The following is a 70727-nucleotide window of genomic DNA, read 5'->3' as shown; positions in this document are numbered from 1 at the left end:
TGTGCCCAGCTTGTGAAAGCTAATTCCATTCAAGGTTGGGAAAATTACATGATAATTCTGTAATACCTGGTTCAAACCTTTTGTTTTGCTATCCCTAGTTGGTTCTTGGTCTGACACAGTTAATGTTTTTTTAATTATTTTTACAGGTAATAAGACTAATAACATTGATGTGGTTTATACACCGGGGTATAATCTAAAGAAGACTCCTCCATGGATGTGGGTCAAGTTGGTTTTCACAACTCTAAATTGGTGAGAAGTTTATTTCCCTTACATCCTGTGTTCACTAGGCATGTAATTTGGTATAACATACACTTATTCGAATGCTTATACATTTAGGTTTGTTGTTTCCTTCCTCCCAAAGCCTCATCAATGCCGCCTCCCCTCCTCCTCCTCTTCTTCCTCCTCGCCGGCGCGGGCGCCACCACCGCGGTGGAGGAGCCCCCGGCGGCGCTGTCCCCGCCGCACAAGAACGCGACGCTCTCCGAGATCCTCCCGCGCTACGGCCTGCCACCGGGGGTGTTCCCCACCAGCGTCACCGCCTTCACCCTCGCCGCCAACGGCAGCCTTGCCGTCGACCTCCAGGGCCCCTGCTACGCCCACTACGAGTACCTCACCTACTTTGAGGCCCGCGTCGTGGGGCTCCTCCGCTACGGCTCTCTCACCGACCTTTCCGGGGTCAAGGTCCACCGCTTCCTCGTCTGGTTCGACGTCATCTGAGTCAAGGTCGACCTCCCGCCGCCCCCGCACTACGTCTACCTCGACATCGGATGGATCACCCGCAAGCTCCCTGCCGACGAGTTCGAGTCCCCCCACAAGTGCGACGACTCCAAGAAATGCCGCCTCTCGTCCGCGCTCGCCACGGCTGCCGTGTGGTTTCAGGTTTGACGTGTTCCTCCCCTTTGTGATTCCGAGCTGTTTGTGTTCGATAGGTTCTTGATTTAGGCTTACTGGGTGCTAGTTTTGCTTGCCAAATTAGTCTCTTGTTAGAAATTAATCTGCTGCCAAGTAACAAGCGAATTTAATTTCTCGGATTGTGTTTTTGTGCCGTCAATTTCAAAGTTAATAGCGGAACTATGCTGAGAATTTGCGCTGTTTCCTGGTCATTGTTTCGTGTCCGACTTGTGTTTTTCCTGGCTGCTCACTCCTGTGGTGGTTAATTTTGACTTGTATGTAATTACCTTGAGGTTGCGTAATGCTGAAGGAAACACAAAGCTGAGAGTTGCTTCCTGTGGTAAAATTTGACATGGAAAGTGAAATATATGGCATATTAGGTTGTAATAAAATAGGACTATTGTGTATTATTGCATCATGCAGTTGGAATAGTCTACTATTGTGTATTATTGCATCATGCCTATACATAATATAGCCCAACCGCCTTAACCTATTAGATAGGAGGTATCTAACCTCACTACTCCTAGTCCCATACCACAAAATAAAATGCAAGCTAGAATGTTCTCCCTCTTTTGGCATCAAAGACCAAAAAGCTTCACTCTTATGGAGAAGGAGGACGAGTCGAAGATGAAGGGTGAGAAGCATCACGGCGGAGATGGTACACAAAAGCTTGGTTGCTCTCCAACACTTGGACCCTTGAATCCAACACACCCACCCTAGTGCTCAATCTTCCCATGGATGCATTCAAATTTCCAACATCCGTTCGCAAACCGCGAACATTCTCATGCATCGCTTCATGCCTGGTGGTTAAGCGTTGAATGCTCTCACTTAGGGTATTGATAGCCCCAAGTACCGTGTTGAAGTACTCATTTGGTTGCATCCCAAAGTAAGCATATTGAGGATTAAAGAAAGCATTAGGATCAACAAACCCATGAGGAGGAGGTGTCGTGCTTGAGCTAGCTCCAGGGTGAGAAGAGGGCATCGTCGTAGGAGCACGGGGAGTTCCAAGCTGAAGGCGGGGCTTGTACTGCTGGTGCTTCTTCAAATTGTTCCCGGCACCCCCAAGTTTGTCTTGTATCAATCTCATGATATATGGCGCATAGTAGATCCCCTGAGTGAATGTGCCCATTGAGATAGCAATCTCTTGCATCATGAGATTCACAACGTCAAACTGACGACCCTGAATAATAGTATCAATGACGTGCCAAGCCACCCCATAATATCATCATTATTGCCACATCGAGGGAGGATGGTGGCTCTCACGATCCTGTTGACCACACTGGGCATGGTCCTCAACCCTGCAACCTTCCCATGGGTGTACCGCACTCCATCTTCATAGAACTGAGAGAGATAGTCAATGGAGAGCGAATTGTGAGTGTGCTCCTCATGCAAATCATCTCCAACATCAAAGCGAATGTTGAGGAGCCTCCGGAACTGCCTCCGAGAGATAGAGCACTGGAGCGTGTCAGACATCCACTTCATCTCACTGAAATCTCCAGCCACCCACACTGTAGCAAGACTACAATGAAGACTTGATCCGCCAGTTCTATGCTACAGTATGGGTGGCTAGAGATTTCAGTGAGATGAAGTGGATGTCTGACACCCTCTAGTGCTCTTTCTCGAAAGCAGTTCCGGAGGCTGCTTAACATTCGCTTTGATTTTGGAGATGACTTGCATGAGGAGCACACTCACAACCCGCTCTCCATGGACTATCTTTCTCAGTTCTATAAAGATGGTGTGCGGTACACCCATGGGAAGATTGCAAGGTTGAGGACCATTCCCAGTGGTAAACAGAATTGTGAGAGCTACAATCCTTCCTTGATGTGGCAACAATGATGATATTAGAGGGGTGGCTTGGCACGTCATTGATGCCATTATTCAGGGTCGTCAGTTTGACGTGGTGAATCTCATGATGCAAGAAATTGCTCTCCAAGGGCACATTCACTCAGGGATCTACTATGCACCATATATCATGAGGTTGATACAAGACAAGTTTAGGGGTGCCGGGAACAATTTGAAGAAGCATAAGCAGTACAAGCTCCGCCTTCAGCTAGGCACTCCCTGTGCTACTACGACGATGCCCTCCTCCCACCCTAGAGCTAGCTCAAGCACAACACCTCCTCGTCATGGGTTTGTCGATTATAATGCCTTCTTTAATCCTCAATATGCTTACTTTGGGATACAACCAAATGAGTACTTCAACCCGGTACTAGCTATCAATACCCTAAGTGAGAGAATTCAACGCTTAACCACCGGGCATGAAGCGATGCATGAGGATGTACGCGGTTTGCGAACGGATGTTGGCAATTTGAATACATCCATGGAAAGATTGGGCACTAGGGTGGGTGTGTTGGATTTACGGGTCCAAGTGTTGGAGAGCACCCAAGATTTTGTGTACCATCGCCGCCGTGATGCTCCTCACCCTTAATCTTCGACTCGTCCTCCTCCTTCACAAGAGTGAAGCCTTGTTGGTCCTTGATGCCAAAAGAGGGAGAAGAATTCTAGGCTTGCATTTTATTTTGTGGGATGGGACTAGGAGTAGTGAGGTTAGCTACCTCCCATGGTTAAGGCGGTTGGGCTATAATTATGTATGGGTATGGGCTATTACCTTATATTGTGTGTTATTTTTCGTTTTGTTAAACTCTATGTCATTTGGACCCTTCGTGGTCTTGTAATAGCTTAGATTATTATTTGTGAGCCTTCTTTGGATAATTTGAGTTGGATGAACTTCTATAATTTGGATTGTTATTGTTATGAACTTGTGCTATGATGGATGGTTGATGTGATATTGATATATTTGTGACCATCTTATGCAGTTGGTTGATCCATATGTGAAGTTCACATTGTATGTTCCATGTGTGGTTGTGCTATGTTCAAATGCGAATGAAAGTGTATTTGTTCCATATTTGTTATTTGTATTTGATATGCACATGTCTAGGGGTAGCATTTTCATTTCATTGCAAAATGTCTATATGTTTCATGTTTGATTTTATATGTTTGAGGTGTTTGTCATTGATTACCAAAAAGGGGAAGATTGAAGCATTTAGACCCCATTGTTAATTTTCGTAATTAATGACAAGTACTAATTGTGAACTAACCGTTGTCTTTGAGCTATATATTTTGAGTTAGGTTCACATTATGTGTGTGCGCATGGATGACTACCGATGCATTAAAATTGACGGCGCAAAGCAAAAGGAAGAGAAGACGGTAAACTAGAGCCTTTATTTTAAATTGATCGAGGTGTAGGGCGATCAAATTTGCTAGTTTATTTTTAGCGTTGCCGTACTATTAAGAGGGATAATGACCTAGCAAAGAGATGATTTTAATTGCCATATTAGGTCATTATGCATTTAGACTTGTGCTCACATTTCACAACACACATTTCTTTCACTGTGATCAACCTGATAGGGGCGGTCAGACCGGCCAAATAGTGGAGGTTTGACCGGTGTGCCCTGGCCGGTCTGACCGGCCCCAAGCGGGCGGTTTGACCGGTGCACAAGGCCGGTCTAACCGGCGGCACCTGAGCGGTCTGACCGGCCCCCTGGAGGCCGGTATGGTGTGCTCGGGGTTGGCTGATACCGAGTCGACAGAGCCGTATTCGGTCGGTCTGACCGGCCACTCAACGTCGGTCTGACCGGCCAGGCCAATGGGGCCCTTTGACAGGGCTACAACGGCTAGTTTTCTAAACTAGCCGTTGTAGAGTAGCACAGTCAGACCGGGCAGTACACTGAGTTGGGGGATTTCGCCTCCAACGGCTAGTTTGGTGGGTGGGAGTACAATACTCCCCCACCAGCAGCAAGGGGACTCTTAGCACCCACTTCAATTGCATACACCCCTTGCATCTCTCACACACCCACTTAGCTTTGTGTTCATCCACTTAGTGTGTTTGAGGATTGTCTAGCCAAGAGTTAAGTGCATTTGCTTTCATTTGTTGAGCTAGTGTGGCACTTGATCATCTCCGAGCAGGGTCATCGCTTGTTACTCTTGATGGTTACCGCCTCCTAGATGGCTTGTGGAGGAGTTGCCCGGTGACTTCTCTGAGAAGATTGTGGAGGAGGCCCGGCGCCGGTTGTGAGTGGTTTGGAGTTCACCACCTTCGAAGTGAAGGAAGAACTACCCCGAGTGATCGAGGCTTGGGCAGTCCTCTCCGTGGGCCGACTCCCGCCTTGCCCACCCCTTGACGAAGGGGGCGTGCGGTGGCTTCATGGTTGAGCGGTGGAGTTGGGCTCGCCTCAACAGGGAATAGAAAACCGGCGAGTTTCCGAACCTCGGTGAAAAATCTCTGTCTCCTTGTCTCATTTATTTGTTGCATTTACATTTGTGCAATTTACATTCTTAGAGACATACTTGAGATCATATCATCCTAGGATTGCTAAACATTGACATAGGAGTGTGATTTACTTTCCTAAGATATAATTGAGCCATTATCACCCTAGGTTTGCAAAACATAACTTAGTTGCTTTGTTAGACTCGACCCTTACCGAGCCTAGCAACTTAGGTTAGTTTTGATTAGGTGTCATTTAGTTTTTAAATCGCCTATTCACCACCCCCTTCTAGTCGACATCTCGATCCTATAGAAGGCGAGCCGAGCGCGATGGGATGGATGGAAGCAGTGCGGGATTGGGGGATGGATGGAGGTGGCGCACCGCTTTGGCGGCTGTGGCTCGGTGCTTCCTCCTCTTTAGGGTTTACTATGCATTAATGGGCTTCTTGTGCCTAATAGGTGTATTGGACCAAGTTCGGTCATATCGGTTATTTCGGTTAATCGAGACACATGACCGAAATAAATTCGGTCTTTCACTGGTTGAGACCGAATTTTGCGGTCTTTGTCTCGGTCTTATTTTGCCCACCCCTAGCCGTAGTCTCGTGCTCCGCCGCCACCAACCTCATCGACTCTTGTGCCACCATGGCCTCCCTGGTCCCCGCCTATGTGGCCATCGTCAAGTTCCACAACAGCGAAGTAGGACTTCGCCTCCAGAGGGGAAGGGGTAGGAGGAAGTTTGGCCCCGGTGGAGGAGGGGGAGGGCCGACGCCGGCGTGGGGCACGGGTGGTCGGCGCCGACTACATCAGCTCCCAGCAACCCTAGCCGAAGTAGTCGTGTGCGGCCTTGCTGCCTTGTCGCCGCCTTGACGGCGTGGAGGGGAGCACCCTTAGGTGCGGAGCGCCGCCAGCCGCACCGGAGGAGGGTGCTGGTTGTGGCAACGGTAGGAGATAGGATTGGGATGTGTTTTTGTGTAAACACCCTCGTACTTACTGGGATTACAGCGCCGTCACTGAAACCGGAATTTTCTCTTCTTTGTGTTATATTTCTCAGAAGTATATTGATTTTTCATTAAAAAGTGTAGAAAGGTAAAAGCGGTGGAAGGATTGCTTCGATATTTCTCAGAGTATTAGGGTTTTTCTGCAAAAAAGCACAGGGTGCATGCACGCCTCGACCGCCCATTCCCAGTTAATCACACCGGACACGGGGACACATGCGTATGGGGAACAGGGCAATGACCATGGGAACCGCGAACAGCCAATAACAGGTGCGCCCACGAGGAGCCTTAAACACAAAACGACAACGTGTATAAGAAGAGATATAGCCAGAAAAAATTGAAAAATCGGAGAAAAAGGGGACGGTTAGGGGAGTTATTGGTTGATGATTACATTCACGCCGACACTTGAACTGTTCTTGTTCGTACATTGTGATCTTTGTGAATCATCATCTGCCAAGCTCATATAGTTTGTGGGAATGGACCTGGCAATGAATCTATTTCATTCTTCTTGTTTTCAATATTTAGAACTGTTAGACTTCTCCGTGTGATGCTGTATTATTCTTCTGAATCTATCTTGTGATGTAACTTTGTGAAACTAGTCATACTTAGTTCAAGTCAATAAACACTTTTACTGCCAATTGTCAAGTAACCACTGTATGATCCACCTGTCTCCTCTTCCTTTGGCTAAATAAGAATGAAAATAATATGTTGACCAGTTAGGATGTTTCATGTGCTGTACAAAAGCATGGCTTATGGCTGCTGACAGTTTGTGTGCATTACTTTTGAGCACATCGAAGCACAGTTTGTGATGTTGACATCAGGCTTTCCTGAACATCTTAAACTCCAAAATGATGTGGTCGCTCGTCAGCTGTGCAGTTGGTTGTCTATTTCGCCCCATTAATGGATGCTTAAGTTTTGTTGAAGCATGTTATGGTTAGTCTAATATGCATTGTTATTATTTCGTAAGCTATAAATAAATATATTTTTGAATTAATGATTCAGATTATTTATGGTGACTTGGACTAATTTGTACTGCTTCCACCTTTCTGTAGCTTCGGGCCTTCCACGAGTGTAGTGATTGCCAGCATCCAACTATAGAAGAATAAGCATTGATTGAGATATTTCTCTACAGCTTCTAGACTCCTATATTGTGCTGCTGTCCCAGATGCACATTTGCTCATGCCCGAGAGACACATGATCTTGTGGAGATTTATTGGTCATTTTGATCCATGACTGAGTCCTAGAATTAAGTTGTTTCTCACGGATCACGTTTTTGATCTGAAATTACTGTGTTCCAAATATGCTGATTCTTTAGCTGTGTCGAACAATCTGGAATTCTAGCAACACTGATGAAACATATTGCCCGACCGGCTGAACCTACTACCATAGACATAGGTGTCCATAAAACGTCTTACAGCCATGATAAACTTTACACATATTGGATAATTTTGGACGAGTCATGGAAAAATATTTCGGTAGTGTTTCCCTTAATACAGCATAATAACACAAAATAACATTAATCCCCCCCCCCCCCCTCTCAAGAAAAAGAGAAAAAAAAAACTTAATAACCGAGTTGTCCTCCAGAATATGTACAGTCCTGATTAGCCCATGGATGTTATGTTGAATTGGGTGGGCGATAATCCCTGAACACGGAGGAAGAACCGCCGGAGGCAGCGGGGGAAGGCGAAGAGGCTACAAAGTTAATTCCTGGCAATGATATTGAGGGATGGCCAATAGGATGTCCTTGATTTCCAGTAGCTGCAAAGCGGGACGGACTTGCTGTCGAGAAAGTCGCTGGACTTCTTGGAGTGTGACCCTGTAAGATCAGATGGTATTCAGTTCAATGACAGCATCAGCTGTACCTGAAAAATATTTCACCGGACAGAAACAACAGAATATCTAAACCCAAAACAAAAAATAAACAAAAACAGATTGTGTATAACCCAAATTATCCTAGAGAATTCACTAACGTAATTATCCTCTATGGTCTCACTTTTGCATTGATGTCCAACAGACAAATGTAGACACAAACTCCAAATAATACTACGACAATGTTTTGAAAAGAAGATACTTCTGCAATTACTTACAGAATTGTGTTGGAGAGAACCGAACGGAGACCTAGCAAAAGAGGCTGTTGAAGGAGAAATACTATGAACATGATGCAAGGGACGTCCAGGAGTGCCCTGGTTGGAACCAGCCTCAGACTCGCCAGCAACATCACTAAAATTGACATCAACGGTCATTCTGGGCACCAGCCTAGAAATAGAACTTCCATCGGCTGCGTTTTCTGATGGCTGAGGCACAGTAGTGCGCAATGAGGCCTGCATGGTGCGCATCCTGATTTCTTCTTCAGCATTTAAAATCTGTTCAAATAGCCAAAAGAAACTTTTTTTTTTAGTAACTGAACTAACAAGATCTCAGAGACAGAGCAGTCAACAATATATTCGTGCATACATATAGTTTTTTTTAGCAATATATACTCCAATTATGATTCATAAACATGGAAAACATCAAAAAGTTGTTACTTATATTTCAAAGTGTGCAGATTGCTTTCACAAATTCTATATTTAGTACTCGAAACATGAAAAAGAATATCATGTCCACATCAATTCAATGAAGTGGCCTCATCCATACTCCAGCCATAATGAGTTTACACCTTCCACACTGTAAAGATAACCATGAAACTGTCTAAATATACGTATAGCATTTGGTGACATGTGACTTGCAACTGCGTAACTAGTTCGTTAAACATACTCCCTCCATTCCATAATATAAGGCACAACCACTTTTTTTAGATGTTCCATAATATAAGGCATGCATGCATGTAGGCAATTAACTATGACCTATTCTCCATTAAATTATTACTTTTTTAAATCCTCCACTCTTATGTTCTCTAATTCTATTGGATGCATGCATTGTATTTATTAGGATGATCCAAACTACAAGATGATAATAATTATTTTCTTGGTCTTTGAGATAGGGGTGGTTATGCCTTATATTTTGTAATGGAGGGAGTATTTAACAAAAAAATGAATAACAAGTGAGGATATTATATACTGAATAACAAGTGAACATATCAGTCTAGCATCCAATACAAGTTTAACGATCCACAATTAGTTTATACACAGCTCCAGTTACTCTGCAGAATTCTTCCTTAATGACAAAGTTCTGGTCTGCTAGATAGTTCATCAGATGTTAATTCATTTTATTTAATTGGATTAAGACGACTAGATGAGGATATCAATCTAGTGTTATCTTTGATTCCACTCTAAATTGAGATCTTATAGAATAGGTATCTTTGATTGCACCAAATAAATCCAGACATATTTTTCACCTTAGCATAAAGTTTTGTACCACCGATAATACTTTGTATTCATACCCATTTGTTTTGAACAACAGTGGCATTAAAAATAACCAGAATAAAAGTTAGCACAAACAATACCTGCTTCAGCATCTGCACAAGATCATGCTTTTTCTTGTTTAAAGTATCCAGCTTGTCACTCAATTCTTTTTTCCTTTCTTCAATTACATCAAGACAACTCCCCTAAAACAGGTGTAAAAAAAGGTCTTAATGGAAATTAGGGCAAGCAAATAACCAGGGCTAAAACATAGAAAACACAAAATACAGAGCTCGCAAGTTTAGGCAATGAATCATATCCATACAGTATTTATGGTTACTAAATTGCATTCATGCTTTCACAAAAGAACTTGATACAGACAGAATCTCGACAAAAAAACAGTGCAAATGTATTCAATCGAATCAGTGTTCAGAAGCAATCCAGATGTATCTAGTATTCAAACATGACAACCAAATTTGTTTAATGCATCTTCAAGCTTGATTCTTCATTGCAAGCAAAGAAATTTCAGCCTCCTATGACACTGCCTAAAACATCTAGGCAGGCAGAAGTACCATCGGTTATATTAAAACCTGCCTTGGGTTGGCGCCACCACAGCGTTTTGCATAGGCGTGGCCGTTTCCCGTGCTATCCACGTCGGCCCCGATGCTCCAGGCAGCCAGATTCCACAAGCGAGCGAGAGGCCGCATTGACTCTGGTCGTTTTGCAAAAAAAACCCTTGATGTTATTGATAATTTGTGATAAATCTCGTCTTACATTTATGTGCTCTGTATTCTTACTTTAAGGACCTCCAAGACCTGAAATATTTTATGCTAAGAAGAGAAAAAAAACGAAAAATAGGCCGCGCTTTGAATAACAACAAATGAGAGGCCTTTTTGTAAAAACAAACAGCCCTACCACTCGGCGCCCACCCCTCACCCCACCCTCCTAAACCGCCAGGACCACCGCTCACTGGTGGAGGAAAGGTTGACGGGTCCAAGAAGCGTGACCACGGCGCCAAGCACCACGCTCAGCTCCATCACCACCAGCAAGCCCGGCGCTGACATTCCATCCCCTCGAGCGGTTAGCCGCTTCGCCAGATCAGTGGACCATCGCCGGCGTCTGTCCCTCTGTCGGCTGCCTCCTCATCGTTGCTGACGCCTCCTGAGCAGCTAAGCTCTATCTCCTCCACCGATTAGGGATGGCAGGTGCAGAAGCACAAAGACTAAGTTCGATGAGATCTCAGATGGACCACGGCAATGGCATAGTCGCTGCCATATTCACCTGCAACTCCTCCGCTGCAATTCGAGATGAACAGAGAAATCGCAATCCCCGATATGGTTTCTTCTTGTCGGTAAGAGATGGTCTTCTCTGTCTTAGTGTCATGGTTCCCATTGATTGGTGTCAGGCAATGCAGAAAGATCAGAATGCATTAGATGGCAAGGCAAAGCAGCCACATCAGAATGCATACTCTGATTTTCTCCTTTTTCTGTGACAGGAATTCATGTTGAATGTGGACCCAAGTTCAAGAATGTTATGTATCATGCTTTCAGTTCAATAAATATCAATAATCCATCTATGATTTTGCATAATTTCCAGTGAACAAAGTACTAATGATTTAAACTACATAAGTAGTGTCCTGCTGTAGGTTTAGGATTCAATGAATAATTGGATTGTGCAAGCAAGGTAAGCAGAGTTAGATGGGAGTAGTCATTTCTCTCTGAATTTATTATTTGTGTCCTTAACTGCTATTTAAATTAGTGGGGGACTATTGTTACTCTCTAACAGATAACAAGATTGATCTTCAGAGTAATTAGGCGAACACAACTGCTTCTAACATTGCTGATTGAAAGCTCATGTTGATTGGTTTTTGCTTGACGAGGTCTTGCCAGGGAGAACAAACATACTAATTATGGTAACTCTGAATCTGCATAGCATTTTTAATGTCTCATTGCAACACACTGTCTGGATATTCATAAAATAACATAGCAGTTTCCATCATTTGCCTTGAGCAATTTTCATTTTGCAGGAATTTGAATGCCTGATTTGTGGAATGTTAACTATTTCAGCATCAGTTTATTGAGTTCTCAGGTCGAATGAAATAGGAAGGAAATTAGCAGTGGCACTATTAAAAAAATGCATTATGGATGTGTGATAAGTATTCCATGATTTTAACTAGAGTTTTTTTTCCTTTTGTGTTTAGTAGCTATCGTCTCAGTGCTCAGTTGTAGTTTTCCTTTGGAAACAGTTGTTTCAAGAAGTTAGTTAGCTATGTTTTTTTTTCTACGTACTGTTGATTTAGTGAGTGAACATCTGCTATCTGTTACACATATCGTAGTTATGGCCTTCAAAGAAGTATGAACAATGCAATATTTTCTTTCTATAGCTTGCAGCTGGCTGCTGCTGAGCATATCTAATGCACGTGAATAAATCATTTATTGTACACATGGTCTTCAGGTACTTGACAAATGTTATCTAGCTTAAATTCGTGAGATATAGTTTTTAACCCCAGTATGGTTTACTTTGTTTTCTAACATATGGTTTACTTTGTTTTCTGACTATGACATGTATAAATATTACACTTCCTAAGTATCGATGTATATTATGTACTTAATGACTTGTACCATCTTCAATAGGATTTGATGAAAACAAGTTGAATTGATGAATTATGATATGCACTATGTGATTTATATTTAGCCTACGTGATGGTTTAAGCCCATGCATAGATGGTTCAAGCTGTTATATGGTGTTCATGTTAATTTTGTGTAGATATACCAACTCTGTGTTTTGGGAAAAAAATGTTTGCGTAACTACAACACGATGCTCACTCTATTTACCATAGAAATTCATGATTTTTGTCTCTATCAGGGAGATTATAGATCTTTAATTTTATTCTCGTAATATTCTTATTGGTAAAAGTTCATTGGACTCTTGATAGGGCGCGCAAAATGTCTAGTACCATTATGAAAATGTACCAGTTTCAAGATACTACAATCAAGACCTGTCATGTTCATAGCACTAGCTCCAAATTCAAATGACTAAGTTACATCTCCCACAAACTCGTCACCATTCATCTATTGATTCTCACTCTACTGGACATATTTGGCAAGAAGAAACGTGAATTGTTTTTATGCAGCCTACAATCTCAGACTGCATCTTAAGTCCCTAAATTATAGTCAAATGCATACTTGAGCAAACACGACAAGATAGTACAAAGAGTCGGGGAATTTTAATAGTGCTCACCTCTGGATTAGGATCAAAGCCTTCGCTTTCGCCTTGACCTTCTTGAGCATCACCATTGCCATGGGCATCTTCACCTCCGACGAGCACCTCTCCGGCATCATCCATATCAGCATCCTCCACTGCCCCCTCATCCTGCTCCTCCCCCGCCTCTTGGGGTTGCTGCTCATCTTGCCCATCCTCTTCCTCCTGCTCCTGCTCCTGCTCCTCCTCCTCCTCCTCCATCTCCATCCCCTCCTCGTCCTGCTCCTCCTCGTCCACCCCCGCGTCTCCATCCGCGAGACGGGAGGTGGAGGAGGAGGCCGCGGAGTCGGCCCGCGCCGCGCCGTCGAGGCGGGCGAGGGAGAGCGTGCGGCTGCGGAGCAGGCTGCGGAACCGCGACGGGGTGATGGTGGGGCGCGGCGCCGGCCAGCGGTGGTCGGTGTCGGCCCCGGCCCGGTGGAGGTTCCCGCGGTACATCGAGATCGACGACACCATCCCCGCCCGTGTCTCCGGGCGGTCGTGGAGCGCGCGAGGGGAGGGGGGGGGCAGCGGTGTCGACGGCGCACGCCGGGCAGGGGGAGCGGCGCCGGGGCGACGCGTGCGGTGGCGAGGTGGCTTCAACGCGAGCGGAGCTGGGGAGCAACGCCGGCGACGGTGCGCCGCAAGGCGGCGGCGCTCGAGGCGGCTAGGTCACGTTCTCTCCGCTCCGCCTCCGTATCGGTAACGCATCGCATAACGCCCGATCTGGAGCGTAATTGGGCTGGGATTCGTTTGCGGGCTAACCGATTACGAAAACAAACGGGAAAAGTGCACCGAAGGTCCCTCAACTTGTCATGGAGTTACGAAATCGTCCCCCATCCACAAAACCAGATATATGACATCCTCCAACTTACAAAATCCGTTCACTCTAGATCCTTCGGTGGTTTTGACACCGATTTTATCTTACGTGGCAGCTGAGTCAGCGTGGGACTCATGTGGGACCCACATGTCAGGATGCCATGTTAGCACCCTTTCTCTTCCCCCCTCTCTCTCACTCTTCTTAGGATGCCATGTTGACGGCGCCAAGAAGCCCTCTTGGACAGGCGCGTCGATGTGACGGTGCATGCTGGCGGCCAGCAGGGGAGGAGGGCCGGCGCGGCGGGCATGGCCGGCGGCCGGCAGGGGAGTGCGCGTGTGCCACTTGGTACCCGACGGAGGCCTTGCAGCAGTGGGAGCGGAAGCAGCTGGTCTCGGACTCGTCGGGCTCCCGGAGGTTGGCACCGGCAATGAGGTGGCACGGAGGTGGAGGCGGGGCCAGGCGCCGCGGTGGTGCGTGAAGCCGTCGGCGCAGAGCGGGGCAATGGCAGACGATGACGACGATGACGACGGGTTCGAGGAGGAGGAGGAGGAGGACGTGCACCACCTCTTCCTCTACCCCGTCTCCTCAATCTTCGCGCCGTTGTCCCTCGCCACATCCGTCGCCAGCGATGGCTGGATCATGGCGGCGCCATGCCTGAGGGCGCTGCCTTCTCCACCCGCTGGAAGGCGTTGGACGAGCTCTCCCTTCACCACCTGTCGCGCGCACTGCCATTAGCCAAGATGCTCCCACACCGCTCCACGTCGTCGCCCCGAAGAGCCATACGCATCGCTATTGGCCGCGGCGCCCCAACGCCGCGCTGCGCCGTCAGCCCCTCATGCCGTGCCGGGCCATCCACCGTCGACCACGGCACCCACAACTGCGCCCTCAAGCCGTGTCGGGTCGTCCGCCGTCGGCCGCGACGCCTACCGCTGCGCCCCCACGCCGTGCTGAGCCGTCCGCCGTCGGCCGCGGCTCCCACACCTCACCTTCTCCTCATCGTGGCACGGTCGCCCCCACCTCGCCTTCTCCTGCCGCCCCTTGGCCTTGGCTACCGCTACTTCCCCTTCTCCCGCGTCACCGCCGCCACCGCGTTGCCAGCCACCGTCGCGCCATGTCGCCGCCGCCGTCGCCCCACCGGTCTCCTCCCCACGCGTCGCCCGGCCTTCCCAAGAGAAGAGAGAGAGAACGTGAGAGGAGGGGAAAGAGAAAAGGGATGGTGTGGCATCCTGACATGTGGGATCCACATGGGACCCACGCTTAGAGACAAAGTAAGTTATATCTCACATTCCCATCCTAGATCTCATTTTATTGTTGAATGTCAAGCTATTATCAGCTATGGGTGTGTTCGGCTGCAAGGGCTGTAGCAGCGCTGTAGCCTATACGAACAGTGAAAGCAAGCAAATAATGGGTAGCGGCTGGCTGCAGCAGCTGCTGCACCTGCCCGCCCAACACACCCTACATGTCTTTTTTATTAAGGAAAAACTTTATTCAACCCCCTGAAATATGAAACCAAACGGTCCAACCTTGTATGAAAACCGATACAATTTACACCTCAGATTGTTTTGTAAGAATTATTGCCCATGTGGACTATAATGAGGATGATGACATAGCCATACATTTTGTTCAAATATTTTTTTCACTAATGGGAAGAACGGTAGTGCTGACTAGTGGTCCTCTGGCCAAGCCCGTCAGAGAGAGAAAAGAGGAGTGGTTATACCAGTTTGGTTATTGCCTACATAGCAAAACAATCTCGGGGAGTAAACTGCATGGGTTGGTGTCATACTTCAGGAAGTGTCTAAGTAGACGAACCACTAATCAGGAAGTTAGGTAGACTTATTCTTTCATAAATACCAGAAGATTGTATATTTATGTAAGCATGGTTTGTCGGTTTCACAACAAGCTAGTTATCAACTTATTAAATCTGTTGTTCTTGGTTTAATTTGCTGAGCCCAGGTTGCCTGGATGAATATTTATGGTATGTCATGTCATTGCAACTATTAAAATGGATTATTTATTTGATTGCAGAAACGTACTGTAGGGAAGAGATGGAGAGGCTTGAGAAGGAGAAGCAGGCTGAAATCAGGAGCTACAAGAACCTGATGGTCTTCGTCCTAAACCCTTCTCCTCCTCTCTCGAGAGTTCTCAAACCCTTCTCCTCCTCTCTCGAGAGTTCTCACGAATCCTTTCTACAGGAATCTTTCGTCCCCTCCGGCCCCTCTCCCTCCTCTTCCCTGGTGGCTCGCCGCCGTGGAAGGGATGGAGAGGGGTCCGGCCCCTCACACCCCTCTATTAGTTGTAGTTTTAGTCAGGTCTTCCCGTATGGTCGTGGTTCTCCCGTAGTTGTTTTCGATCTTTTAGCTTCCGAGGCAGCCGTCAGCGTCGGCTTCCCTCGTCCTGGTACCACGGTGAGTGCCGCCGGTTTCAGAACCGGTGACGGTCTTCGTTGGAGCTAGGTGTCTATTAAGCGCCTTCGTCGGGGGTTCATCCAATCTTGTGGAGTCAAAGGTAGCGCCGGCCTTCTTTTCTTTCTCCGGCGACCTCCTTCCAAAGATGGCGGCCTTATTCTCAATATCCAGCGAAACTCTCTTTCAAGGCGTCTGAGGTTTTCAAGCTCCACCGAGGCAGTTCCAACCTCCTATGTGCAGAGGCCTCATAAGGATTCGCCTCCTGGTTTCTGCAGCAGATCGCCATGTTTTTTCTTGGATTTTTCGCTGGTCTGGTAGATTCGTTTGTCATCTTTGGAAGCACTGCCTTGGCGTTGTTCCTCTTTTTCAGCTCTGTTGGAATCTATATGTGATGATGCTGATTTCTTCCATTGCTTGTCACCATCCAAACCTCCATGTGTGTGAGGCCCCTTCCGGGATTCTGTGGTGGCTTAATCTTAAGCGGCTCATCTTGATCCAGCCTCCATCAGAGCCGAGCTTCAAGAACTCGTCGGCAGCGTTGAAGGCAGACAAAGGAGAAGGACTTGATTGCTTTTTCGATTTCTTGTTAAGTCTTTTTCTGCAAAATGTTGTCTTAAAGTGTAATTTGCCCAATCTTGAGGGGCTCCTTTGCAAAACTGGATGTATCCCAGTGACCTGTGCTCTGAGCACTGTACCTACTCATGTACTCTCTCTCTGAACTTTAATTAAATGCATGAGTTTACAAAAAAAAAAAAAAAAACAAGAACCTGATGGTCCAAGAGAAGATGACTTCCAACAAGCAGGTTGCATCTGGTAGCAAGACCTTGGAAGAATTAGAGGATGACTTCATGTGAGAACACAAAATAACAAATTCATACTGCCAGGGTTCTCTAAACTGTGTTTCTGTCAAAGACAGGACAAGATGATTTCTGGGCAGGGCCGCCTTGACCTGTTATGCTACATACTGTAATTGGCCTGCATTGACCTTGTTTGATGTGTTGAAACAAAGCATTGTGTGATCTAACTGTAGTTGATGTATTATTGATTAGTTAATCATCAACCTGATACAAGATAATAAAACTCGCTTTCCTTGATTTTTCAACAACGGGTTTGCTACGTTTATGTCGCCATAAATTTCCGTTGATTACAATCGGTATACATGCCTATTGGTCACACAGCCGCACAGGCCTCCCACTGCATGTGCTTCCTTGAAAGAGAAGATTATTTCCACACATATATCACGTGATGATAGATGATTACATACTAATTACACTATAATTACATACTACTTACATATGTAATTTTGAGACTTACATATGTAATTTTGAAACTTACATTGTAAATACACTAAAATTACATATGTAATTTTGGGACTTACATTATAAATACACTAAAATTACATATGTAATTTAGGAACTTACGATGTAAATACGTGCCGACTATTTTTTGGTGAAAAATATGGCGCCATAAATATAGGTACTCCCTTTCAACAATGATGAATCGTAAGGACTTTACCTTTGATATTCCATTCTTTCCCTGTAGCACACTTTGGGAATACAGTACTAACCCATGTGAAATTTGGGGCATTATTCTTGTTCCTTTTTTTTTTTCTTAAAGATGATATCCTAGTCTTCCAGCTTAGCGGATTGCAGTTGCAATCTTCCAGGGTATGTTTTCTGCTATAACCAGTTCTTGTCGTGTTCGGCATGATAAAGGCCCTTCCAACATTCTTGCTTCATGCCTCTTCGGAACTGAGGAAATTTCACAGGATATTATGACAAATTGAACTGCTACGATCGTTCGTTTTGTGCATCTGCAGACGCTCTTATACATACTAACCCTCATCCTATGACAACTTTTGTGATGAGTAAAAAAAGCCCTATAATATTTATTTTTAAACCATCGGCTCTAAAAATACCTAAAAGGCTATACAATTTCAACCATAACTGGTGATATTGAGAAATTAAAAAATCATATAAAATTTTAAATTACTACAAAATTAGTTTGAAACTGTTGATAACCCTTGCCTAAAAGTACATAAAATTAATAATATATTAAGGCTGATCGGTAGTGATTGTTGTCGCAGCCACTGCAGCTGCGATAGCTCCAAGCTATTGCCGCCGGCAGTCATTTTGAATGGCCACAGCCGTAGCCGTTGCGACATCCAACAGAACCGAGCATCCTTATTGTTTAGATTTATAATTCAATATATTAAATTCACCTAAAATTCATTATATTTTGAGATGATTAAAGGCCTGTTCAGATTGTAACCAACATAAACCTTACCAAGTTTTGGCAATACCAAAATTTTGGCAAGATGGTAATATTGCTAAAATTTTGACAGGATTTCTTATGTATTAATTAAATTGAGCAACAAACTAAACGTAGACATTTTTTTTACAACTTTAAAAAAAAATAGTATGGTTAAAAATGACATCAAACGTGCCCTAAATATGATACGAGTAGCGTCATCAGATAAAAAAGGATACACCTGAGTACCTGCCTGAGATTCCTTGCCTCCATCTCACGGCTGGAACAAACACACCTCACCCTTCTAGAACCCTCTCGCTGGAAAGTGGGCCCCCACCTTCCTCATAAATCCCGGCCTCTCTCCTCTCTCTCTCTCTCAGCAAGAGAAGAACATCCAAGCGAAGAAGGTGGGGAAGAGAAGAAACAATGGCGGCGCAGCAGCTGCTGCTCCTCCTCCCACTCCCGCTACCTTCCAGAACCTTCTCGAAGCCCCTCCCCTCCCTTCCCATTCCCCTCCCCGCCCTCCGCCTCTCCTCCTCCGCCTACGCCGCCCGCCGCCGCGACCTGCTCCGCTCGCTCCGCTGCGGGATGAGGCGCTCAGGTGGGTGAGGCGAGCCCTCCGCCGCGAGGTGGATTTGTGTTGCCGCGGGTGGTGATTCGTTGATTGAATTTAGGTGTGTGGCTCACTGACCTATGCTTGTGATCAGACTTGGTGGCGGACCTGGAGCTTGCCAAGGACAAGCAGTGGCAGGGGAGGCGTCCCAATGGCATTTTCTGGATCTTGCTGCTCAATGTTGGAATCTATGTCGCTGACCACTTGTTCCAGGTACAATGACAACGCTAAGAAACAAAAATAAAAAGTAGGATCGATTAGTTGGTTGTTTTAGGGGGTGTTTGGGAGAGAGGGGCTACTCTCACAAAACCATAAGTCCCTAGGGGAGGGACTTATGTTTTTGAGAGAGGGGCTAAACTTTAGCCCCTCTCTCCCAAACACCCCCTTAATCTGCACAAATCAATCAATGTGGGTTGCACTGTAGAGCGGCGGGCTAGAAAGATTGCACAATTCAGGAAGATGTAGCCTCAGAGTTGTTAATTTATACTAGAGTACTTCCCTTGGGCATATTTTGATTGTCATTACAAGCAAAGCAACCCTCAATAAAAGATCAACGGAAGGAGAAATAAGCCATCTTTTTTTTTTTAAAAAAAAATACAACCATAGTAGGCTAAAGGATGTGTGCTTTGTTTATTAGAAAATAGAAAACATGAAATTTGGATATAAATCTCTGTAATACTAGCTTGCATAACATTATAACTTTTGGAAGAGGCTAATAGGCTGTTCCACTGGCTTTAGGCCCTAGGCTCAGAGGTGCCCATGGACACTCCTTGAGTGAACGGGAAGAGTCTCTGGCCTTTAACAAACCAAATTTGTAATTTTCTAACGTCATAAGAGGTGTCTTGTGGATTGTTATTTCTTGATCTATATCTAAACATGATAAGCAGTTAAGCGCATATCTTGCAAAGCTGATTTATATACAAAACAACACGGGCACATATCTATTCTTCTTAATTCATCTGTTGAAATTTATCTTTACTTTGTTGTTTGTTGTCTCCTTGCATTTCAGATTGAACATATAAAGGCAATGTACTTGTACCATGCTTTCCCTAGTTGGTTTCAGTTTGTGACATCAACATTTTGCCATGCGAACTGGTTAGTTTTTACTCGTTACTTGATATTCCAGATTCCACTTCCTTCATTTTCTTTTAACATCAGAAAATTTATTTAATCCGTTTATAAAGGGATAAAGATGGTAGCAAATATACATGTGTGAACTGTACCCTGTTTAACTTCCTTTTGAGTTCAATGGCCACTTATTCAGTTGTTCATGATCTATTGTAGGAATCATCTTTCAAGCAATCTATTCTTTGTATACATTTTTGGTGAGAATCAATTGCTAAAACAAATGTGCTGCTTGATGGTGACAGTTCTGTTAGGATCACCAATTTATTGTAAATAATGCAGGAAAGCTAGTTGAGGAGGAAGAAGGTAGTTTTGCATTGTGGATGTCTTACATTTTGACTGGTGCTGGATCAAACTTAATTTCATGGTTGGTTCTTCCAACATCTTCCGTGTCACTTGGAGCATCTGGTGCTGTTTTTGGCCTTTTCACAATCAGTGTTCTAGTGAAGGTGACTGTTTAAATCTTGGTCACTTTCAAAATGTTGCCTGAATTGTCATATCATTTAATTATTTCACCTCTTTGTTCCCTTGTTGCAACAGATGTCATGGGACTGGAGAAAGATTCTTGAGGTCCTTATCCTTGGTCAATTTGTTGTTGACAAGGTATATCACAACACTTTCTTATTTCTTTACTTATAGTCATTCAAGTATTCAACTGTAGACTTGTAAGAGAAATCATGAACAAGTCTTATATTTTTTGAGACAAAAAAAAAAACTGCAGGCAGGGATTCATTTTTTTCCATTTAAAAAAATATTTCCTCATGACCAGTTAGTGTCTGGTTTTCATCAGTTTTTTCTTTTTTAAAAAAATAAAAATGCTGTTTTTAGCGTTTGATATTTGGATAATTTATAGGAAAGGAGAATATGTCTATTCTGCCAAAAAAGGGAAACAAGTAGTATCAATCATTTAACCCATTAACCTACCCTTCTGAAGTTCTGATAATAAGTTAAGAACAGGTACTTGCCAAAATGGCAGTTAAATGTGATTTCTCGCTGAGATCTTTTTCCCCTGGGTGATTGTGGGATGCCCAGTCCATCCAGTATTTCAGTATTAGGTGCTAAATTCAGATGTAAACAATGTCAGTTTGTCCATTTCAAGAAATGACTGAATTCTGTTAGAATTCTATAGTACCAACCCACTTAATTGTAGATAAATACACCCTTTAATTCCAAATAGATGTCATTTTATTCACAGCAAGTAAGAAAATAGTTTAAATGAATTTGTTGCCCTTCATTTGTACTACATTAACTGGGAAATATGAGTCATTTGTTTGTGAGAGATGTAGCATGTATTCGACAAGGGCAAACATGGAAACATGAGAAAGTGCCTAAAAGTTCTAAAACGACCTACATTTAGAGAAGAGCTGAGAACTTGAGAAGGCTAAAACAACCTACACATTGAATCAGTGGGAGTAGATTTACACCATAAACATTCATTGCTGTGATGGGACAAACCATTCAGGATTGACTTGTTTTTAACCATTCAGGATTGACTTGTTTTTCCATCTGTGATATACATAAATATCTAAACATTCCCAGATATTTGACAATTCAAGGGAGACTTTGATTATCGATGGTAATTCCTATGGGCTTTTGTAACTCTGCAAATGGTGTTAAGTACTAGAATAAGTAGTCATCCCTGAAAAGAGGTAGTGTGCTCTACTTCTAGCAACATATTTGAAGCATAACTTATTACTTACTCCCTCCGTCCCATAATATAAGAAGTTTTAGAGTTGGACATGGTTATTAAGAAAGTACTCCCTCCATTTCTAAATGTTTGACACCGTTGACTTTTTAGCACATGTTTGACCGTTCGTGTTATTCAAAAAAATTTGTGAAATATGTAAAACTATATGTATATATGAAAGTATATTTAACAATGAATCAAATGATAGGAAAAGAATTAATAATTACTTATTTTTTTTAATAAAACAAATGGCCAAACATGCTTAAAATGTCAACAGCGTCAAATTTTTAGAAACGGAGAGAGTAGATAGAAGTGAATAGTTGAGGGTTGTGATTGGATGAGTAGTGGAGGTAGGTGGGAAAAGTGAATGGTGGAGGGTTGTGATTGGTTGGGAAAAGAATGTTGGTGGATAAGTTATTATATTTTGGGACAAATCCTGAGAGCTAAAAGTTGTTATATTTTGAGACAGAGGGAGTATGTAACTACTCTAACTACTGCTACAGTAAATTAAATGCTTTACTTAACTGTGTACCGATTTTTTTATATTCGTACCATCTTTAAGTACCAAATGAACATTCTTGATTTACCCCTCATGGTTTGGTTCTTACCTTGATAGGTCATGGAAGCCGCACGGGCAACTACTGTTACAGGGCACTCGCTGCAAGTAAACAATATTGCCCATCTATCTGGTGCTTTGATCGGTGCTGCATTAGTGTTCCTGATAAATCGTATCCCTTTTCCATCTGATGGTGATAGTTCAAAATCTTCAAAGGATACCAGAGAAAAAAGAAGCTAATTTATTCTCCATTGTCCAAATTAAAACGGCCACTCTAACAAAATTAACCCAATGCATTTTACTTTCCTTGATGGTTCTTTGTGTGCAAAGTCAGCTTAGTTCTGGTTTCTATTTGAAAAGAAGTCCTATGGAAGCTTAAGTTCCACTTACGATACCTCGGAATCATTTCAAGGGCTAAGTGTACTGCTGTTCCCAAAAGGAATAAAAGAAATAAAGATTATCACTTTCTTGTGTCCGAGAAATTATGTAGCGAGGCTTCCCGCCGTTATCAGACAGGACATTTTGATTTGGCATTGTGTCCAGTGAATCTCATAGCTGGAGAGAATCACATCCCTTTGCATGGACTACTGTTCTGTATATGTCTTGGTTTGCAGTCCAGAATTATGATCTGTATAAGATTAAGAATATTAGCTCTTGCTGTACTTCTTCTCAAGGAAATAAAAGAGCAAATTTCACAAAACCTCATTTATTTTGGTTTAAGTTGCAACCACAAGAGCTTTAATGGGTTGTACATAACCTGGTTATGTATTATGGTCCAATAGTTTTATAAAACCACACCGTTATTTAATTTTTAATTTTTCTTTGATCTACTATACATATGAATTCTAAATTTAATTTGAGTTCGTTTAATCTATCGTCTAAATGCTGTGGAGTTTTGTGAAATCTTAAGACCATAATACTTGATGTTATGTGTCACATGCTAAAATTACTGTGATTTATGCAACTCGAACCAAAATACCGGGTAGTCTACAAAATTTAGTCGAAATAAAACAATCTTTAACAGATTACATATGGCACGATAAATTGATAAACAGAGTCAAATAAGCATAAGGGCAATCCCAACCCATAATGTCCATAAGCAGTGTCTATGATGTCATGTCAATAAGACATCACAATAGAAACTACACTCTACAACTCATGGTTTCTTGAAGTGGGTCATTAATAAATATATCATCTCTCTTATCTACCAATCATATTTATTCTTCATCTATTATTAAGACAATATTCTCTCCCAATGCAAAACTTGATAGTGTCTAGTGCATATGTTCTCGTGTTGAAGCTGTGTCTTGCATGAGACCTAGTTTCTTTCTCTCTTTACTCTCTCTCTTAATTAATATAGTGTCACATAAGTTAAAAGTCCTACATGGCAATGCAGTTAATGTCATAGATATCATTCTATATGGAGGGTTGGGACTGCCCTAACAAACAAGATCTCAGCGATGGCTCACCGCTAAAAGATTCGTTTTCTAATTAGGCCATTCCCAACCCAAGACACTAGATATGGTTTTCATAAACTCCACATCATTAAGAAACTAGTAATAGACACTACTCTTCCAATTCAAACACCACTATTCCATACTTAAATTTAATGCTATTTGTCTCACATGATGTCTTGGATGTTGTGTAAAAACCATGTCTTATGCAAGACATGGTTTTCTTCTGTTTCCTCATTTATTTACTTGCCACATCTTTTTTCATCCTAGGTGGCAGCTTATTTAATGCTATGGACACCATTCTAGTCATTGAGTTGGGAATAGCCTTGTAGTGTGTGGTCTTGGCTGCACATTGATGACGACAATTTTGATTAGTGCTCATCATTTCATAGAGTATCTCCATCACAGATGGTGTCCATCTTCTAACAAAACAATGAAACCTTTACAAAATAATTTCAAATTTCCAAGAAAAACCTCTAAAAATAATCAGAAAAATCACACATCCACTAATCCTTCCGTGCACCCTCGTCCACAGCCTACTTCCTACTGGCGGCGTGCCACGTGGCACCATCTCCGGCCACCGCCGGCGGCAGCGGCCGCCGGTGGACGACACGAGCCGGGCTGATCGCGTCGAGGGCCCTATCGGACATACAGCCCATCGTCAGCAAGCCGCCGGCGCTGCTCCGCCGGCTGCTCTTCCCGGCATCCGTGCGCCGCCCGTCGCCGCCGCCGCCGTTGTGGTAGTAGTAATGGTGGTAGTACCCGGACGCCGCGCTGGAGAAGTTGCCGGCGGACGCCACGCCGTCCGCGGTGACCACGCTCCACACCACGCTCGCCTCGCTCGGCGGGTACGCGCACTCCACCAGCTCCCCGTCCGATGACGCCGCGTCGTCGCCGGCGGCGGCGCCGGGGTCATCGCGCCGGATGGTGGCGCTTGCTCCTGCGCCGCCGGCGTCCCGCGCCGCCGTGCTTGTTCCGGCGACGATGGTGAAGGCGGGGTTCTGGCTGCTCTGCTGCTGCCTCGTGGCCGACGCGAACATGTCCAGTGACCTGCGCCGCCGCTCGTCCGCCGCCAATGTGGCCGCGGCGGTGGCTCTGGTGTTGAACACCCGCGCTGACACTTCGCCGGAGTCGGCGGTGCGGATGCGGCGAGGCTCCGCAAGCTGCGGGAGGGGAGGAGGCGTGGCTGTTCCGGCGTCGAACACGTCGCCGTCGCACATTCCACGGCTCACCCTCGTCGTGGCGACCGCCTCTGCGGCCTCGGTGCTGATCCGCTTCTCCCCACCGACGGCGACGCCAGCTGCGCGCGCTTCGTCGCGGCGACAATCGTCGGCGATCACAGCCTCCTCCGCGCCGCCGCCGGCGCAGGCGCACGCAGCCACACCGAGCAGCCACCGTAGGAGAAGATTATGCGACGGCGAGGACGCCTTAGTTCCGGGCGTGCAGAGGTCACCGCCTGCGCCGGAAGGCTCCTCCGTCTCGACGGCGACGGCGGCGGCGGCGTCCCTCAGAAGCGCGGAGCGGCTGTTCCAGCTGGCCTCCGACGAGGTGGTGGCCGCCGTGAGCGTCGTGGGTGCAGCCGACCAGTACTCCTGCTGGCCGCCGCCGGTCTTGAACGCGGACGACAGCGACGACGACGAGCCGCCGCACCACAGCGCGTCGACTTCGTCGGCGCCGCTGAAGTAGCGCTCGGCGGTGAAGACGCCGATCTCCTCCTCCTCGTCGCCGGCGCCGGCGCCGCCTCTCTGGTGCACCACTACACTGTGCATGTCCATGGCCACAGCTTGTGTGGTTGAGAGATCAGGAGATGGTTTAGTGAGGCTCATGCCAATGGTTAATAACCACACGTACAATTGCAATTGGAGATGACACAATATCAAGGGCTTTATTAGGATCTTTTTCGAGAGAATAAAAATTGGGAAGTGGCAATGAGAGGAATGATTGTCTAGCAGATGCATATACACGAAAATGGAAAAAAATATAAACATACAAACTAGCTTAAAATATGAATATGATCTAGATACAGAGGGAGTAGTAATTGAGATATATTTTTTTATGTGTAATTTCCTAATCTATGTATCAATTGATTTGCACAATATTATTGCACCATTACTAACTAGAGAACATATCTTCTACATATAACAAATACATTTATCGCACCAACTAACAGATATCTAAAAGAAATTATAGAGAAAAAATGTTAGTATTAAGTGCACATATAGAGTTGTCTTTTTTTTATAACTACGATGAATCTAAAGTCGAGTCTCTATGTGTAGAGGCCCTGTTCGGCAGCTATGGCTGCTGCAGCCATTATGGCTGCGGCAGTTCAAAGTCGCTGCAAGCTGTAATAATTTTGAACTGCTACAGCCGCAGCCGCTACTGAAAAGATGACAGCCGAACACACCCAGAATTAGTAGAGGTGCACGTACATCAATTTGTTGATGTGCAAGGTAATATCAAAGTTAGTACTTGGTAGATACTTGTCAATGCTAAGGTTGTCTACAAAAGAAATAAACGTTGGGACTACCAGAAGACCAACCACAAGATTACAATGGTCGTGCAAAGAGGATCGATCTTGAAGATTACAATGGTTATGACGACGCCACCAAGGCTGTGTTATTTAGTCATTGTTCTCAATTTCATCGCTCTCCTTTTCCACGTGTACACTTGCCAAGCTGCTAATGGTGTGTTTTTTTTTGCAAAATTTTATATAAAAAGTTGTTTTTAAAAAAATAATATTAACCCATTTTATAAGTTTTTAAGCTAATACTTAATTAATTATATATGTGCTAATTCATCGTTTCATTTTCCATGCAAGGAGGATTAGTTCCCAACCAGCATTCACTACTAGAAAACGCATTTTCGCCGATGTTGGGTATTTATTTTCACAGGCCGACATGACCCTTGAAGCCAAATAGCCACCTATAAAAATACAAATCGGGGTGAAACTCGCTGGACCACTTATGTGACCCGCATGCGAAAATTGGCGTGGAATATAAATACAGCATCAAGATCGGCCAATTTTTTCTAAGTCCCACTTCCCCCTCCCCTCCACCTCTCCCCTCCCCTCCCCACCCCTCAGTTCTCGGCCTCTCCCCAGCCGCCGGCCGGAGGCGGCGCAACCCGGCGCGGGTGGAGGAAGGCGGCGCGGACGCGGGGCGGAAGGCAGCGCGGACGCGTGGTGGCCTGCGGCGTGGGGCAGCCGGCGGCGGTTCCCCTCCCTCCCTCCATCCCAGATCTGGCCGGAGGGGGGAGGGGGGAGGGGGGAGGCCGATGGCCGGCGGCGCGGGGCGGCTCCCCCCTCCCTCCAAGATCTGGCCGGAGGGGGGAGGGGGAGGCCGGTGGCTGGCGGCGCGGGGCGGCGCCCTTCCCTCCCTTCCTCCCAGATCTGGCTGGAGGGGGAGGGGGGAGGCCGGTGGCCGGCGGCGGAGCGTCCGTGCGGCGGCAACGGCGAGGAGAGTGGAGTCGGCAACGACTCCCCTCCCTCCTTCTAGATCCGGCGGCGCGGAGGGCGGTCGCGGCGGCAGCTACCGCTGGTGACGACGAGCATGGAGGCGGCAAGTTTGTTTTGATTTTGAAATGATTTTGAAAGTTATTGTGATGCGTTGATTTGGTTTGTGAATTTGATTGTGATGCTACTATGATGTTTTTGTGAATTTGTGAACTACTGGATTGGATGGGGGAATGGGAAGCCGGCGCCGGCGGTCAGTGCTGTAATTTTTTTCCCTAAAATTATTTTCGCAGGCGGGCCGTGGACTCGCCTACGAAAATCACCTATTTTCGCACTCGATAGGATACCGGCGGTTCTCTCCCCTGCCTGCGAAAACTGATTTTGGCCGCCTGTAAAAACTATTTTTCTAGTAGTGATTAAAGAACACAGTCCAAGAAGAGATGTGGCTAGTATCATGCCATTAAGAAAAGACATGGCTGATCGTATCGTCGACTATATATCCAATCCAAATCCAATTAGTAAATATTAAATCAAATGTTTTTACCCATACTAGTTCGTACGAAAACTCAAGCATCATACAGTCTTTTGAAAAAAAAAAAGGTCAATTAGATCAACGTCGTATACTTTTATCAGGCTTTGAGATAGAAGGGATCATCTTGAATCTAACCTATTGTTAGAACTCAAATATTACAATGATTGAGGAGTCAACTCTAGAAATTTGTCAGGGTGTCATGAGCTGAATCCGCTTGAGTAAAACAATTATTGAACTAAAAACAAACAAGCCATATTATTAGTTGTTGCAATGCCTCTATCATGCTAAATGCAGTATTGATGGAATGTCTTGACTTGATGTAGACCTAGGCCCCATAATATGCTTTGACTAGAATTTCGTGTGTTACACAAATTTCAAATTTGTGCTGCTTAATTGGAGACCTGATCCGTCAGATATGGTAGGGTATAATTATTCGTCTAGATACAGCGGAAGTTTACCATCCACATGCACAATATGTCAATATGCATGTCTACTTGCTGGGAGGGGAAGGGCACATGTCATTGATATACTAATTAATAAATAATGGCATATTGTGGGCATCGAAATTAAATTGTTTGTGATAGTGGTTCCAGACAATCTGTGATGAATAGTATCATAGTATCATTTTTTTTTGTTTATTGGCATTATTCTAACATATTTGACATACTGCTGAAGCCTAGGGGACCGGCGCTTTTGCAGGGGCGGATCTACAGTATAGTCATCGGTGTCAGGCGACACCAACGACTTTCGGCAAAACCTATAGCAAAACTACTTATCCATATATTATAACATCATATTCTAAGCATAATTAGTATACTATGACACCGATAAACACGTTATGACACCAATGAATCAATTTTCTGGATCCGCCTCTGCGCTTTTGTATCTTTTATCCTTTTAATTCTTTTATTTCACTTTTTATTATAGTGAAGATATAGTACACATATGCATGAACGTTACCATACTCACTCACATTAGCATATGCCAAAGAATAAAGGGCATAAAAATAAATTCATGAACATTACTATATTTCTACACTCCTCTATTTCATATTATAAGTCGTTTAACTTTTTTCCCAGTCAAACTTTGTTAAATTTTATCAACTTTATAGAAAAATTAAACAACATCTAGAATGTCAAATTAGTTTTATTAAATCTAACATTAAATATATTTTGATGATATGTTCGTTTTGTATTGAAATGTCAAAGCGAGGGGGTAATTAATTTCTAGTCAAAGCGCATTTGTATTCATATATATAATTATAGGTATCAGGATGAGTCGCTACAACAACTCTATTATCATTTTTCTTCTTCTTCTTCTTTCTTATACTCTTAGTTGAATATCAGAGCTTCATCCTTTTATTTCGAATTAGCCTTACTTTTGAAATATTAAATTATGGCGCTTAGTGCATACTCCTTCCGGTTATAAATAAATATTTAACAAATAGAGGATGAAAATCAGCTAAACTTTTAATACTTTGGCTGTTACTTTATGTTATAATAAGATTATAAAATCTTGTATATGTGTATGGTTTTACGGTATTATACTTTTTAAGGCAAACTGATGTATATATACTCCCTCCATTTTAATTTACTTGTTGCTTTAGTAAATCTCACACTAAATTATGTGTTGCAAGTTATGGCTATCCTAATAATTAATTATATACTAGATAAAAAGAAGGAAGGGAAAGACATCTAAAATTGCTTTGGAAAGCGAGAACATGTGACAAGTATTTTAATAAAAATTTTAAATATCATAATGACAAGTAAATTGAAATGGAGTACAAGTTTTTAATAACTCTTGAAGATGAAGATGTTATTGACAATCAAAATTTTAAAAAATGGACCAAATCTCGTCCTAACGGGAGAGAGTGTTACTTTTACTCTCCCGAACTAATTGGTTAGATCACTTTAGTCCACTAAAGTATTTTTGGCTCATTTATCTCTCTACACCATTGAAAATGGTTTGCTTTACTATTAATAATATTTCTCTTTTATGTTATGATGCTTTATACATGCAAGCTCTATTATAGACTGAAATGTTTTAGTCATAGATGGCATAGCTAAGTTCAAAATTACTTTCGTTTTTTTTCATGGCTGTTGTTTGAACTTTAAAATCTCGGTGTTTAACCAGTTTTAAGTGTTTTCAACTTACGTAATAGCGAGAAAAAAATCTTTAAAAAAATGTTGAGACGACAGTTATAATGCATCTGTCATTCTTTTTAAATTTCAGTGTAAAATATGAGAGAAATAAAAAAAAGAGAGAAATAGCACTATACAGTAAAGTGAACCGTTTTTAGTAGATCAGGTTGTAAAACGAGCAAAAAAAAACAGTTTTGGGGTTAAATGCTCCACTGAAATTATTCGGGAGAGTAGAATAGACTTTTTTTCTCTATTTTTTAATCCAGAATTTTTACAAGGCCCAATTATTGGCCCAAGTAGTCGCGGCGAGATTGCTGGTGGGTTATCTATCACAGTTTGGCCCTTCTGGGCACCGGACCATATATATCCAGCCGTCTTTTCAAAAGCTTGCATGGATTTTGGTCAAAACTCAAACTCTCCCGGCACACTTGGCACTTTGGCAGCAGCTATCAGCAGCCGCCAGCCAGTGAAGTAGAGAAATTGAGTTTTGAGCCATTCCGGTGCCTAAAAACCAAGGTCCTCCTCTTATCCCACGCATGCATTCATGCGTTGCGAACTTGGCGATCACATCCTCTCGATCGCTCCATCTCTCTCAGACTGCACAGGCGATCGAGCACCATGCAGCACGACCACGCCGCCGCGCGCCGCGCTGCTGCTGCTGCTCCTGTCCGCCCTCGCCGCCGTGGCACTACCTCCGGACTTCGCCATCACCGGCCGGTTAGAAGTATAGATATGTCGGTTAGAAATAAGAGTCAAATATAAATATAATGATAAGATATATCCTAGAGATAAGAGTCAAATATAAATATAGTGATAAGATATATCGTAAAGATAGAATCCTAGAGATAAATCTGCTCTTACTTGTATTGTACTCCAAGTTTCTATTCCCTGTTTACTCCTATATATACCCATACTCCATGAGATGGTCGATATAATAGATCAGAAAACCACAGAATATAACAAATTAGATTTTTTGACATGATATCAGAGCCATAGACTAGTGTTGACCGATCCTTCGCGCTGCCCAGGGAGACGAGAGGAATCTATAAGCTCTCCCTGGGGCAACGCCATTTGCTAGCCTCTTCAATCATCTACAGGAGAAGCGTCGGAGCCGGGACGGATCGTTGACGAGGCCGCCAAGAAGCAAGTGCCTAATCAGCCGCCAATTCCATTAATTAGCATTAGATTAGATTAGTTCCGTCATTAGCCACATAAAAGCGATCCTCGTGAGCTTAAGCAGCAACTACAACCAGCGTCAGATCAAGCATCCCCTATTCAAGCATCAGATCAGGCAGCAAGAATCAGAGAAGCCGAACGCGTCACACCATCTACTATCGTGCATGCGTTTTCGAGGAAGAAAAGAAGCAGCAGAAGCACAACACGAGCAGAAACAAAAAGAGAAGAACAGACGAACAAGAGCAGATCGCATCTCCATGTACTGGATCGAACCTCCCGACTCCTACATCATCGATCTCGCCGACAATCAATCACAGTGGTCTTCATCAATTTGTCGCCGCCGACCCGTCCACATAGATGGACACTACGCGTCCTCTGACAGATACATCTGCAAGACGTTTCATCGACGACATCGACCACGTCCTCTACGACGGCAACGACCGCGTCACCGACGACGGCATCGATCACGTCATTTACGACTACAACGACTGCATCAACCCGGCATCACTATTGTGATGACCGCTACATGGCGCAAAAAGACCAACCAAAGTGGTGGCCTCATCGCCAACGACGTCCTCTGACATATGCAAGACGTCCTCAACGGCATCCTCTGACATCTATAAGGTGCAAGATGCTAACCATTGCAATTTTCGTCTTCACACCGTGGCGTAAATATTTTTTTCGCCTTCGGCTATTTGAGGCTACACCAACTACCACGACCACAGCTACTACATGATCGGCTACATCGACGAACGTCTACAACAACAATCATTGACGGAAACTCCAGTCAAAGCGTCCGTGTCATCGCTATCGTCCATGACACTCCTGCTATGACTGCGGGAGGGAATAGATGGGAGTCAAGGGACGACACAGAAGGGGACGCAGGCACCAGGTGGAGGACCGTCCATTATAGATGCAATTAAGGATGGTGAGTCGAAAGAAGATGAAGAAATAGAAGATTTCAATTCCAGTCGCAATCGTTCGCTTCGCTCCCGTTACGGCTGAGGGGGAATGTTAGAAGTATAGATATGCTGGTTAGAGATAAGAGTCAAATACAAATATAGTGATAGAATCCTAGAGATAAATCTACTCTTACTTGTATTGTACTCCAAGTCTTTATTTCCTATGTACTCCTATATATACCTATATCCTAGAGATAAATCTACTTTACTTATATTATACTCCAAGTCTTTATTAGATTTTTCGACACGGTCGCGTCTACTGCGACAGCTAGCTGCCGCGCTGGCTTCGAGACCAACGCCTCCCACAGCATCAAGGTAAATACTAATAGCTAGCTCGTTCATCGGAGACGGAGAAGTACAAGCTGGGACTAGCTATTCGTTCATCGACTCACATATGTGAATATAGTATAATTATTATGTAACTATATTATAACTTATAGGTAACTATAATCTCTTCTCTACTCTTATAAAAAATGAAGATATTTTTATCGGTACTTTGATATGTTATCTGTGTATAAGTCAGTTGTTAAGTTCGTTCGTTTTTGGAAATATAGATATGTATTTGAGTCGGGTTTCGAGCTCATTTGCTTTTGAAAATACAGGAATAGTCATATAAGAATTCTCTTTAAAAAAAACTTGCATGCTAACTTGAGATGATTGGACTCCTAATTATAGCTCATGATTTTCTAGAAAAATATATATCCAAGCGAATTCTCACAGTGAAACTATTATAAATATCGAAGATGTTTTTGCCGGTATTTTAGTACGTCATCTGTGTATGAGTCGGTTTTTAAGTTTGTATTTGAGTTAGGTTTCGAGCTCGTTCGCTTCTAGAAATATAGGAGCAGTCGTATAAGAAATCTCTTTAGAAAAACTTATGTGCTAACTTGAGATCATCGGACTCATAATTGCAGCTCATGATTTTCTAAAAAATATATATCTAAACGAATTCTCACAATGAATTTCACCTTAACTAAACAGTATAACAATAATAAAATTAAAATAGCCTTCACCTGTTGGAACATACGGGTAATTTTTCTAGTATAAATATAATTTGTATGTGACTTAAAAAATCTCACAGCGACACACTATTTTCAAGAAGCGCAAGACCAAATCTCCTCATCCATGTATGCGCTATGATTTTCTTCCTGATATGCACAAATATTGATCTAAATTTAATGGTTTAAAATATGTGAAAGTTACATACAAGTTACATAGTAGTTGTATACAAGTTACAATTATATTGTATTTATATTTGCTAAATTTTTGGTAGAAAATTATCGATAAAATATATAACAAAAGCGATTCATGGATGGATATATATATATATATATATATATATATATATATATATATAGAGGAGCAACAGTGCTGATGGAGTGTGCCGGCACTTCGAGACGCAGCAGCTGCACCACAAGGCGGAGGCGACGGTGAACGAGTGGGGATGGTACAAGATGGAGGTGTCAGAGGACCACCGGGAGGAGATCTGCGAGGTGGTGCTGCTGCGGAGCCCTGAGCCAGAGTGCGCTGAGATCGAGCGATTCCGCGACCGTTCCCGTGTTGCACTCACGGGCAACAATGGCATCAAGCAAGGAGGCCTCTGGTACGCTAACCCCATCGCCTTCTTCCGCAAGGACCCGCTCCCCAACTACGGCGACATCCTCCGCTCCTACAACCTCTACGATGACGACTTCGAGAACGGAGACTGATTCATTCATTCATCCATCCCTTCATTTCAAAATAAGCATTTCTAGCTATGTATCCAGAAAAATATACGTGTCCAGATTCACAGCTAAAATTTACTATATTTGGAGATACAGGTAATATAATCTTTTCGTTGACGTTAGTGGTAACAAGTACTGATTCAAAACTGGCTCTTAGTTGGTTGGTTTCCATTTCGTTTAGATTACTTAGATTTTTGTTCGGCCCTCAAAATAGATATCGTCCAGTTTCGACGAAGGAAATCATGTAGGAGTATAAGCTATTAGGCTATGACAAACTTTTCCTTTTTTGTACTTTACAAATGGATTTGATGCATGTACATGACGATTATAATTCATAATCCATCATCATTGGATTTGTTATTCCACAATGCTAACTTTCCAGTATTGCAGATATCATCAATGATATATATATGAAGTTCCATTGTTGTAGATATTGCACTACTTTTTTCATTCTTTTCATTGGGCAATATTATCTGTGGAGAGCAAGAAATAGTGTTATCTTGGCATTACCATGGAACATGCTAAATGTGACACATTTTAGTGATGGTCTCTTGCATTGCTTATCTAGCCTGAGGAAAAGGGAGATTTTCATTTGGAAATTTTACGTATCCATATTCCTCCTGCCTTCTAGGACCAAAGGGCGGCTAATGTTGGGGCGGGGGGATGCCTGCACTTTTGCAGCCAGCCCCTTTGCCTCCCTCCCATAGGACAACATGCTGAAAAGAAAAAAATGCTTGAACAATTATAGTAGTACTTTAGATGGCACGATGAAATACGGGGGTAGACGGTGGTGGAGCCAAGGCCCGGCCAGCCTGGGCCATTGCTCGTGCTCTGCCTTATGCACTAGTACATATATACTCTTTGTTAGGCCTAATGAAGGGCAGATTAACCAGGCAAATTAGTAAAGCAATTAAGTTCACACCATCGTTTGTAGTGTGCAATAGATATTTTTCTGTAAGTTAATAATTATGTAGTGTAAATTTTCTTACATCAATGATAAATGGTCTATAGAGTTATACTGATTATGTGTTTTTATCATCTATCATTAGACTTACCCAGACTCAATAAATTTTCTGAATCTGCCAATGGGGGTAGATGAAAACAAAAGGAATGGCACACAATAAAGTAATTATCTATGTTTGGGAAAATGAAACATCTCCTCATATAGCTCTCTTCTGTGAAGGATGTTGTCACTTGGCAACAATATCCACATGCGCACTTCGAACGATCAAGCCATTTAGGGATTCCAAAGGATTATTTCTCCAATCTAAACTAGCAGACTCCATGATCATCGCTCGTACTCCTCTTTCGTCTACACCTATGTGACCTCGTTTGAGCCTGTGTGATCTTAATTTCCACCATGAGATCTCCGTGTCAATCCACTTTGTGAATGCACACACCCTTGAGTCTCCCTGTGGAAAGAAATTTAATTTGATAGAGATATGGAAGATAAACTAATAATATGAGCGATCGATGAAATGATAGTTAAAATGACACTTACAAAGAAGTCATCATCAATATTTGGACCTCCCCCCTCCCCTCCCCCACCCTCAACAACAAAAATATCTCGTGTTAAGGACATTTCCACCTGGCAACATTCACCCACATGGAAAATGAGGATTTTTGAGGCTAGGGAGGAGGGGGGTTATACCCACCAGGGACATAAACCACTCTTCGGGAGGGCTACGAGTGGCCTTTCTGCACAGACACCCCCTCTCCCTTTACTTCATTCCTTGGGCGGGCCGAGGTGCACTTTTGCAGCTGGTCCTTTGACGTCCTTGGCGAGAGATAAACTTCCCTAGGAAGGGCGGAAGGGGCTAGCTACAAAAGTGTAGCTATCCCTCCCCACCCATCCACACCCCCTAACCCACATGCCACGTCACATTTGCCACCTTGTAGGAAGATGTTTTATATAAAAGAAAGAACCCCTTCCAAAGAATGGATGAGTATACATATGTAAAATTGCAAAATGAAATTATAGCTGTAAATTTTAAAATAAATATAAAATAATCCAGCTGATTGTGGGCGTATGTGCGTGGCATGATATAGTAACACCATCTAAAAGATAGACATGGACCCAAACTTCATTCAATCCTACCGATGAAAAACAAATCAATAGCATGGAGGACGACCCTTGAGGCCAGAGCACTTTTGTTTGGAGCGATCGTTTTCATGATATTGAACTGAATAGGAATCCGTCAGAAACATGGTCTTGGGTTGCGATATGAGTTTGGGCTGCATTTGGAAAGGAACATGAGAGAGAGCCAAAGTGGTCAAAGAAGGAGAAGCGAGATTAAAGGGAGAGAGCGGAGTAATAAAAATGGTGCGCATCACGTGAGACACTTTTTTTCTTGACACATGATGCCCAAAATGATATGCGAACCATGAAAACGGTCTTCATTTTTAAAGTAGGTATGTATGCAAAGATTATCCTACCTTAAACCATCGAGGCATATATCCACCATCCATCCTATCCCATTCAACCCCTCCGTCTAACCAAATACACATAGTAATACTTTAGTTGTATCCGTCTTCAACCTTTCCACATAAAAATTAATAATTTTGATCTACCATAACTTTAAATTTGCACTTTAAAAACTTAGACTTAAAAATAGCACATGAATATGATGAAGCGTGAGAGAGATCCTGCGTCTCTTTATTCTGATGATATGACTTAACGCATATACTATTTAGCAATTTTAAACATTACCAACATAGTAGTACATACTTGGAGATACTCTCTCTGTTTTATCTTTTAGGTTTGATCAAATTTATAGATACTACCTCTGTTTTATCTTTTAGGTTTGATCAAATTTACAGAAAAGATTAATAACATCTCCAACACAAAATTACTTTCGTTAAATTTAACATTGAATATATTTTGATACATTTTTTTTATTAAAAATTTATTACCATATTTTGCTACAGGTTGATCGAAACTAAGAAAAAATTCAAACGACTAATAATGTGAAACGCATGGAGTATATAATACGAGAAGAGTAAAATTCAATTGACTCCACAGAACCATATACGAAAATGAAAATGACCACTACCCCTAATAATAAACAAGTCAATAAGTTTATTTATTATGCATTTTCCATGAACGTTCAGAGGTTTGGGCCTAGGACCTACATTTCTCACAGACCCAACAAACAGGCCACAGCCACAGAATAGTCGCAGTAGGGAGTCGTGAAGCGAAGAAGAATCCAGGCAATCAATACGGTGATTAGAGTAGTCAAATCAAATGACATGTAATCTGCCCTCGTGCTGCTGGATGATTGGATCAGACGCTCACAATTAAGTTAACCCATCTCAAACTCAATCCCGATCTCATCACATTCTCTCCTCGTCTCCTCCGCCTCAAACCTCGCCGCCGGCGGCCGCCACCCCCGCCGCCGCTCTCTTCTCCCCCCATTCCCGAACCCCTCCTCTCCGTCCCCCACCCGCCCAGACCCCCGCTCAGCTCTTCGCCGCGGGGCGCGAAGCCCGACGCCGCGCAAGCCCAGCCTCCCTCCGGCGAGTCCCGTTCCCTCGGTTCTTCTTCTTCCTCGGGGGAGGCGCCCTCCTCGGTGGCTCTACCGGGACCTGAGCCGCCGTGGAGTGAGGATCCGGGTTTCTGGTAAGATCGATCGATCGATCGATCCATCGCTCGCGGTTGACCTGGTCGTCTTACAGTTCGTGGATCGTGCGTGCATTGTCTGATCGTGTGCAGCATCCCGCTGGTTTCAGTTGGGGGGGGGGGGTGCGATGGCTGGGTGCGGCGGCGGCTGGGTGGCTCGGCTGGCTGCGCTCCTCGTCGTCGGGTTCGTGCTCGGCTCCGTCGACGCCAGCCTTGGCGATGTTGATCCGCAGTACAGGTGAGTTGTGGGAGCATGCTTGTGCTTCCTTGTCTTCTTCATTCGTCTCATCGAGTTAATACAAATATTCGTAGTTATCGTTAATTGACTTAATTCTACTCCAAGTGGGGCTATGCTGGATAAGTAGGCTCTTGATTTTTCAGTACTAAGTGGTTTATCTCCTAGGAAAATGCGTGCTTACTTGGGCTGTTATTGATGGCTAAACCCTGTAGTTAGTAAATCTCAGGTATTAGGACATAGTAGCAAGTGTAGCATTGTTTGGCCCTCTAATATTTCAAGATGTCCTATTGGTTGAATTGTGGTTTGTTATCCTATTCCTACCTATTTGTGGAAATATCTAAAATACAGCTTTTTTTTCCACTCTCGAAATAAGTGTTGCTTAAGTCTTATTATTAAACCTTTTCTGAAAAAAAAAATACTTACTAGTAATTCATGCACATCGGATCATGTTAATGTGATACTGTGTAATTATTCTTATCTAACTGGAAATTGAGCATGATGGTCAAATATGGTTGTTTTGTGTGGATATGCCTGACGGGAAAAGCAACGAAACGATACAACCTGAAAGTTCATAAATGATTGTGGGTATACGGCAGACATTGTCGTAGTGAATTCTGTTTATATTCTTCACTGTCAGCTAGACAAGATTGGCTATTGTTGTCAACTGTATATCTAGTCGCACAAAAAACGTTGAATTCTTAGTTAATGCCATAGTACCTAATGTTTCACATTTCTTTGTTAGTGAAATCTTTATAGAGTACACTTATTATTGCAGCAGGAGCAGTACATCCAATGGATTATCTTTAGCTAACCATTGTGACATTGTCATAGGCTGATAGTTGCATCACTTCATGTTTGAAGTTTCTACTCTCATTATTCTTGATTGGTGCCATGCTGTGAGAATATTCTAAGTTCTAAATTAGTTTAAAAAAATTACCAAAACAAAGCTATCAGTTATATATGTATTAGTGGCTCATCAGTGGTATATCCTGAAGAACCAACTTTAACTTTGGTCCTTTCATGAGGCTGTCATTTGCATTGCCATCCTAGTCAAACTCTTTGACAAGAATGGTTGTTTTCAAAGAGTCCCGTATTAGTGTACAAGTGAAATCGAAGTTCCAAGCTGATATTTAATGGCATCAATCGAAATTTACAATTTCACTCTCTTACTCTGGAGTATGGACATTTATTCTTCGGAGTGTAACCAATACACACTATTCCAGTATTCCTAGCTGTAGGCTGATTTAAACTTGGTTATTAAGTACATCATGTCTTCGGTGGCTTAGTTATGTAAATTTGTAAAGAACCAAATCTAAAGAAACTGACCAATAAGATCATCATTTGATGTCAAGGAATTACAGAACTTTTGTTGCAGTAATGTTTCCTGAATATCCAAATTTATTACCGCTTTTTTTTTTGGTATCAGATTCAGAGTGAAATATGGTTAAAAGGACAATTTTAATTACCATTGCCTTTTATTGCACAGTTGCATGATTTCATGGGTTCACAGCTGTACGTGGCAGATTGGCGGTGGGATGCCTGGAGACAGTCAGAAAAATTGAAATACAAATAACCAATAATAAATCGTTTGAAAGATACCTGCTAAACTTACCACATATGCCAGCAAATTAACCAAATTTCAGAGACCAAACTCAACAGTAAATCGATTACTAATCCTAGAAGCAGGTCTCTTTTTTGACTGATAAACAGGAGGAGGGAGTAAGGTTCTCAAAGTGATTAAGTGATAGTCATGATAAATCGATGGTTTAGTAGTGCATGAGAACCATATAGCTTAAAATTATCATATTGAATTATCAAATTCACACATCATCTAACTCATCTAGTACCATGGCATGACATAGGAACTCCAGGGACTTGCTGCTTCCAGTCAAGGCGAATGTTCCTGCTGGCTCATCTTGCTGACAGGACTCCCTGTTGTGGACTCTGATACTCGACATATATAATCTGTGAATGTTTAACCTACTAAAATAAATACATTTTTTAGTTTTCTTATTTTTCTTGCGCCCCATACATTCAATATAATTTTTCGCGCAGTTCATTGCATTTCATTTATGGTAGCACCAGTGATATCTTCTGTTTGTTCCTCTTTTCCTTTTTCTCGAAGGGTTTGCAAAGTGACATTAGTAATTTTTCACAAGATTTTATTTCATGAACCAATGAGTGTGTCCAACATATTTTTTTGGGCTTTATGAACTGAAATTTTTTTGTTGCTTTGTTGACCTGCGAACCCTTGTTCAGTTTTTATCATTCTGATGTTACCCTTTTGTGTTGTATGTATTATTTGAAGTTACTTCTATTTCTATTTAGAAGTTTTTGATAATTTTAGCTCTGTTTGTGAACTTTCAGAACTTGCGTGGAGGAGTGTCATACTACAGGGATTATTGGGGAGAACATCATAAGCCACTGCCAGTCCCCAGGGAATGATGACGCGTCTGTTGGAAGTTCTTGGTACACGCAGGAGCCCCTATACATGCAGTGGAAGCAACTAAACTGTATGAATGACTGCCGTTACTACTGCATGATGCAAAGAGAAGGTGAAAGGCAATCACGTGGTCTGAACCCTGTTAAGTATCATGGAAAATGGCCCTTCATACGTGTTTCTGTCTTCCAAGTATGTTTCAACTGTCATATTCCTTACTGAAACTACCATTTTCAGCTTATCTACTTCTCAAGTTCTCACCTGTTTGTCATCCTTTATCAGGAGCCACTCTCAGCTGCACTGTCTGCTGTCAACCTATTGATGCACTTCACTGGCTGGCTTTCATTTTTCCTGCTGGTGAATTACAAATTACCTGTTAGACCCCAAACTAAGAGGACATACTATGAATACACTGGATTATGGCATATATATGCAATATTATCAATGAATGCATGGTTTTGGAGCTCTATATTCCATACTAGGTATGAAGTGCTCAAAGCCATATGTAATGAAACTTGAGTTCATACACCATCATAATTCATAATTTGTGATACTTACACACCATTCTTCATTCTGTAGGGATATAGACTTGACTGAGAAGTTGGATTACTCTTCAGCTGTGGCTCTACTTGGCTATTCTTTAATCCTTTCATTGTTAAGGACTTTCAATGTCAAGGACGAGGCTACCAGGGTGATGTTTGCTGCTCCAATTTTGGCATTTGTTACAACACACATCTTGTATCTTAACTTCTATGAGCTTGACTATGGTAAAGTTCCTTTTCCCATTGTTGAAGCATTTTATCTTTTACCATCATCTAATGAGAATAATCCTGCTTTAGAACAAATATCATCATCTAATGAGAATAATCCTGCTTTAGAACAAATATTTTTCTAGGCTGTAGGCTCAGTAACACCCAAATCCTCTTTTTACCATGTTCCTTTGTATTATGACCTACAAGAGCATTAACACCATATTAGCTTATGGTGTTACAAGATTTTGTCATTAGCATACTGCTTAGTAATGGCATTTTTCAGTCCTAGTTTACAAACTTGCTTTTCAGTGTGGCCATAAAAGCGTATGGTTAGGCATATGGTATTTGTATTTATCCGACATATCTTTTCTCAGGGTGGAACATGAAAGTTTGCGTGGTGATGGCTGTGGTTCAACTTCTGGCATGGGCAATTTGGGCTGGCATAACCCAGCATCCATCACGATTCAAGCTTTGGGTGGTTGTCTTTGGTGGTGCACTTGCTATGCTTCTCGAAGTATACGACTTTCCTCCGTACAAGGGATACGCTGATGCACACTCGCTGTGGCATGCAAGCACCATTCCTCTCACGTATCTCTGGTGGAGTTTCATCAAGGATGACGCAGAATTCCGCACATCAACTCTTATTAAGAAGGCAAAGTGACTCAAGGCCGCAGATTTTAACTCTCTGAACATCAGATTTCTTGGGCAACTCAAGGGAACATGGGACGGGTTCCCTATCTAACATCGCCGAATCTCAGTGTGTTTGCCCCCCCTAGATTCTCCTGTAAAATTGATTAGAACAAGTAATTCATGTTTGCACATCAAGATTTTGGTCCTCAAACTCAGCATGTTATTTCCGGTGTATCATGTTTTTGCCCTGATTTGAATTTTGATTAGCTCGAAACAAACCATTATGTAGTAGAAAACATCATCTTGTTCTGGTACCTGATGGAAAGATTGAACAATGAGGGGCCCGTGTCTGCTTATATGACGAAAATTAGTCTGAAGTCTGAACATGATTTATTCCCAGTGTGCTTATATGTTCACATGCTGCTTTTGTTTTAACCTTCCTGAAGCTCCAAAGGAAGGAGAGAACATACTTTTATAAATCACACGACCTCTTTGTATGCTATGAACTATGGAAGTATGAAGATTAATGTTTCTGTAATTTTCCATCCAATCCCACATTCTCCCTATAATTTGGAGAAAAAATCTACTATGATATATCAAAGCTAGTGCTGCAACCAAAATGCTCTTGAAACACAAGATGGTGAGTATGGTGCGCGTCCGACTTGTACTCACGAAAAGAAAATGAAATGGTGCTATGATTCTTGGCTCTTTTCAAGCCTTTGGTTACAGTAATTTATTCCAAATCACCATCCAGAAGCCCTGAAAATCAAACCCCAAATTCTATGTCGATTCGATTCTCTTTTGAAAGTGTGGTGGATGGTTCACTTTGTGACTTGCAAATTATAAATCGGATCTTGAAAAAGGAGAAGGTACATCAACATGTGCTTGCTTGGATACCCACTGGCCACTAGGAGTAGGAGCCACAAATGTGTGGCAAATTAACGAATCTTTTCCAGCTGACATGTGAGAGCCCATTGCAAGCTGTGGCAATAGTAAGCATTAAGGAAGCGAAGACGCTAGATTGTGTTTCTTAATTGCAAAAGAGGAATGTCAATTTAGGATGTTCCCTGCTGGCGTGCTTGGGATGGAATCGGATCCTCTGGATATTGAAGAAGAAATAATGCATGTGCAGTACGCCATGTTTTTAGCCATCAGAGACTTATAATTGAAAACAATGCGCTAGAGTTCTTTCGAGCAGCAAAAGATGAATTTGTTTTCTTTTCAGAACAGTAAATAGTCACTGTACAGTATTACTCCTACTGCATTTACTGTAGCGGTATACCCAATTAACCATGTATATATATTGCAGCATAGAGTCCATGTCTGTTGGGGACTTGGGAGTGTTAGCCGTCTTAGAATTCTCTCCCTTGTTTCCCTTTCTAGCTAAAGTTGGTTTTCGTTGCAATACTAGGTTACTCATAATTTTCCTAATAAATTACAATTTAAAGAAATATGTTCAGATCAATTATAGCATCGCAATTGTCACAATGAGTAGGTGCTCCACTCTTTAAAAACAAATTTAAGGATATAGTAATGTTTGGTTTGGGTCCAGCTTCACCGGATCTAGGGGCTGTAAGCCTGTAACCCTACCAAAGTAGATGATTAACGCATGCCATATACTTTTGTTAGAGTTAGAGTCGGACTTTGTTTTAACTATGCTCTCTCTTAAATAGATAGACGAAGTGTTGTAACCATATGACGATTTAGCATGGATGAGAAAGAATAGTTGCTGGCGGCGTCTGACCGAAGATCGCTGTAACTCTGATATTTTGTAATTATACTGGATCGGGAAGGAGATCCGTAATCAATGCCTTGAATATGTAGCCTACGGCTGAACTCTGGTATCAAATATATCGTGCCTTGATGTCATAGTCAGTTTTGGATTTCCTATAGTGTTCTTCTGCTTTTGATTACCGATGGTGATTTCGGGACTGGTTTTATAACTTCTTCTGGCGGAAGAAATAGTAGTCCATGATTTCACCCATGACATCAATATCTTTGTATGGAAACAGCTTTCACTCCCTTTCTTAAGCAACGATTTCTTTCATGGACAGTGGGCACTACATGATACAATGATCAGGAAGTGGGTGGGATCAATCCTTCAGCATGCGAGCAGCCCACTAAGCTAAATTCAAGCGACCGTGAAACAAGTGATGGGACATGCCACGTTTTGAGTTATTTTCATGCAAATAATCGACCGTGCGGTAACATGCGCAAAAAGGCGAAGATCTGAAAAAGGAACTCACGTAACAAAATAAAGTTGATAGTGTCAATAATTTGTTCTCCTGAGAGAGACAACCGGATCATTCTGGTCTTGACAAGGAGCATTATATATTTTGTGGTGGATTTGTCTGTCTTTTTCTTCCCATCATCAGGTAATAAACTAACAAATTTGAGCCGGAAAATTGGAAGTGGTAATAGATCTCTGATGGCGATAGTTCCCTTTTTGTTTACCAATTATTTGACGTTGAATTCCTTAGATGTATATATATATTTGAATATTGCAAATAGGATCAAAGAATGTTTGATTCAATTTAGATTTTTCATTTTTTTCCCTTTCTTTGGATGTGCATACTTGCATTCCAACGTAAGCCATCTACATTCTGTAGACAGTTGATCAATTTCTCCTGGCTACCATATTAACTAAATCAGTGATATAGTTCTAACTTTAGTTGAGTATTGATTTAAACTGTACATACATGTATGGTGAATTGCGGGAATGCATGATTACTGAATCTAAACAAAGATGCAATGAATTTTGTTTAGATGGACCAGGGAGACCTAAGACGGATTAGAGCAAATTTAATGGCATAGAGTTCTAAGTTTGGAGCCAGAGTATACTAATTGTTGGTATTTTGGGAGCAGCCTGCTCATTTTGGACTTGTTTTGTCTCTACATGCATGCATCCATAATCCATTAAAAACCGAGTGCAAAAAAATGAAGCGACACTAGGGATTCGAACGACCCAGGTTGCAGCGAGTTACTAATTACCCTTAGCACATGAATGTATTTCATATGGACAAAATAGAGAATAGATAAGAATTTCGAAACCGGAGGGAGTAGGTAATAGACAACAGTAAGGACAATATATATTCAGCTTATCATACTCCCCAACAAAATAGAAATAAATCCACGACTCTTGCCCACGTCACTCCGCCCCTAGGGGCGAGGAGTCAGCCACGCGCCCACGCCACCCCCTCCTTCCCCTCATCTCCCCCGCATCGCCGCCACCCGAGCAGCCGCTGGCAAAGCCAAGCGGCTGCAAGGACGACGGCATTGTGGCTCTCTCCCTTGCTTGTGGTCAAGGAGGCCGGGGCACCCACGAGACTGGAGCATGAGGGCAAGGCGCCGATGTCCAGATCCGGCACTAGTGAGTCCGGATCCGGTCCCCTATGACCGGATTTGGTGCGGCCGGATTTGGTGCTCCCACCGGCAGATCGAGCCGAGTCGATGGTGCATTTGGCGCAGCATGGAGTCGAGGTGGTGCCGAGGCATGCAGGGATGGCGATGGCAACACTTATATGGTGATGTGGACGGTCAGAACTTGGTTAGATTTGCCGTCCTCCCGGCCGGTAGCGATGACAACCAGTCAACGACAATGGGGCAGCGGCATGCAGCCATAGAAGAGGAACCAACATGGAGGAGAGACGCGACTGCCAAGCCGAGGCGAGGCGGAAGTGCATCGTTGCCAATGTGATGCGGATGGCGGCTGCTGGAGACTGACGTCGGGAGATCGGTGCGGGCGACAGTAGGGGGGTTGGCCTAGCCGATAGCGTGGGTGGTTGACGCGGCGACGGCAGGGAGGCCGGTGACGGCAAGGGCGTCGCGGTGGAGGCATGCGGAGGCTGGTCGGTGGTAGGGCATTGGTACAACGGTGTCCACACATTGACGGAGAATGGCCGGTGGTGGAGAAATGGAGCGATAGTTACGGATCGACAGGGGCAGGTGACAAGTGTAAACCTCTCTGGGCTGACAACGATGGCACTTTGGGCATCGTTTTCCCCCTTGTGGGGTGTTTTCTAGTCATCCCTCTCCCTATGGTGGGGCTATTGGGTGAAAACCCTACCTTGGTTCTCCTTGAGACCTCGACAGATGGCGCCGGCAGTGTTCATCGTTGCTCTTCTCCCTAGAGACATCGTTTAGGAGGGCCCCTACCAAAACTTCGCTCAAACAGCCTATGCGTGCTTACTCTAAATGTCTCATCCTCTTGCGACAACGTCCTAGCTAATACAAGTTGGCCATGTTGGTAGGCCTTGTGAGGAAGAGTGAATCAATTCTTCTCTCTCACCCTCTCACCCTCAATTCCAAAGACATGGATAGAGTTGAGTACATTAATGCCCAGTTGTTAAGGTTTGGTTTTGTTGGTCTAGCGACGGTTGGACGCGCTTAGCGGCAACTGGTCCGGTGGTAGGCTTTTCCTTGATCTATATAGGTGCTTTTAGGGCGTGCAACCTGGTGCTGGGTTTTTTCTTTCCTAGTTACTGTCTTCTAGAGTGCTAGCTTTGTAAGTTTTGGTCGTTAAAAAAACTCCCAACATAATTATTTATTATTTTTAATTATATGTAGCTTCCCCTTTCACACTCCTCTTCTTGTTTTGTGTGTTGAGAGTAAGTGCTTGTATATGGGAGATAATTGTGCTCTTTTTACTCTTTTCTACTACCATATAGATCTTTGCTGACGATGGACAACTCTATAGCTAGCAAAAGCTAGTTAATTTAGTACTCCCTCCGTCCTAAAATATAACAAATTTTAGCCCTCAGGATTTGTCCTAAAATATAATAACTTCTCCACCAACATCCTCTTCCCAACCAATCACAACCCTCCACCATTCACTTTTCCCACCTACCTCCACTACTCATCCATTCACAACCCTCCACCATTCACTTCTACCTACTTTTTTAATAACCATGTCTAACTCTAAAACTTCTTATATTTTGGTACGGAGAGAGTAAGAGATTTGAGCCGGCTATAGCATGTCTTTGCTGGCAAAAGCTATGAGCTGGAGGAGCAAGGGCATGAGCAGACCACTAAATTGTCGTCGACTGAAGGGACGAAAATAGTACAAAATTTTCGAACCATACCGATATTGTTTTCACAAAATATAGTAAAAAGTATTATCCTTTTTTATTATTTCTGACAGTAAAATTTATTTCTTTTAATTTCTATCTACATATTGAAGTTATCACTAAATAACTAAATTTATAAATATGAAAAATCCGCGACCGTGTATCAATACCATTAACGTAAAAATAATAAAAATGATATCATTTTCAACCATTTTCATCACTAGCGAACTGCATAGCACTCCAAAACAAGGGCATGGTTGGTCTATCCATGCATATGAACTGAAATTGGACGATAAGCTTTCGAAGATAAGGTGAAGCATCAGCAATTTGGCTGGCCGGTGGCCACGCATGTAAAAAGTAACCAAACTGTGTATTACAACATACTGTTTTTCGCAACATCTTTAACTGAAGCTCTAGATATGGTATTGCAAGATTTTAGAGCCATCAAGAAGTTGTATTACTGAACCTGCTCTATGGTTTAAGGTGGCATTATTTATAATACTAGGGTGTTAGTTGCAAAAGGTGCTAGGAAGTAATTAATAATTAATGACACCTTAAGCCATGTTTATGTGCCAAGAATATTTTCTTCCCTCAGATCATGCCAAAGAACAGTTTGATCTTTATGTTATATCTAATCTATGTTTTATTTTTGCCCATTTACTAGGCATGCTTCTCGTTTATGACTAATTTAATAGCCATGCTTATTTGGCACAGTTTGTTCGTACAATATGCACCATATTTCTATACATTCGTCTAGCTCATCGTCTCAACAAAACCCATTTGGGATTTGGAAGTACATAACCATTTCTTTCTCCCTTTATTCCATTCCATCCCTGCTTTCCTTTACATGTAACATGGCCATTGTCGACAAGTAATTAGGGCACACTCCACTATAACTACTCTTTGTAAGCATGCAGTGATGCACAGTGCACTAGAGAAAACAAGAAGAAGATGGCCAAAGGAACAGCACAAAAACTACTAAAGGAAAAAAATGCAGGATGCCAGAATGGTATAATGTATGCGTTTCTCATTGTGTTAATTAGCTTGCTCCATACAAATATTCCTTTTTTTTATTTTTTTCGGGAGTTATCATAATGCTGCCACTAATTTCCAAAGTTAATGTGACAAATTTTGTGAGTAAAAATATTCGGCCTGATGTATCATAATTAATTAATATGCTAGTTGGCTCTTATCTGTAATCTCATAGATAAATGATAGTACTGCTAGCTGCTTTGGTCCCACATAAGTATGATTAAATAGCTACTAAATGACGTTAACAACAATTTTTTATAAGTGCCAAAGGATTATACTTTCATAAATTAAATATGAAAAAAAATCCATTTGACTCCCCCAAACTATTTCGCCGCACTCAACCCTCTAATTTTTTTTTCTCATTTTACACCCCAAACCATTGAATACGGTTGTATTATATAAGTCATATTTTATAGTGAAATTTGGTAGAGTGATATATGGGTTATACCTTATGTCTCAATAATTTTTTAATATACATATCACTGATTTACATAGGTTGGAAGAACCTAACACTAATTTAAATATCGAGATTTTAAAGTTTAAGCAAATGTTTATGAAAATATTTTTGAACTTTACTAATGGTGACATCTATGTGTCTACAAAATTCCTGCTTAAAATATAACTTGTATAAAGAAAAACAAAACAAACAAATGCTATTAAGGACTAAAGTGAATTATTTTCTATCAGTTTATGAGGTAAAATAAGAAGTGATCCAATAAAATAGTTTGAAATAGTAAAATGTACTTTATTTATTAAATATTATATCCTAACGACAGAGTCGTAAATAGTATGTTATAGTTTACTTGGGTGTCGTAGTGGTTAGTTCCTACCTGTGAGCCACACATGCATATAGAGTATATGTGGCAACACCCTATCAGGGTTTTCCTAACTACGTTTACTATGGGGGTATCATAAGGTTAACGGTGGTAGGATTTGATAATATTAATTTGAATTCAAATTTTAGAAAAAAAAAGGAAAAAAATTGAATTAGTACATGATTTGTAATGATATCTGATGATAAAACTTCATGAGAAATGCTAAACTAACTCCATATATTGGCATGACTACAAGGCCGCATTGCTAAGTCAAGGTTTGTTGCTCATGGACATTATATTGTGAACATTATAAAAATAATTTTTATAGTTGTCGATATTATATTATGGTTTTTCTCGGATGATCCTTTTTAGTGATTTTCTTTTTTTCAAGTCAAACACTATGGTTACCTTGGCCTAACCACGATTACCATGACCTTACCGTGAGATTTGAAAATTTTGAATTCAATTGTTTTTAGATGAAATTCACACGGTGTGGTGGTTTGGTTTTCAAAAATACTTACATTCCTATTAGATAAAGGAATTTCGTACCTGGGAGCAAGGTTGTCAGTATCCCGATTCGTATCCTAGTATCTTACGATACTACGATCCTACCAAGCCGAAACGATACCGATCCCACATAGTATCCTAATTCTCGTAGTATCTCGATCCTACTATTCATTACTACACGATCCTACGAAATCTTAGGTGGTATCCCGATTCTACGATCCCTACGATACTACAAAATATTATTTAAAATAACATGGTTTGAAAATAATGTAACTAAATATGCTCAAATTTATATAAAAATCAGTTAAATATATCAAAACCAGCGTGGTTTCTCTTGATAAATGTCTCTATTTGCACCATATATATCATTACTATATATTTTTATATAGAATGGCTATATATAATTAATATAAATATTAATTAAACTTAAAAAAATAAAATCTCATAGTATCCCGATACTACGATACGATCCTACGATACGATATTACTTTGAGCAAAACGATACTACCTAGTATCCCGATCCTGACAACCTTGCCTGGGAGGGCTTATTGGCTTTATTCTTAAGAAGTTGGCCATATGAATTTGATTAACTCAACAAACTCTTACTTCCACTACAAAACTTTGGCACTTTACTGAAAACACACACACTCACTTAACCTATTGATATCTACTCCCTTTGTCTCAGGAATAGCTACTTCTTGCGTTTAAATTTATCCAAAACATAGTTATTTTTAGAGTAATATTTCCCTTCACTAACCATTTTAATTCACTCAATCTTACCCTCTACCACATTCCCACTTTTCAATCACTCTTCATTTACTGAGTGGTATTACAATTTTATTTCCTTTATCATTAATCTCTCTTACTAGATATGCTCAGGATGGAGGAAGTATGTACTCTCTTTGGTTTTCATTGCATAACGTCATTGGCTTTTGGATAGACGTTTGACCATTTAACTCATTGAAAAATTTATGTAATTTTCATTTATTTTGTTGTGATTTTTTTATTACTAAAGGTGTTTATGCATATGTATAATCAAAGAAAAGTACCATTCAACATCTCGTGGTATACATTTATGACCATGGCCCTGGGAAACATTTAGATTCATTTAGATTTTTCATGTTTAGATATGTGTAATAGTAAACCTAATGCACCCCACGTATAGAAAAATGATTTGTGTAGTACTTCCTCCGTTAAAAAATGTAAATATTTCTAATACAGTACCTTGTCCTAAAATGAAGCTATTTTTTTCACCTACCTCCTCCTCTCAACCAATCACAACTATTCTCCTTTACCTACGTTTTCTTTTCAACCAATCACACACATTATTCAATCATTATCACCTACTTTCTTAATACCCGTGCCAACCTAAAAAACGCATATATTTTGGAACGGAGGAAGTATTATATATCTCTTCCAACACAACGTTGCGGTAAGGTTAAGAATGGTATTATAGCCCGGTGGTAGGGAGCGAGCGATCAGGTGCTCTTGTCAAGCAACGTTCAGTCCCCTCGAAGCTGGTTTTCTCACCATTTTTTTCTATTGATAATTGATGCTAATCATAAGTTTCTCCTTAGTACTGTACATTTTGTCCCTCTTAGAAAAATCATTGCGGCAAGCTTATTATTGTATAGTGAGGGGCCGTACATCGAAAATGATTTTGGATATGGTGAATTTCTGGGGACATGCAAAAAAAAAAATCACCTTAACACAGTGTGCCACTTAGGTTATGAATTTATATTCCGTGGGTTGGAACATTGATGATATACCAGCACTGCTGGATATTTCGAGAGATAACGTGATTCGAAGCAAACAGTGACAATCCTGTATTTGCTACCATATTCCAGATTACTATCCATTTCCAATATTAGAATCTGATATTGCAATATCTAATAGTATCAACTATTTTCACCCCTTTATTTATACAACAAAGCGACACAAGAACAAAAAAAGAAAACTAAAATTTTCCAGATCCTAATTTTCTCCATGAAAATAGAAGTTGCCATACTCAACCTGTACAAAGCTGATTTTAAGGAAGATTTTACTCGGCATATGCACACAGTAAATAGAAAAAAAAAACCATTGACAATCATGAATTTTACTTGGCATATACACAGAGCTTCTCCTGCTGTTTAACCATAAAAAGAAATAAATAAAGCCTATAATGGCTGTATCACTTTAATTATTTTCCTGAAGATTACTTACCATTAATCATCACTCTGTGTGGCATATAATAAGAACATAAATTACATGATCCACATCTATAAATCAGAGGGACAGCGAAGCAGAACCACCACCACAACCCATAGCAGTGCGTGTTTTCTGTCCCCTGGAAACATCTCTGAAGGAGTAATCGAAGAACAAGCAGCTGCCAGGAAGCTCTGAAACCCCACACGCCTCACTCTGAAATCTGAAATCATCCCACGAGCAGAAACCAGTATATATAAACACTCGACAGTTCACGGCGATCTCTCCATCAGCAGCGTTCGATCTTGTGTGTTCATCTTCGTCGTCAACATCGCCGGCGTGATCAGCTGAAGATTTTGGCAGCCACCATCATCGCCGGTCGCCGCCTCGCTCGCCGGGTTGAGAAATCCGGCCAGCCAGCTAGGTCAGTGAGCTTGTTTGTCTGCATCTCTCTGGAATTTTCTCCCCTCTGTTTACTACACAGAGTGATTTCTGAGACCCTTGTCTTTGCTTGAATTTTGCAATGCTGACTGATAAGTACCCCTGCATCTTTTTCTCTGGTTTTTCAATTTTATCGATTTGAATTGGTCTGTTTTTGGGTATTTTTTTGACTTTGGGTAGTCTGTAGTTCATGCCTAATCAGAGATGAATAGTAGTAGTACTATTGAGGAAGAAAAACAGCTATCTCGTCTGGTCATGTACGGTGAATGCGATACCACTATCATATAGTTGGAAGGAGTACTATACAGTCTAGAAAAACATGACCGATCTTACTGCATATGCTACCATTATTCTACACTTCTAGATTATGATTAGTCATGTGAAAATGATATGAATAGATTCATAGTAAAACATAGTACGTCTAGAGTGTCCTCAAGACCTGGGAGCAAACGCCATAATTCTACAGTGTCATGGAACAAATTTTACCAAACCATAACCGTCTTGATATTTTCCAGAAACGTGAATGGAAAAAGTCGTAGCTGGAGAGTGTTGCATTGGAGCTAGCTGCAGTGCAGACTGCAGACCATGTCAATGAGTTTGTAGTACTCATAACTAAGTACGGTAGAATACATCACTGCTACTATGCAAGTAAAGCTGGGCGGGTGACCGTCTTTTCTCTAAAAAAAACATCACTGCTACTATGTAGCATTACATGGTCACTGCCACTTGTAGAAGCACTTGTGGGTAGTACAAAACCCACAAGGCAATAAGGCGTGGTTGATATGCAGAGATGGATGCAGCGGCAGGGGAGACCCCGAGTAGATTATCAATTACTTTGTCCGTTTTATATACTCTCTCCGTTTTAAAATATTTGACACCGTTAATTTTTTATTTTTTAAGTATGTGTTTCACCATTCGTCTTATTTAAAAAATTGAAGTAATTATTTATTCTTTTTATATCATTTGATTCATTGTTAAATATAATTTCATGTACACATATAGTTTTACATATTTCATAATTTTTTTTAATAAGACGAACGGTCAAACATGTGCTAAAAAGTCAACGGTATCAAATATTTTGAAACAGAGGGAGTATTATATAACGTTGGTACATATTCCGTTGAAACACGGTATACTGTTTTTGTAGTCTCCCTCTTTTTTAAATCAGACCTTTTTAAGTTTAATTAAATTTATAGAAAAACTCAGTAATTTTTCAACACAAAACAAATAAGTTATTAAAATCCATTCAGTGTTAGATTTAATAAAATTTATTAAGTGTTATAGATATTATAATTTTCTATAAAGTTGATCAAATTTAAAGAAGCAGGAGTACATCACGAGCGCAGCACAAGATTCTGCTTTTAACCGCGACGAAAACGTGTCGACTTGGACGTGGACACTAGCTAAACTTGGAAGCCAAATGAAAACGTACGTGACCTGGCGCGCGGCGCCGCTCTCTCACGTAGCGCAGCTAAGTTAGGCGTGTGTATATATATAGCGCCCCTCGCGGTCCTGAACGATCGAGGTGGTACTATATCTGAGCGCTGCGCTAGCTGGTCGGCGTCCGTACCACCGGCCGGTCGACGACATAAACATCGCCGGCGGCGTCGCTCCTGCCACAACGTACGTACGTAGTGCACATACACATCGAGTTCTTCTCCATTTTCTTTTTCTGTGTTTATGTTCTACTATGGAAATGTTTTTATAATTTAAACCCTGCAGGCATCAGGGTTTTGAAACTAAATTAAATTTCCCCGAGACATTATTCAAGTATCAAGTAGAGATTGAAAAAGATCAGTTTCTGCGTGGACCAAAATCCCTGGAACTAGCTAGGGGTAAATTTGGACCCCGAGATTCCAACAATCGACGATCCTTATACCATATTATTTGACTGAACTCTAGCTAGGTGACCCATGTCGACCAGCTGGATATTCTTCTCTTTGGTTTTCTTTTTTTAAGCATGAGACCAGCTGGCTCGATATCTTTAGTATTCATGTTAATTACATGCATGTGTTCATTGGCTGGCTACCCTCTATCCTGGGATCTTTGCCACCGTAGGACGCCGCTGCATATTAATCGATACGAGCTCAGGAACTACGACTTCCTCCGTCCCAAAATTCCTGACGTTTTAAGGTTTGTCAACCAAATTAGCTTTATGCTAAAATGATCAAATTACCCCTATTTACTTAATTGGGTTGTCATTTCAATAAGTCATCGTACACTCAGCAGGTTACAAAGAATCCCTATATACAATTAACTAATGAATTCTTTGAACACTCATTGACAGATGACTTGATAGAATAGACAGATAGCCCACTTCTCAGTTCGCCATTGTAACGACACTTTTTGTGTGATATTATTGGAGATGTAGAACGACTTGCTCTTGGGACGGAGGAAGTAATTAGATCATCTGCTCTTTGATCTAGAGTACCACATGCATGAACTGAATTAGAATAATTAACAATCTGGATGGCTGAGATCGCGGCGCCGTACGCCCTGGAGCAAATAAACAATTTTGACATGCACTAGATCTGGCTTTGCTAGAAATGATGCAGTCAGCATGTGTTCGTCCTTAGATGCAGGACTAATATATATACTATTCCTGCCTCCGTAGTATTATTATACTGATAATTAACAGTACTCACAGCAGGGCGTGTGCTTGCTTTGATTTGATTAATTTAGAGGCTTTAGCTGCGGGCAGGGAGCATGGGACATTCGCGTGGCGAATTATTTTTATAGTCGCTCCGATTAATTTACTGCAGCCAGGGTATCCGTGTAGTGGTCTGATCAGTAGATTAATGGTGCTTATCTAGAGTAAAAAAAAAAAAAAAACTGCTCCTTCCGTTTTTTAATGCCATTATTTTTTTTATTATAACGTATGACCATTAATCTTATAAAAAACGTAATGTAAATATGTAAAAATATAAGTAAGGTTAGAGTTTCATGCATGATAAAACAAGTGATAACAAAATAAATAGCATATATATATATATAATTTTTTAAAATAAAAAAAATCTAACATCTCATAAAAATCAAAGATGTTATATACTCCCTCTGTTTCGAAATGTTTGACGCCGTTGACTTTTTAGCACATGTTTGACTGTTCGTCTTATTAAAAAAATAAGTAATTATTAATTCTTTTTCTATCATTTAATTCATTGATAAATATATTTTCATGTAGGCATATAATTTTACATATTTCACAAAAGTTTTTGAATAAGACGAACGGTCAAACATGTGCTAAAAAGTCAATGGTGTCAAACATTTCGAAATGGAGGGAGTATATATTATACTTCTATTTACTAATACAGATATCTAAATATGAAAATCTGTGTGGATTCGCAAGCAAATAGCACCGCCGTGTGGCACAACACGATTTCAGCTATCGTCCACTTGATCAACTTTCATAGTATTCTCCTTCAACAAGTAGTATAAACTTAATAACTATTACAGTACCTCTGAATTTAACGTGTACACACAAGGTCACGGTTAAAGTGTTTTTTTTTTACCCTAAAAACAACAGTTAATCTTGATCTAGCTTGCCAGGACAGTTTTTGTCACTTTTTTTCTTCAGCTTGGATAAACAGGACCAGCTCCTCCTTGCATGGATATTGATTTTGCAAAGAAAAAAAATATTAGGACATGTCATTAGTCGTTACTAGCTAGAGTAGTTCGATCACGATCCGGTTCATCACCGCGTTGTGAAGACTGAAGAGTATACTCTACATACATAGGCTGTGTTTAGTTCATACCGTGTTTAGTTCATACCAAAATTAGAAGTTTGGTTGAAATTGAAACGATGTGACGGAAAAGTTAAAAGTTTATGTGTAGGAAAGTTTTAATGTGATAAAAAAAGTTAGAAATTTGAAGAATTATTTTGAAACTAAACACGGCAGTAGGCACACTGGCTTGTTCAGTTGATGGATCAGCTACTGTTTATCAATGGCGACAAGGGCGCCTGCTGGCTCTCCTGTCTTGCACATGTCTACGGCATGATACGTACCTGGCCATGTCTGATAGGGACATGACTTCTTTCAAATTTAATTAATTAATTAATTATATCCAACAATTCAGTCTAAGGTTGGTATAGTTTGTCATTTCATATTTTTCATATGGATTTGAAAATCAATACTCCCTCTATCTTAAAAAAGACTTTATCTAGATTTATCCTATATAGAAAATATAACATATCCTAATATTATGATTCTATGAATATGAATATATTTGCAGTACTAAGATATAAGATATATCAAATCATATACTATGTGCACTTATGAATATCTTTTTTTTAAGACGGAGAGTACTAGTTCGTGGTGGATGAATTTAGGGGGAGACCCAACATTCTTGGTTCGACCGGGTGATATGTACTCCATTTGTCTAGAGAGAGAGAGCGATTAACACCATCTAGGATAACGTCCAGATTCATTATCCTATAGATGTGTTGTCAAATCTTCACGTAGTAGGTTTATTGATTTAGATAAAGGAAGTATTTGAGCACATAGGAGGATATATATACTGCACTCGTGCAACAACAGATAAACACACGTCACCTGTACTTTATTTGTACTCGTTTAATTGGAGCCAAAGCACCATCTATATATCTCATGTAGGATGTGCTCTGAAATTAATATGCCAGCATTAGAACTTGAACTCTGGTGTACCAGCTACCTATATACACGTATCTTGTGAACAAACTAAAATTGCAATTAGGCCGGCAGTTAGCACTTGACGCCTTGTTTCGTAGAGAAGTAGAACAGTTGGTTAGACAACTTATAGTAGATAGAACATTGGGAAAGTCTTTTTATGTCCATTCGTTTTCTTACATGTGATCTAAATAGTTATAAAAACTATAGAAATAATTGACAACATGAATACATCTCTTCACAAATATATTAGTTAAAATTACATATTTATCCAGTGATATCACATAATTTATGTTATTTATTTTTTTAAAAAAAATCATAGTATTTAGATGACAAAAACTAGGGGGCAATCTCTCCAAAAAAAAAAGAACCCATCTTCATAGAGAAATTATGCATATAATGCGTCCATCTCAAGTCAATACGATGACACATTATTTTTTTAGTTATTCCTCTAGGTTAAAAATAATTGTTGTTTTGGACAAAATTGATATCAAAATTTAAAAACTTTGACTATGAATAACTTTTAAAATTTTTCCTTTTAAACATAGAAACAATAATATGTATAGATTAATCTTAAAATGTACTCCAATAAAAATTATATATTTGTTGATATTTTTATATATATTACAATAGAAAATAGTGAATAAAGTTATTTTTGAAGACAATTATTTTCAAGAGGGTGTATTACTTTATTCAAGAGGGTAGTGAATATATGCATTATAATAGAAAATACTTCCTCAGTCCCAGAAAGGTTGTCATTTTACGGCTCACAAAATGTCACAAAAAGATGGTCATTTTAGCTCTGGACCACTCATTTGAATTGAGTGCATGCTCATTATTTCTAACAACAGCTGATAAATGGAGAGTGGATTGGTAATTTCCTCTATAAGCTAATTAGTGTCAGAATGCCTGGAACGTCAAGCTTTCCAAGACGGAGGAAGTAGTGAGTATAGTCTATATTATACACTATTTTCAACTAATACAATCATCTTGCCTAAAATGACAATCATTTTCAAGAGGGTGTATTACAACACAAAACATGCATGCATCCATGAGCACACTATGTTAATGCACGTCGAAAGAGTCCAGAGACCAACGGTAGTTGCCAGGGTTTCCCTTACCGCCGGTAACCGTGCGGTTACCGTGGTTACCAGGCTTACCGCGGGGTACGGTAATATAAATACCGCGGTAACCTCCTTAAATTCAAATAAATTTAAAAAATAATTTGAATTTTTGATAAATTTTGTACGGTTTTTCACGGTTACCGCGGTTATCACGCGGTAACCGTGCTTACCGCTGGGGCGCGGTAACCCTGGCCCCGGCGATTTGGGAAACCCTGGTAGTTGCTCGACTTAACGAAGGAGAGCAGTAGTGGTGAGGTGAGCCCCCACCATACATGCATACTCCATCTCTCCCAATAAAATTCAAACCCCTTAGGAGTACTCCCTCCGTCTTTAAAAAACTTAAAAAAACGAATCTAATACTAGATATGACATATTTTAGTACAACGAATCTAGACAGATATATATCTAAATTTGTTGTATTAGAATATGTCACATCCGGTACTAGGTTAGGTTGTTTTTTTATAGGATGGAGGGGGTATTTAATAAAAGAAACAGAATGTAGGAGTTGATCTATTTTAAGATAAAATTTAAACTCTACTTGGTTTTTTTTTCTCTAGGAGTAATACATCAGCAGTAGTGCAAACCCCAACACCACCAGGTACTTTGGAACTAGTCACCCAATCATCATTTTGCCGTACCTTTTGCCATTTACTCCTAAAAGGCTGCACAGCTGATCGATTGCACATGCTCTGCCTCTTCTTCAATTCGCCCCTTGTCCCTTTGTTCGTCAGAATGATCCTAAGGGCTTGTTAAGTTGGTAAAAAAAATTACCCCTCATATATCACATCAGATATACGAACACACATTTAAAGTAATAAACGTAGTCTAATAAAAAAACAAATTACAGGTTCCGCCAGAAAACTGCGAGACGAATTTATTAAGCCTAATTAATCTGTCATTAGCAAATATTTACTGTAGCACCACATTGTCAAATCATGGCGCAATTAGGCTTAAAAGATTCGTCTCGCAATTTCCTGGCGAACTGTGTAATTTGTTTTTTTACATTTAATACTCCATGCATGTATCCAAACATTCAATATGACAGCACAAAAAATTTTGTTTGGGAACTAAATAGACCCTAAAAAAACCCAAATAAATGTCCAGAATCTCATGCCTTCTGGCTGAATTTCTTTTTTTTTTGGAAAAAAGAAAGTCAGAGACCTGTCTTATATTGAAAGCCAAACAGGCTTCTAGCTGAAATTTCTCCACAAGGCTTGATTGAACATTGCGGCCTCATTTTTCCGATTGTGTTTGTATATATCCAAACTGCTTATTATTACTACCTCCATCTCAAAATAAATGCAATTATGGATATCTATGTCCAATGTTTGACCATCCGTCTTATTTAAAATATTTGTGAAATTTTTTTAAAAAAATAGTCACACATAAAATACTATTCATGTTTTATCATCTACTGTACTAGCAATAGAAATACTAATCATATTTTTTTTAATAAGACGAACGGTCAAACGTTAGATATGAATAGTGCAAAACTACACTTATTTTGGGACGGAGGGAATGCCAACTAAAACCTTATTTGTGAAAAAAAAAACTTTTATACATGCGTAGTTATTCAAAAGAAAATGTTGTAAAATAAAGTACGATGAGAAAACAACAAAATGAACCATATAATTAAAGTTCAAAAATTCAAAAAATAAAAAGATAAGTAAAAACGAAACGATGTGGCTGTTGGTTGATCTGAGTTGTCATCAGAATCTATGGGCCTATGGTGAACAATATAGTTGGTGTTGGTAATCTCCAAGATAATCTGCTGATCTGTTTATTTCCTCTGAATTTTTTTCAGGGAAAAAATGCTGTGACCATTTGTTCGTTTAAAGCTGATCACTTGTCAGTTCTCACCTTGTTACATGTGTGTGTCGTGCAGGTAGTGAGTGAGTGAGTGAGTGAGTGAGCAATGGAGGCCAACGGCGGCAGCAAGCCCGGTGGCGAGGTGCCGTCGCTTCTCCCCGACGTTGAGGTCACCAACGTCGCCAGCTTCGACGTCACGGCGCCGAGCCCGCGGTCTCAGCCTAGCCCGCGCCCCCTGCCGCATCCCAACACGCCGACGCGCCCACGGGTGAGTCGCCGTCGCCATGGATTGGTTTGATCTGTTCTAGCTTGCCATGGTGATCGATCGAGACATGGACGTGGAGGTCGCTGACTGTTTGTTCGTTGGCAATGCAGGCGCCTTCGCTGGTCCGCGTGCCGCGCCGCGGCGGCGAGGCGGTGGTCCCGCCGCTCGAGTCGCCGGGGTTCCGGTCGGTGCAGCCCGTGTCCGTCAGCCTGCCGGCGTCGCCGAGCGGCTTCGGCGCGCCGACTCCAGTGGGCGGCGGCGGCGGCGGCGGCGGCGACTCGGACGTCGACCTCAGGAGGCAGGCCGCGGCGAACGCGGCGAGGGAGCCGCTGCACTCGCCGGCGTCGCAGGCGAAGGGCGGCGGCAATGGCGTGCAGTTCGTCCAGCCGGAGCGGATGATGTTCCTGTCGCAGCCGATCCCCGGCGGGCAGCCGTCGCGCACCGCGACGCGCGGCGGCGGCGGCCGCGCCATGTGCCGGGACAAGCGGTACGACTCGTTCAAGACGTGGTCCGGTAAGCTGGAGCGGCAGCTCACCCACCTCGCCGGCGTCGGGCCGGAGGCCCCTGTGGACAAGGAACGCGGCGACGCCATCGGCAGCCACCACACCTCCTCCTTGCCCAAGGTCGATCGCTTCTTCGCCGCCCTGGAGGGCCCCGAACTGGACCAGCTCAAGGTAAGGGGAAACAAAAAAGAGAATCAATCGATCTCATCCATCCTCCATTGTTGTTGTCACGCTGACGTCACCCGCAACCTCCATTGCCGCAGTCGGAGGAGGAGCTGGTGCTGCCGTCGGACAAGACATGGCCGTTCTTGCTGCGGTTCCCGGTGTCGGCGTTCGGTATGTGCCTGGGGGTGAGCAGCCAGGCGATCCTGTGGAAGACGATCGCGACGTCGGGGCCGACGGCGTTCCTGCACGTGACCACCAAGGTGAACCTGGTGCTGTGGTGCGTGTCCGTGGCGCTCATGTGCGCCGTCTCGGCGACGTACGGCGCCAAGGTGGTGTTCTTCTTCGAGGCCGTCCGGCGCGAGTACTACCACCCGATCAGGGTCAACTTCTTCTTCGCGCCGTGGATCGCCTGCCTCTTCCTCACCATCGGCGTGCCGGACTCCGTGGCGCCGACGCCGCTGCCGCACTGGCTCTGGTACGCGCTCATGGCGCCCGTGCTGTGCCTGGAGCTCAAGATCTATGGGCAGTGGATGTCGGGGGGGCAGAGGCGGCTGTCCAAGGTGGCGAACCCGTCGAACCACCTGTCCGTCGTCGGCAACTTCGTCGGCGCGCTGCTGGGCGCGTCGATGGGGCTCAGGGAGGGGCCCGTGTTCTTCTTCGCCGTCGGGATGGCGCACTACAGCGTGCTGTTCGTGACGCTGTACCAGCGGCTGCCGACGAACGAGACGCTGCCCAAGGAGCTCCACCCGGTGTTCTTCCTGTTCGTGGCGGCGCCGAGCGTGGCGTCCATGGCGTGGGCGAGGATCACGGGGGAGTTCGGCCTCGGCTCCAGGGTCGCCTACTTCATCGCCATGTTCCTGTACGCGTCGCTCGCCGTGCGGATCAACTTCTTCCGCGGGTTCAGATTCTCGCTGGCGTGGTGGGCGTACACGTTCCCCATGACCGGCGCCGCCATCGCCTCCATCCGCTACTCCACCGAGGTGGACAACGCGCTCACCAGGGTGCTCTGCGTCGCGCTCTCCGCCGTCGCCACGCTCGTCGTCACCGCCCTCTTCGCCACCACCATGATCCACGCCTTCGTGCTCCACAAGCTCTTCCCCAACGACATCGCCATCGCCATCACCGACGGCCAGAGCATGATCCCCATCAAGGAGCTGCTCGAGATGCACGCCGACGCCGACGACGAGGACATTGAGTCCGCCGCGGCCAAGCCCACCGCGGCGAGATCTTGAGCTGGAAGATGACACGATCGGATTCTTGAATTTCTCGGCGTCATTGCCAGAGTGTGGCCCTGATGGAGTGAGTTGAGGAGATGAATTCAAAGTTGAAACCACATGTATCCTATGATAATCAAAGTGTTTTTCTTGAATTAGGGCAACAATGTTTTGTACATCAGGACATATATCCTATTAGATTGTGTGTTCTATATGCTGCTTCCTCCGTTTTAGGTTATAAGACTTTCTAGCATTGCTCACATTCATATGCCTAGATTTATTAACATCTATATGAGTATGGCCAATGCTTGAAAGTCTTATAACCCGAAACGGATGAAGTACGAAGAAAGATGAGTGGTTTAACTTTGTAATTAGTCTCTATTATATTCTTCCTTTTCATGTAGTGTTCTACTCACCAAACCAGAGGAAAGCTCACCAAATTTATGAGGATACTGCTCTGTTTCAAAATGCAAGATGTTATGATTTTGTCTTTGATGTAGCAACGTTGACAACACCAAGAAAATAAATTATAAAAATATATTGAATCGTAATATAATAAAATTAATTTGGTATTATACTGTTACGTTTTAATGTAAAACTCGATCAAACTTTAAAATAAATATAAGTTTAAGCAATACTAAAACACATTCCATTACATAGCATTCGCAACCAAACCAACTAACAGAAAATTGGAACCATGCCATTATAATTTTGCAAAATTTGAGATATGCCATCCTGACCCACATGTCATTGACTCATGTGGGTTCTACATGTCATTGAGATACCGATGGCATAACAAAGCAGCCATGCAGCAATCAGGGGACAAACAGACTGATCTCTCTCACAAATTTTGACAATTTGACCCTTTGAAAAACTAATTTTACAAATGAACCGTCACCAAAACTTATTTTAAAAATAATCTTTTTTTCAGCGCCAAATTATCTGGCGCTGAACTTAGACACCTCAGTGTCACGTCAACTAGCGCTGAATACCGTGCCACCGTGGATGGGAGGCTAAGTCAGCGTGCCAACGCACATTCAGCACCACGCTATTTGGCGCTGAGGTGTCTAAGTTTAGCGCCACACGATTTGGCGCTGAACAAAAGGGTCATTTTTGAAATAAGTTTTGGCGACGGTTCATTTGTAAAAATAGTTTTTGCAAAGAGTCAAATTGTCAAAATTTGTGGATCTCTCTCCACATAAAAGAGTACCTATGCTTCGATCCATATTTATCTCTCACCCTATTAGAATTTAGAAGGTGATCAACCAGCCTTCATTTGCAACGATTTACGGCTCAAAACCGTAATAATGTGTGACCAAAGCATGTTCCGAACTTCCGAAAGAAAGAAACCGGGGATCATAAGCTTTGGCACAAAACTTTGCAATTATTTATCATAAACCATCATAATTCGAAAAATAACAATTGTATTTCACGTGTCATTAAACTTTATTTATAATACCAATAATAATAGCCATTACAACATGATTCGAAAAATGGCATATCAGTGAATAGACACGAACACAACATAAAAATCTCACAATTACTGAATTCTATTTGTGAACCTCTATTGACTCGAATCTATGACATGCATCATTTATTTGCTTGATTTCGTCATCTCACCTTTGTAATTTGGCTTAACATCGGAGCCAATACATTGCCCTAAAAAGTACCTGTAAATAAGATTTTGATGGTCAAAAATCATATTATTTCTACTGTGCATGCGTATAGGTTTGTATTTTATTTTCTATTTTTAAATTTTTGAAGTGTAACTTTAATGGATATTTGGATCAAAGAGTACGGCTCTATATAGCCTTAGCTGCCCTAATCCCCGGACAAAACTAGCATTCCTAAATTATGTTTTACTATATTAAGTAAATTCTAATACGAGCCTTTGATTTCTTCTTTAAACTCTGTACAATTTTTTAATTTTTGGAGCATATAATTAGCTAAAAATTGCTTTATTTCGAAACGGAGGTGGTATCAATTATATAATGTTCTTTTATAGCTAAAATTTCTATATATATTCCAAAAGGGAGGTTGTTTTTTTTATGATTACACGGCTGACGCGTGTACACGCTGCTAAAAAACAACACCACACTCGCCCCTTCGCGAATGCACGTCCTAACACATGCTTTGAGAGACAAAAACCATTACAACACCACACTCACCCCTTGGCAACGCGTCTCCTAATACATGCTCTGAGAGACAAAAACCGACGTCACATCTATGATCTTACCAAAATCCTGTTGAAAGCATACATACATATGCCTAATATTTATAGGCACCACGATTTAAACTCTGGTGCGTGGAGTCATACACCCACGGCGACCCCACCATCACATCATTGGTGCTAGCTTCCCCATATTAGTATATTACAAAGGAAGCAGCTGGTTTCACTTTGTAATTTATCTCTAATATATTTTTTTCTCATAATGTTCTTATATACCCTGGAATACCGGAGAAGGCTGTAAGTTCGAGGGTAAGTGCTACTACGTACTACGAAGTGAAAAAAAAGTACTCCCGTTGATTATAATTATTCGATGGTTTTGATCAAAATTTTGGAACTTTGGTTACAATAACTTCTCAAACGGTTATTTTTAAAGAGACAATGAGTAGATTTGCTTTCAGAGATACTAGCGTCGTAATATCACAAGTCATTACATTTTATAAACTTATTTTATTCTCAAGTTACTGGATAAAATTTTAATTTTTTCACCGAACATTAAATATTTATGACTTGAGGAGTTAAAAAAAAAGGTCAAAATCAAACAGGGTCCAAAATAGGAATAAGTTCATGTGAGGTCCCTTAATTTATTAATAAATCTGATTTCGTCCTTTAACTGGATAAGTAGATATAACGTGTCCATCAACTATCAAAATTGGTACGTCCCATGGCGGTTTGGACGATGATTTTAGCTTATCTGGCGCAAACGTGGCTAATTTGACTCGGTCTTCATCTGACGTGGCATTGACATGGCACTTACGCGGCAATTTGATTTGGAAAATAATAAAAATTGTGCCCCCACATGTCAGCTACAAAAAAATTAATTAAAAAATGGTGGGCTCACATGGGCCCCAGATGTCATTCTCATCCCCTCGTCTTCTTCCTCCTATCTCCCCATCTCCCCGCTTCATCTCTCTCTAGGCATCGAGCCCATCTCTCTCCAGGCCTCTCCTCCTTCCTAATCTCCTCATCTCCTTTGTCGCGTGGATTCTGCTGCCGCCCAAGGAAGGCGTCGTGCCAGCGATCTTGCACACTTAACCCACTTACCTCCCCAACCTCCTCCTCTCACCGTCAGACATGGCATCCCGCGGCGGAGACCGCCGGTGAGTTTGTTGGATTTGCGCCTGAGCCGGAACTACCATCGGCGACGCCCACACCGCCTCATCCACCATCGTTGCCTACTTGAGCTACCGCTCACGGATCACACGCGTGTATGTGGCGTGGCTGTCGGTGAGGAGGAGGAGGAAGGGGAGGTGGCGGCGGCAAGGCGGGTGTTGGTCTTGGGGACGCGGTTGTGGTGCCAGGAGGTGGAGAGGAGGTTCACTGGCGTGCGGCATCAGCCGTGGGAGAGGTGGGCGGTGGAGATTGGGCAACCCTAAGGAGAACAGGCGACGTGTGTGGCTCGGTACCTTCGACACCACTGAGGCTGCCGCTGCTGCCTATGACGATGCTTGTGTCCACATCCGCGGTCCCGGTGTCGCCCTCAACCTCCCCTTCTGCCGCTGCGTTGCTCCTGTCCCGCCTCGACCGCCTCCGAGGAAGAAGGCGATGTTGTTTCCATTGCCGCTGCCTGCCGCCGAAGAAGAAGCCACTATCACCACCACCGCTGCCGCTGCTGGAGAAGGAGAACACCCCGCCAGAGACGAAAGGCAACGAGGACACCGCCTCGACGAGGTCGTCGCCCGCCGTTGGTTTGTTTTGCATGCCGCCTGCCTCGCTCACCTGCTCCGTTGTGAGGATGAGGAAGAAAAGTGAGGGGGGAAAGGGAAGAAGGGAGGAGTGAGGATGACATGTGGGGCCCACGTGGGTCCCACTAATTTCAATTATTTTATGTGTAGCTGGCCTGTGGGCCTGCAGTTTTTATGTTTTTTCGGGATCGAATTGTCACGTAAACGCCACATCAATGCCACATGGGGCGAAGACCTAGTAAAACCAACCGTAGACGCTACTTCAGCTAAAACCGACTTCCAAACCGCTGAGGGGTCTCGTTTACACCTGTTTTGACAGTTTAGGGATCCGTTGTATCTGGTAGAAGGACGAAAATCGGGTGTAAAGTTAAGGTATCTGAAATGAACATATTGCTCCAAATATGGTTTCACCCTTGTAAAGGCCCGCAGCCCACAAACGCGAATATGGTTTCACGGCCCAATAGCCGCTATCCCGAATCTTAAAGCGCTATACCCCCCAACCTCAGGCCTCAGGGCACTCGTCCCCGTCGCCGAGACGCCGATGGCCGCGAGCGCGGGAAAAATCCCAAACCCCACCACCACCAGCGCGCGCGCGCGGGGCGAAATGCCGGCGCCGCCTCCGCCGCCGCCGCGGCGGGACTTCCCGGCGTTCCCGTTCGCGCCGTACCCGATCCAGTCGGAGTTCATGTCCTTCCTCTACGGCGCCCTCTCCTCCGGCCCCGGCGCGCTCGCCCTCCTCGAGAGCCCCACCGGTGAGACCTCACCGCCGCCGCCGCCGCTTCCCCCCTTCCGACGAAACCCTAACATTCGCGCGCTCCCCCGCAGGCACCGGGAAGACCCTCAGCATCATCTGCAGCGCGCTCCAGTGGCTGGTCGACCACCGCGACGCCGCCGCACGGGGATCGACCACCGCCGCCGCAGCCGGCGGCGGTGGGGAAGGAGACGGCGACGAGCCCGACTGGATGCGGGACTTCACGCCACTGCCGCCGGAGAAGCCGACCGCGAAGAAGGGGAGGCCCCCCGCCGCAGCGGCGCGGAGCAAGGCGCCGAGGAGGGCGGCGGCGGGTTCGGAGAAACCGGAGGGGTCTGAGGAGGCGGAGGACGAGGAGTTCTTGGTTGAGGAGTACGAGAGCGACGGCGAGGTCGGCGTGAGGCGGGAGGCGGGGAAGCGGCCGCATCGCGGTGGTGGTAGCAGTAGCGAGAGCGAGGCGGATGGGGAGGAAGAGGAGGAGGAGGAGGTGACACCCAAGGTGTTCTTCACTAGCCGCACTCACTCACAGCTCTCTCAGTTTGTAGGAGAGCTCAAGAAGACGGAATTCGGACGGCAGCTCAGGACGGTGTGCTTGGGATCCAGGAAGAACTTGTGCATCAACAAGGGTGAGGAAGCATGAGTAATTCTCTTGTCCTGTTTTTTCTCTGGTGGATATACTGGTGTGTTGATTTTTGGTGCATTTGTGTGCAGATGTTCTGAAGCTGGGGAGCGCAAACCGGATCAATGAGAGGTGCCTGGAGCTGCAGAAGAGTAAGAAGAGCAGCAAAACTAAGGTCTGCCAATTTTGTTTTGGAATGTTTGTTCATCAATCTTTGAAGTTGAAGCCTTAGAAATGAATAGTTGTTAACTTTGTTTTGGAATGTTTTGGAATAGTTTTTAACTTTGTAGCTGAATTTGTTGCTTGGCAATTGGCATACTGAATTTATTGCTCGGCAATTGGCACACTGACGGTAGCGTTCTTTTGTGCTAAATGGCTGAATAGAGGAATGATTTATGATAAATATTTGAGGGTGCAAACGAATGAATTAACTATTATATAGTTGAAAAAGGATTTGAAACAGTATTATAAAAAATCCATATATAGAAAGTTTTTGCAAAATTCACAGTTTAGGAGCTCGGGAAACATGACCGTTAATCCATTCATCCATTCCATTAAGCATTACGCTTGACCTTGCTTTCTTTGATGACCCCCTATTTAACTTAACTTTGTTTCTTGGTTCCCTAAAAGAAAAAACAAAACTTTGTTTCTTGGTGCTTCCATAGTAACGTGAGCTATAAATTCACAAAGTATATTCCATAGGACATCACACCTGGTGTGCTTGTAGTTATTTTTATACTGCACAATATGCTGATTTTTCAATATTGAAGCAGTGGGTTATCATACTTACATTTGCAGAAGAGTAATTGGTTAAAATACCAACAGTGTGCTACAAGTACCAGTTAATCAATAAATACTATCTATTCAAGTGGCTTTGAATATGCAGGTAGAGGGTGACAACAGAAAGGTGTGCCAATCAAAGACCTCTTGTGGGTGCCCAATGATAAGAAAGAGGGGTCTTCAGAAAGAATTCAAAAGTGAAGTGTCAGAGCAAGGTGCATTGGACATTGAGGATCTAGCGCAATTAGGAAAGAAGATTGGAACATGTCCCTACTACGGTGCACGTGATACGGTCCGCACAGCTGACCTAGTTGTCCTTCCTTACCAGTCTTTATTGCTGAAGTCTGCTAGAGAATCGCTTGGCCTTAATCTGAAGAACAGCGTTGTCATAATAGATGAGGCTCACAATTTAGCAGATTCCCTCACTAGCATGTACAACTCAAAGATCACATCTTCTCAGGTATACATCTCCGTCTCAATATGCCTCAGATATATTGTCCTGGATATCTAGATTGGTTAGCAATTGCATTGTGTTGCATCTTTTTTGCTACTATTATACCTGTTTGTTCTATCCCAACCTTTTTGTTTAATTATCCCTACTACATATCTTCATAATTTTGTGTCCTTAATGCACATCTGATAATGTTGTCCTAACTCTAAAACAGAGATATTGGAATGTTCAGCATATACAGAGGTTTAACTGTACTTAGACTTCCTCTTTGATTTCACTGTTGTGTCATGGCACACAATAAGATCATGAAAAAGATATTCTCCTGATTCATGTTTCACTAAGAATTTTTTTTCTTAAAATAAAGTAATTATTATGTCAACGAAAATTGCTCCTTCTCAAATGAGCTTTGGTGGTGGCTTCCTTTTGATCTTTAATTGGGTTGTAGGATTCTACCATGATGTTCTGTTAAGAAAGTTTCAATTGTCATGACCTTCAACTTTATAACTAACTTTGTTTCACATTCTTATTTTCTTGTTGAATTAAGCTGAATGCAATTCTTTCCCACCTGGAGGCATATCTCAATAGATTTCAGAGTGTTCTGGGAGCTGGAAATCGACGGTACATCCAAACATTGACTGTTTTAACACGGTCATTTCTACGAGTTCTGACAAGCAACCAAGATGATGCCTGCACTATGACTTCTATGACTATAAACCAGTTCTTGTTCTCCCTTGATATCGACAACATAAATATAGTAAAGCTTTGCCAGTATGTGAAGGAAAGCAATATAATTCACAAGGTGAAATATTTCTTGCACCACATGTCCATTCCACCATGCAGTGTCTAGATCAGTTGACTGTTGATTTGCAGGTAAGTGGATATGCGAACATATTGAACATCAATCAAGATGGTGTGAATCATTTAAGTCACCAGCAGCAATATGATGAAGGAAGCAGTATAGCAAGCTTTCAGACATTGGCTGATTTTTTGCGCTCCCTATTAAACTGCAATGATAATGGAAGAATCATAGTTGCAAGGAAAAAGTTCAGTGGACAACCTGAAGATGCTTATCTTAAATTTGTGATGCTTTGCGCAGAGAAAATCTTTTTGGAGGTGCTGTAACCTTGCTTTGCATGTGACATGGGGATAATGCCTTATTCTACATAGCATGTATAGATTTATCAATTTTTCTTTCCTTCTGCAGATTACATGTGATGCATATGCTGTTATTCTGGCTGGTGGTACCCTCCAGCCTATAGAAGAAACAAGGCTACGCTTGTTTCCAAACTTACCTCCTTCTGATATAAAATTCTTCACATGCAACCATATCGTTCCTCCAGAGAGTATTCTTCCTATAGCTGTTACACGTGGGCCATCAGGCAAGGCATTTGATTTCAGCTACAGTTCAAGGAGTTCTCACACCATGGTTTGTACCATGTGCCTCAAATAATTTCCCTTTACCTTCAATACTCTATCATATATGTGAAATTGCAATTGCAAGCTATGAGTTTATATTGCATCTAGCTACTCCTTTCCAATATATGTATTTTGAAACACCAATGCACATATATATTAATGCCTGTAGTATAACTGTAGCACTCGTTGTATGATTTATCATTTGTCTACTGAAAATATAAATTAGTCAAATGCATTTGCAACTTCATGCCCATGTATTCCTCATTGCTACAAGAATAAGGCATGATCTGAAACAAATGTACTGGAGGCTGTAAACATAAAGAAATCTAAAAATAAATTATCTACAAGTCTAAAAAATGGCATGCTGTATCATCTTAACTGAATTTGTATGTGCTACCTCATTGATTTATCTACAAGTCTAAAATTAATTGCATTGATTTTTTTTTTCATATTTCTCTATTCAAGAGCATGTATCTTGGTAGTTCTATTCTTATTTTCCCATCTGTACAGATTGAAGAGCTTGGTCGCTTTCTTTGCAATGTAGTGACGACTGTGCCTGAAGGAGTGGTCATGTTTTTTGCTTCCTATGAATATGAAAGATGTGTTTATGATGCATGGGCAGCTTCAGGCATGATTTCCAAGATTTCTAAGAAGAAACATGTCTTCAGAGAGCCTAAAAACAGTGTTGATGTCGAAATGACGCTCAACAAATACAAGGAGGCAATTCAATCCTGTAGCAAGAGTTCACAAGATACAGGAGTCACTGGGGCACTTCTATTGGCTGTTGTTGGTGGGAAAATTTCTGAAGGCATAAACTTCAGTGATGGGATGGGCCGTTGTGTTGTAATGGTTGGATTGCCTTATCCAAGTCCATCTGATGTGGAGCTGACCGAGACCATAAAGTATATAGAAAATATTTCTAAACCAGTTTTGGTTGGGGGTGATAATTCCTCAAGCAGCAAATACGATGATGAATGCAAACTTCAGCCTGGCTTTGATATATTAAGAAAGTGCAACAAAGGTGGACGAGAGTACTATGAGAACTTATGCATGAAAGCTGTGAATCAATCTATTGGTAAATTACTGTCATTTGAACATTTAGGAATTGGGATGCTAACACTTAACACGTACTACTTAAGTAAAGTTCTTATACGATGAAATGATTTCATTGCAGGAAGAGCAATCAGACATGCAAATGATTATGCTGCAATGCTATTGGTTGACTCACGTTATGCCCATACTTCATCAAACAGGAGTTCCTCTTCCCCTACTGACAAACTACCCCAATGGATAAAAACACGACTTGCTTGTGCTCAAAATTATGGAGAGGTTCATAGATTGTTGCACCAGTTCTTCAAACTCAACAGGCAAACGCATTGAATAATTACAGATCACACGGTTTCAGAACAGTTCATAAAAGCAAACACATACAGGTATGCTAGTGTGAGCTGCTTACTGATGATTGAGGTACTAGGTTTACCAGGTTCAGTTAGCACTAGGAATCCCATGCTATTCATAATTGTGCTTCAATGTTATTTTAATAAAACTATTATGTTTAAGAAATTTAGATGATTATCCTTCCATTAATTTCAAATTTTAGCACTATAACTTAGTAGATATATTTGAATTTGGATAATTTTTCTCTCCTCTACCTGATTTTCCGCCATTCTTTTTGTGTTAATAGTTTGATCTGCCTAGTGAAGTACTATGAAAGCATGAATGAACCC

The 70727-nt window shown here is 42.3% G+C and overlaps 5 protein-coding genes and 3 pseudogenes across 9 annotated transcripts in view; 6 read left to right on the top strand and 2 right to left on the bottom strand.

The window, feature by feature from the left end:
- The first annotated feature begins 369 nt into the window (after nt 1-369).
- Nucleotides 370-885, top strand: LOC127773431 (uncharacterized; annotated as a pseudogene).
- Nucleotides 886-7500: 6615 nt separating this feature from the next.
- LOC127773428 (uncharacterized) lies at nt 7501-13456 on the bottom strand. The gene is made up of 4 exons (XM_052299489.1): nt 12729-13456; nt 9593-9694; nt 8238-8513; nt 7501-7966 (listed from the first exon to the last, which is right to left on the bottom strand). Exons 1-4 carry the CDS (start codon nt 13200-13202, stop codon nt 7766-7768), a joined length of 1053 nt encoding a protein of 350 aa, XP_052155449.1. The 5' UTR covers nt 13203-13456; the 3' UTR covers nt 7501-7765.
- Nucleotides 13457-18559: 5103 nt separating this feature from the next.
- LOC127772787 (rhomboid-like protein 11, chloroplastic) lies at nt 18560-23337 on the top strand. The gene is made up of 7 exons (XM_052298759.1): nt 18560-18801; nt 18908-19026; nt 19823-19908; nt 20098-20138; nt 20221-20387; nt 20479-20541; nt 22242-23337. The coding sequence occupies exons 1-7, from the start codon at nt 18627-18629 to the stop codon at nt 22419-22421; spliced, it is 831 nt and encodes a 276-aa protein (XP_052154719.1). The 5' UTR covers nt 18560-18626; the 3' UTR covers nt 22422-23337.
- Nucleotides 23338-24001: 664 nt separating this feature from the next.
- Nucleotides 24002-25593, bottom strand: LOC127774638 (uncharacterized; annotated as a pseudogene).
- A 5699-nt stretch (nt 25594-31292) lies between these two features.
- Nucleotides 31293-33606, top strand: LOC127773450 (major pollen allergen Lol p 11-like; annotated as a pseudogene).
- A 3308-nt stretch (nt 33607-36914) lies between these two features.
- Nucleotides 36915-41693, top strand: LOC127774755 (uncharacterized). 2 transcript variants are annotated; one of them, XM_052301049.1, is made up of 6 exons: nt 36915-37240; nt 37334-37478; nt 39846-40110; nt 40201-40400; nt 40498-40685; nt 41045-41693. In XM_052301049.1, the coding sequence occupies exons 2-6, from the start codon at nt 37369-37371 to the stop codon at nt 41329-41331; spliced, it is 1050 nt and encodes a 349-aa protein (XP_052157009.1). In that variant the 5' UTR covers nt 36915-37240; nt 37334-37368; the 3' UTR covers nt 41332-41693. The 2 variants fall into 2 exon arrangements, with proteins under 2 accessions (XP_052157009.1, XP_052157007.1); XM_052301047.1 differs by having other exon boundaries at nt 36915-37478.
- A 9358-nt stretch (nt 41694-51051) lies between these two features.
- On the top strand, nt 51052-61232 carry LOC127774460 (S-type anion channel SLAH2-like). Of its 2 annotated transcripts, none has more exons than XM_052300717.1 (4): nt 51052-51331; nt 59001-59192; nt 59300-59863; nt 59956-61232. In XM_052300717.1, the coding sequence occupies exons 2-4, from the start codon at nt 59031-59033 to the stop codon at nt 61087-61089; spliced, it is 1860 nt and encodes a 619-aa protein (XP_052156677.1). In that variant the 5' UTR covers nt 51052-51331; nt 59001-59030; the 3' UTR covers nt 61090-61232. The 2 variants fall into 2 exon arrangements, with proteins under 2 accessions (XP_052156677.1, XP_052156678.1); XM_052300718.1 differs by lacking the exon at nt 51052-51331 and adding an exon at nt 52886-52971.
- A 4301-nt stretch (nt 61233-65533) lies between these two features.
- The window catches only part of LOC127774458 (uncharacterized), a 7568-nt gene continuing 2374 nt past the window's right edge, over nt 65534-70727 (top strand). For 2 of the 3 annotated variants that reach the window (XM_052300713.1, XM_052300712.1), the window contains exons 1-9: nt 65534-65735; nt 65809-66360; nt 66446-66528; nt 67240-67593; nt 68129-68383; nt 68455-68697; nt 68789-69010; nt 69511-70075; nt 70175-70433. In XM_052300713.1, coding sequence (XP_052156673.1) covers nt 65588-65735; nt 65809-66360; nt 66446-66528; nt 67240-67593; nt 68129-68383; nt 68455-68697; nt 68789-69010; nt 69511-70075; nt 70175-70380 — 2628 coding nt within the window. In that variant the 5' untranslated portion in view covers nt 65534-65587 and the 3' untranslated portion in view covers nt 70381-70433. Of the gene's footprint in view, nt 65736-65808; nt 66361-66445; nt 66529-67239; nt 67594-68128; nt 68384-68454; nt 68698-68788; nt 69011-69510; nt 70076-70174; nt 70434-70727 lie in introns of those variants that run through there. The other variant, XM_052300715.1, reaches the window with a different exon arrangement.

The sequence above is a fragment of the Oryza glaberrima genome, chromosome 5 (genome assembly GCF_000147395.1).
Source record: "Oryza glaberrima chromosome 5, OglaRS2, whole genome shotgun sequence".
Lineage (NCBI taxonomy): Eukaryota > Viridiplantae > Streptophyta > Magnoliopsida > Poales > Poaceae > Oryza > Oryza glaberrima.
Note: the sequence above shows the minus strand (reverse complement) of the source record. Positions and strands in the feature narration are given on the sequence as shown.

Excerpts from the sequence above, each read along its gene's own strand:
- LOC127773428 (XM_052299489.1), bottom strand. The coding sequence starts at position 13,202 with ATGGTGTCGTCGATCTCGATGTACCGCGGGAACCTCCACCGGGCCGGG. Across the intron at positions 9,695-12,728 it reads GCTTTGATCCTAATCCAGAG|GGGAGTTGTCTTGATGTAAT; the intron begins GTGAGCACTATT and ends CACCTGTTTTAG. Across the intron at positions 7,967-8,237 it reads GTTCTCTCCAACACAATTCT|GGTCACACTCCAAGAAGTCC; the intron begins GTAAGTAATTGC and ends CTGATCTTACAG.
- LOC127774460 (XM_052300717.1), top strand. The coding sequence starts at position 59,031 with ATGGAGGCCAACGGCGGCAGCAAGCCCGGTGGCGAGGTGCCGTCGCTT. Across the intron at positions 59,193-59,299 it reads ACACGCCGACGCGCCCACGG|GCGCCTTCGCTGGTCCGCGT; the intron begins GTGAGTCGCCGT and ends TTGGCAATGCAG. Across the intron at positions 59,864-59,955 it reads CCGAACTGGACCAGCTCAAG|TCGGAGGAGGAGCTGGTGCT; the intron begins GTAAGGGGAAAC and ends CCATTGCCGCAG.
- LOC127772787 (XM_052298759.1), top strand. The coding sequence starts at position 18,627 with ATGGCGGCGCAGCAGCTGCTGCTCCTCCTCCCACTCCCGCTACCTTCC. Across the intron at positions 20,388-20,478 it reads CAATCAGTGTTCTAGTGAAG|ATGTCATGGGACTGGAGAAA; the intron begins GTGACTGTTTAA and ends TTGTTGCAACAG. Across the intron at positions 20,542-22,241 it reads GTCAATTTGTTGTTGACAAG|GTCATGGAAGCCGCACGGGC; the intron begins GTATATCACAAC and ends TTACCTTGATAG.
- LOC127774755 (XM_052301049.1), top strand. The coding sequence starts at position 37,369 with ATGGCTGGGTGCGGCGGCGGCTGGGTGGCTCGGCTGGCTGCGCTCCTC. Across the intron at positions 40,401-40,497 it reads AGCTCTATATTCCATACTAG|GGATATAGACTTGACTGAGA; the intron begins GTATGAAGTGCT and ends TTCATTCTGTAG. Across the intron at positions 40,686-41,044 it reads CTTCTATGAGCTTGACTATG|GGTGGAACATGAAAGTTTGC; the intron begins GTAAAGTTCCTT and ends ATCTTTTCTCAG.